Source organism: Paramormyrops kingsleyae, chromosome 2 (assembly GCF_048594095.1).
Source record: "Paramormyrops kingsleyae isolate MSU_618 chromosome 2, PKINGS_0.4, whole genome shotgun sequence".
Taxonomy (NCBI): domain Eukaryota; kingdom Metazoa; phylum Chordata; class Actinopteri; order Osteoglossiformes; family Mormyridae; genus Paramormyrops; species Paramormyrops kingsleyae.
Window position 1 is genome coordinate 44,026,147 of NC_132798.1, and position 72,089 is coordinate 44,098,235.

The 72,089-nt window shown below is 39.9% G+C and overlaps 4 protein-coding genes and 2 long non-coding RNA genes across 6 annotated transcripts; 5 read left to right on the forward strand and 1 right to left on the reverse strand.

The window, feature by feature from the left end:
* Positions 1 to 1,397: 1,397 nt before the first annotated feature.
* On the forward strand, positions 1,398 to 7,390 carry LOC140587728 (uncharacterized). The gene has a single exon (XM_072709259.1). It carries the CDS (start codon positions 1,512 to 1,514, stop codon positions 6,630 to 6,632), a length of 5,121 nt encoding a protein of 1,706 aa, XP_072565360.1. The 5' UTR covers positions 1,398 to 1,511; the 3' UTR covers positions 6,633 to 7,390.
* Positions 7,391 to 7,918: 528 nt separating this feature from the next.
* On the forward strand, positions 7,919 to 9,911 carry LOC140587729 (uncharacterized). The gene is made up of 5 exons (XR_011989406.1): positions 7,919 to 8,340; positions 8,501 to 8,630; positions 8,793 to 8,951; positions 9,066 to 9,161; positions 9,272 to 9,911. It is a non-coding gene; the product is annotated as an uncharacterized lncRNA (long non-coding RNA).
* Positions 9,912 to 21,861: 11,950 nt separating this feature from the next.
* On the reverse strand, positions 21,862 to 24,145 carry LOC140587671 (uncharacterized). Its single transcript, XM_072709211.1, has 3 exons — positions 23,364 to 24,145; positions 23,127 to 23,272; positions 21,862 to 23,020 (listed from the first exon to the last, which is right to left on the reverse strand). The coding sequence occupies exons 1-3, from the start codon at positions 23,599 to 23,601 to the stop codon at positions 22,328 to 22,330; spliced, it is 1,077 nt and encodes a 358-aa protein (XP_072565312.1). The 5' UTR covers positions 23,602 to 24,145; the 3' UTR covers positions 21,862 to 22,327.
* A 1,232-nt stretch (positions 24,146 to 25,377) lies between these two features.
* LOC140587672 (uncharacterized) lies at positions 25,378 to 27,689 on the forward strand. The gene is made up of 3 exons (XM_072709212.1): positions 25,378 to 26,196; positions 26,286 to 26,431; positions 26,538 to 27,689. Exons 1-3 carry the CDS (start codon positions 25,959 to 25,961, stop codon positions 27,228 to 27,230), a joined length of 1,077 nt encoding a protein of 358 aa, XP_072565313.1. The 5' UTR covers positions 25,378 to 25,958; the 3' UTR covers positions 27,231 to 27,689.
* A 2,371-nt stretch (positions 27,690 to 30,060) lies between these two features.
* LOC140587760 (uncharacterized) lies at positions 30,061 to 36,341 on the forward strand. The gene is made up of 4 exons (XM_072709287.1): positions 30,061 to 30,747; positions 31,107 to 31,148; positions 32,972 to 35,638; positions 36,312 to 36,341. The coding sequence occupies exons 3-4, from the start codon at positions 32,972 to 32,974 to the stop codon at positions 36,339 to 36,341; spliced, it is 2,697 nt and encodes an 898-aa protein (XP_072565388.1). The 5' UTR covers positions 30,061 to 30,747; positions 31,107 to 31,148.
* A 5,785-nt stretch (positions 36,342 to 42,126) lies between these two features.
* LOC140587730 (uncharacterized) lies at positions 42,127 to 43,425 on the forward strand. Its single transcript, XR_011989407.1, has 4 exons — positions 42,127 to 42,628; positions 42,786 to 42,915; positions 43,078 to 43,239; positions 43,356 to 43,425. It is a non-coding gene; the product is annotated as an uncharacterized lncRNA (long non-coding RNA).
* The last annotated feature ends 28,664 nt before the right edge of the window (positions 43,426 to 72,089 follow it).

A 72,089-nucleotide genomic window follows, 5' to 3' on the forward strand; every position in this document is an offset into this window, starting at 1 on the left:
GTGTGGTAAGGCCAAATGTGACAGATGATACAGAACATGAGCTTGATGTCCATGTGAGCAATGAAGGTGATATAGTTTTTATCAGTGAGCTGTGCGGTGAGCAGTTTTTCTTCAGTCCTTTGACAACACAGCAGCAAAGAAGCCTTTCCTGTAAGCTTGGTGTGGTGTACATTGATCATGGTCATATAAACATTGCTGCAGAGTTTCCAATGGGTGATCCTTGCAAAACGGTGCCTATTACTGGTGATGGTAACTGCTTTTTCAGATGTCTGGCTTTTGCTATTACTGGAAATGAGAAGGAACACAGGAAAATTAGACGTGCTATTGTTGCTCACATACTAAGAAATGAATCTAAGTATATTGCTTGTCTTAGAGATGGTTACTCTTCTGCCAGTGAGTATGTGGATGCATCCCGAATGAAATATGTTGGTACTTGGGCTTCTGAGGTAGAGATTCAAGCTGCCGCTGATCTGCTTGGTGTGCATATTTTCACATACTCCGATAACAAATGGTTAAAGTACTCCACATGTATTGGTTCTGATCCGAGAGGTATGTACCTGAAACATTGTTATGAGTCACATTATGAGGTTGTGACTTGTGTGAAAGGGCGTGATACTGAATGTTGTGCCACACGATGCTCTGAAATTAACACACCATCTGAAATGGCATCAAGTCGTCGGAAACTGGAAATAGAAAAAAGACGGTATGATGTAAGTGACGTGTACAGGGAGCAACAACTTGCCAGAAAGATGAAGCGCTATCATGATGATGATGACTACCGAGACCGTGTTAAACAATCAGGTATCAGTAAGTATGCTACAGATATGGAGTACCGCGAATGTGTACAACAGTCAAGTGTAAGTAAGTACGTCACAGACACTGAACATAGACAACATGTGAAGCAGTTAAGTGTCAAGAAATATGCTATGGACATTGAACATAGGCAACATGTGAAGCAGTCAAGTGTGCAGAAGTATGCCACAGACATAGAACACAGGCAATGTGTGAAGCAGTCAAGTGTGAAGAAATATGCCACGGACATTCAACATAGGCAATGTGTGAAGCAGTCAAGTGTTGAGAAGTACGCCACTGACATTGAACACAGGCAATGTGTGAAGCAGTCAAGTGTGCAGAAGTATGCCACTGACATTGAACACAGGCAACGTGTGAAGCAGTCAAGTGTGCAGAAGTATGCCACTAACATTGAACACAGGCAACGTGTGAAAGACTTTTTGGGTAGTAAGTATGCCACAAATGAGAGTTACAGAGAAGCTGTGAAGAAACAGAAATTTGAAGCCTACCATTCTAATCCAGTGTACCAATCAGCTCAGAAGCAAAGTTGCAGTAATAGATACAAAACAGACAGCTGTTATGCCACTGCAGTAAAAAGCAGAAATATTGAAAAACGGACTAAAGAGAAGGATAACAGAAAAGACATTAACTATGTGATTGAACAGTTTAGACAGAAAATAAGTAAAGGCCCAGAATACATTTGTTCAGTGTGTCATCGAATGCTATTTAAACACCAAGTTGTGATGTGCAAGAAAGATCAGTACTTCAGAAAATCACAGGCAGTTGCGTTGGTGGCTTCACAGTGTATAACTGAGACATACTTGCATAAATGTATAGATATGTGTTCTGATGATTGTAGCAGTGTTATTGGCTCTAGAGGTTCCTTGTGGATCTGCCACACGTGTCACAGAAAGATTCTTGATGGGAAACTTCCAGCAGAGAGTGTTGCAAACAATCTAGCTTTAGACCCTGTCCCTGTAGAGTTACAGCATCTAAATTCACTGGAACAGCATCTGATTTCTATGCATATTCCTTTTATGAGAATTGTGTCTTTGCCAAAAGGTGGACAAAATGGTGTTCATGGTCCTGTGACTTGTGTCCCATCTAGTGTTCCAAATGTAGCTGAAGTTTTACCGAGAGTTGACAATGATGACCTTATGATTCGTGTAAAGTTGAAGAGGAAGTTAACTTACAAAGGGCATTACAAATATGAATTTGTGCATCCAGAAAAAATAAAGAAGGCTTTGGTGTATCTTACAGAGAATAACAAATTTTACAGCAATGTGGAGTTCAACAATGACTGGATTAATCCCCTGCAGAAAACTAAAGAAGTACCTGGTTATGTAAGTGACACACATGCAGATGAAGAGCATAATGAAAATAACATAGATGATGAGGAAATGGATGAAACTTTGCATGATAGACAACAACATGGCATGTATATGGATACGTGTCTTCAACCTGTAGACATAGCACAAGAGATCTTGGATCAGCACTTTGATGGAATCATGTCGATGGCACCTGCAGAAGGAAACAATCCAGTGAGGCTTCTAACTGATGAGTCAAATGAAGCTAAATGTTTTCCAGTCCTTTTCCCAAAAGGAACAGGTACTTTTCATGACAGAAAGAAGGAAAAACTGACACTGTGTAGGTATTTAAATACAAGAATTCTTAATGCAGATGGACGTTTTGGAAAAAACTTAGACTATATATTTTATGGGCAGTATTTGTCTGAGCTTCAGCAGGTTGTGTCAAATGTGTCAATTGCTGTGAGAAAAGGCTATGATGCACGGGATAAGTGTCCTGTCACATCAGAAACTTTGACAAATAAGGAGGCTCTACAAAAGATGTTCAATTTTGATGAAGGTTATAAATTTCTAAGACCAATCAGAGGCACCCCTGTTTTTTGGCAAAGTGTTCAGAAAGATTTGTTTGCAATGGTAAGACAGCTTGGTATTCCCACATGGTTTTGCTCCTTTTCTTCTGCTGATTTACGCTGGACAGAACTGATGACAGCAATCTTCAAACAAGATGGCATAGATGCATCAAGTGCTGAGCTCGACTGGTCAGAAAGGTGTGCACTGTTGAAAAACAATCCTGTGACAGCTGCCAGAATGTTTGACTATCGATTCCACTGCTTCCTGAAAGATGTCATCATGTCAGAAGCACAACCCATTGGCAAAATAGTTGATTATTTCTACAGAATAGAATTTCAGCAACGGGGATCACCTCACACTCACTGTTTGTTTTGGGTGGAAGACGCACCTAAGGTTGGCAAAGATGATGAAGATGAAGTATCAGCTTTCATTGATCACTATGTGACATGTGAAATGCCAGAGGGTAACGATGAAATGCATGAAATTGTATGTAGTGTACAGCAACATAGTAAGAGGCACTCAAAAACATGCAAGAAAAAAGGGAAAACTTGTAGATTCAATTTCCCACGTCCTCCAAGCAACAGAACATTTCTGTCATCATGCAAAGTTGGAGATGGTGAGACAGACGGACAGCCCCTGAAAAAAGAAGTAGCAGACGCTATCATGAAAAAAGTGAAGGATGCTGTACTAAACCCTGAGGCCAACTATGACTCTGTTGATTCCTTATTTAGTACAATTGGTATCAGTCAGGAAATATTTGAAGCTGCGTACTCAAGAATCACAAAAAAAACTACCATTGTTCTTAAGAGGAGACCATGTGAAGTGTGGGTGAACCAATATAACAGACACCTTTTACGCTGTTGGAATGCAAACATGGACATTCAGTTTGTGGTTGATGCATATTCATGTATTGTGTACATCATTTCCTACATTTCCAAAGCTGAGAGAGAGATGGGACTGCTACTGGCAAATGCTCAGAAAGAGGCCACCCAGCAAGGTAACCTTGATGCAAAAGAAGCTCTTCGGCAACTTGGCAGTGTTTTCCTGCACAATCGTGAAGTTTCAGCTCAAGAAAGTGTTTATCGTCTGACTAACATGAGGTTGAAAGAGGGATCACGGAAGGTGCAGTTTATCCCAACTGGAGAAAATGTGGTGAAAATGAGCCTTCCATTGAACGTCATACGGAAGAAAGCTGAGTGTGAGAATGAGGATGAACAAGGAATTTGGATGAACAGTATCACTGATAGATATAAAGCCAGACCAGAAACAGAAGTGTTTGCAGGAATGTGCCTGGCGAGATTTGCATCTGAGTACAGAATACTATGTAAGTCTCAGAGCTCATGCCCTGGAAGTGTGCAGTTGGACAGAAAATTAGGATTTGTGAAGAAAAGGACACGCACAGATGCAGCTGTTGTTCGGTATGCTCGCTTTTCACCCACAAAGGACCCAGAAAAATATTACCACAGCATTTTGCAACTTTTTCTGCCACATTATTTCGATGCACAGTTAAAACCTTCTACTTTTGGCAGTTACCAGGAATTCTATGAGACTGGTTGTGTCAAGTTTCTTGATGAATTGCATTCAGTGAAACTGGTTGTGCAGTCAAACATGTCAAGTTTTGAAAAAGAATCAAGTGCAATAGACAAAGCTCAGGAAGACCTACAGCTGCATGGTGCAATGGAAGATGCTTGGGCAGAGATTTGTCCAGAGACTGAACGTGAACGGTTAGAGTGTCTTGCCAGCAAATCCAACATTACACCAGAAATGAGAGAACAATGTGATGAGATACCAGATTTGTTACCAAGACTGAGTCACTATATGTTGCATGACAATCCTTGTGGTATGTCCAAGCAGGAAGCGTTGGCTTTGCTTCGCTCACTGAATAACAAGCAATCTGGCATCTTTTACAAAATACGAAACTGGTGTTTACAGAAGGCACGTGGTGAAAACCCAGAACCATTTCATGTATTCATATCTGGACCTGGAGGTGTGGGCAAGTCAGTCTTGATCAAAGCAATACATTATGAGGCAGCTCGTATCTTGCGTCAGTTGTCACATAATCCAGATGAGACACATGTGTTACTGACTGCTCCAACTGGAGTTAGTGCTTACAACATAAAAGCTGCAACGATACACACTTGTTTCCATATTGCAACAGATGTAAAGTTGCCATATGAACCACTTGGAGATGAAAAACTAAATTCATTGAGAGCTGAACTGGGAAACCTGCAGATATTGATTATCGATGAAATTTCAATGGTTGATCACAAGCTGCTTGCGTATATTCATGGCAGATTAAGACAAATCAAACAAATTGGAGATTATTCTGCTTTTGGAAATGTTTCAATCATTGCTGTTGGAGATTTCTACCAACTTTGTCCTGTGAAAGGGAAAGCTTTGTATACTGAGGGTAAAGGTGTGAATCTATGGCAGAATCATTTTGCTATGGTGGAGCTCACTGAAATTATGAGACAGAAAGATATGGAGTTTGCACAGTTGCTGAATCGACTAAGAAAACGCAAAAGGGGTGATGCAATGCTGGCGGAAGACATCGCTATGCTGAAACAATGTGTGACAGGCGAAGGACAAGACAGTACTGCTCTTCATATTTATGCAACCAATGATGAAGTTGATCAGCATAACTACCATATGCTGCAGAAGATCTGCTCAGACCATGTCATCATTCATGCTCAGGATTTTGAAAGGGTTGCTGCAACTGGCAGACTGGAAAGGAAACATGGACATCATGCCAATGTTCAGAAGACATGTCTCCTAGAATCACTACATGTAGGTGTCAATGCACGAGTAATGCTGCTGAAAAACATCGATGTTTCAGACGGCCTGGTAAATGGTGCATTTGGTACAGTCAGTGACATCCGCTTTGATACTGATGAGGATTTTCCATCAGAGATATACATCACATTTGACAATGAAGCAGCTGGAAAGTCACTCAGGGGAAAGAAGCCATGCCTCAAAGTAGGGTTGGACAAAGCTACACGAATTAAACCAGAGGAGGAGAGAGTGACAAACAGTGGTGGAACACGACGGCAGTTTCCATTGAAATTAGCTTGGGCTTGTACAGTACACAAGGTACAAGGTCTGACAGTGGATAAGGCTGTTGTATCACTAAAGAAGATATTTACAGCTGGACAAGCGTATGTCGCATTAAGCCGTGTGACTTCTTTGGAAGGCCTCATAATCGAAGACTTTAAGGAGACTGCTATATATGCAAAACAAGACATTGAGACTGCAATGCAAAGCATGCCTGTGTTTATTGAGCCTGTCATGGAAGTGCCATCATCATGCAAAATTCTCCTGCATAATGTTGAAGGACTTACATGTCACCTGGATGACATAAAGAAAGACAGAAGGTATATGGAAGCTGATATCATCTGCTTGACAGAGACATGGTTAAATTCGGAGGAAGACACAGAAGATGTAAAGCTGCCTGGATTTTCATACCATGGGAAGCCCAGACATCAGGCATATGATGGTAGTGATGCTATCTTTGCTGAACTGAAAAAGCAACAACATGGTGGTGTGGGTTTGTATTGTAAAGAACATACCAACTGTACTGTGACTGATGTGCAGTGTGTCAACATTGAGTTTGTGCAGTTCAGTGTGGGCCTACTAAGAACAACAGTCTTGGTACTATACAGACCACCCTCATATAATCTGACAATCTTTCAGAAGAACCTGATGCAGTTGATCACTTGGTTGGACAGCGTGGAAGGTGGGAAAATCATCATGGGTGACTTCAATGAAAATCTTTTGCAAGTAAGTACAATTGCTAATTTTATGGAAGAACATGGGTATACTCAACTTGTCAAAGAAGCAACAACTGGGAAAGGCACTTTGATTGATCATGTGTATGTGAAAGACATTGTGACTAACAGCATCTCTGTTTCAGTAATGCCAACGTATTTCAGCCATCATGAATGTGTAGTGCTACATTATCTATAGGAAACTATAAAAAAACAAAAAAAAATGTGTCATGCAGTAAATCATTTGGCAGTAAGTACAATTGCTAATTTTATGGAAGAACATAGGTATGCTCAACTTGTGAAAGAAGCAACCACTGGGAAAAGCAGTTTGATTGATCATGTGTATGTGAAAGACATTTTGACTAACAGAATTTTTGTTTCAGCAATGCCGACGTATTTCAGCCATCATGAATGTGTGGTGCTACATTATCTGTAAGAAACTGTATGAAAGATCAGTAAGAAACATAAATTTTGTGCTGCAGTGATTGTTTTCTGGGGTGCATCAGCCTTGGGAGGCTGGCACTGCGGCTGGGGCTGTGGCTGTCCTTAGGGGGGATTGGCAGGGAGGCTTGGCCTGGTGCCAAGCTTTAGGGGTTAGGCCTGGGGCTGGCCATCAGTAGCTACCACTGGGGTTGCCAGTAGGCTGTGGGGGGATAGGACTGGGGCTGGCCTTCAGAAGGCTGCAACTGGGCCTCATAGGTTAGCAGTGGAGCTGGTGTTTCAGGGCTTGCCATTTAGCCTGAGGCTGATGTTGGGCTTTGGGGGTTGGGGTCGACCTTGAGGTGGCTGCTGCTGGGCCTGCAGCTGGCACCATGCTTTAGGGGGCTGCAGCTGGGCTTCAGAGAGCTGGCACTAGGGCTGAGGCAGGGGGGACTAAGGCTGGACATGGCGGCCTGTTGCTGGAGAGTAGTCTGAGGTGGGCTGATTGGGTTACCACTAGGCATAGGACTAAGGTTACGGGACAGTCACTAGGGCTAGGCATAAGGGGGCTAGGATGGGGCACCTGGCACTGGGGGCTGGTGTGGGGGCTAGGGGAAGATTAGGGCAGAGCAAGCAATGTGGGCTTTGAAAAGGGAGGTAATGTGCTCTGTCAAGTACCTCACAACAGCAGTATCCCAAAATTTTGAAATGCTATAAATTAAAAAAAAAGAAATTTTAGATATCCTGTAATATAATTGACTATTCATAAAAAGTATTGTTGCGAACATAGAAATTCTGTGTTGTGGGCCAGTACAGTGCACTGAACCTCTTTACAAAGCACCACACCTTTCAAAAATGTAAATGTGTTGTTTTGTATATAACATGTTAGCTACCAAGCATAAGCATAGGCTAATCTTAGGGGAGGGGTTTTGGGCTTCAGCTTCTGGGACAGGGGGCCTAGAGCTGGGGCTCGCTGGGAAGCAGGGGAGGATGGGGCACCAGGCACTGGGGGTGGGTGTGGGGGCTAGGGGAAGATTAGCACAGAGGACGTGATATAGGCTTGGAAAAGGGAGGTAATGTTTTCTGTTAAGTGCCTCACAACAGCAGTATGCCAAACTTGTTGATAGTATGAATTTTCCACAAAACATAAACAATTTTATATGTCCTGTCATATAATTGACTATTCATGAAGTGCATTGTTGCCTATATAGAAATTTTGTGTTGTGGGACAGTACAGTGCACTGAACCTCTTTACACAGCACCACACACTTGGAAAATGTAAATGTGTAGTTGTTTATATAACATGGAATATATAATTACAATGAATTAAATGTAAGGAAATGAAGAAGTACCATCAGATGTAGACAGTACCAAACTAATGTCTTGTACTGCAAAACATGCTAAAAAGACACAGAATTTCACAGAGCAAGCCTTTGATCAAAAAGAATGGTGAGAGGGCGAAGAGGCACAGACATCTATGGGCTAAGGTAAAACCATATACTGACATCTGTCTGTATACTGTTGTACAGTGTACTTTGACACTGTAAAAGGAAATGTTTGACATATGTACATTGACTGTATTATGGTATAATGTATATGATGCAATTTTTGGAGTAATGTGTATGTTTTGTGTGTTTCTTCAAACAGCTAAAATGAAGTAACACTAAACAGTCATACAAGTGGATGACCTAAGATCTAAGTGGGAAAGCTGGGCAGTGAGTGTGAGACATTTATCTAAACACAATGGATGTGCCATGACTGGTTGGGCAAAGCAAAGGTGCGTGAGTGACAGTTTCTCACTTAACATGAGCATGTTAGTTAAAACATACCAGTTTGCAGTGTATGAGCTTATAAATTGGGTAACTAAGCATTGTCAGAAATCCCTACTACATTGTCATATTGCAGATTTTAACCTGCCTTCTCCTATGTATAACCTCAGGTCACTAAAGCACAATTGTCATGTGCTTCCCTGATGATCAACCTAAGGCACATCTGTCTGTCCAAGCTCTGCTATACTGCATCCTTCATCATACAGCTGTATATTGGGAGTGTGACGCATCACACTGAATGCTACATGACCAGAGCAGGCACTGACCTTGTGAGTTTGCCTTTTTCAGAGATTTCTTCCTCTTTGGTGTAGTTTTAGTTTTACTCTGTCAGTGTTTGTCTAACTTACATGGCAGTTTATGCTTTATCTTTTAATCTTTTCCAGCGCCTGCTGTTGATGACACTGACCCCATGCCCAACACATCAAGTTTCATTAACACATACTGCCTGGTACATTGGAACAATGAGATGGGCTGGCCTGGTGAGTTTACCTCTTTGAAACATTATTTTTTCTGTGAAGTAGTTTTACTTTACAACTGCAAGTGTCTGATTGGCTGACATGCAGCGTTCTGTTTTTACTCTCTTTTCCAGTGCCTTATCTTCATATCAGTGACACCATACTCACCACATCAAGTTTCCCTGCGCCCATTTTGTCGACAAGCAAAGCGTTCTCTAAAGAACTCAGAGACTGCACACAGACAGTATGAACTACACACAGATACCTGAAGTGAAATGCACCAGAAATCATCTCTACACAATATAGTCTGACAGCAAAGGTACTTTGAGTAAAATGTGCTGTTGCTTGTGGATGTTTATTGCTGTGATGACTCACATTTTTTTTTTTAGTATTTCTTGAGTTATTTCCACTTTTACTCTGCAATAACAAAACATTAATGATGTGTTGTAACAGTTCTGTACTACATAATATGTTATGTAATTCATAGTCATGATACCATGGTTAAATTGATGTCAAAATAATGGTCCAGCTTTGTTTGTGATGCCTGTGTTGACTTGTATATTCAAAAGAATATTGCCATGTTGGGAGTTCTGTAGTATATATATATATGAGTGCTACTATCACACTTTGTGGTCTTTATACACTGTTTATGTAACAATGGTATGCACATCATATGCGAAATATTATGTCAATTGTGCTGGCTCAACAATTGTGGCCTCTATGTACTTTTTCAGCCTCTGCAAACAATGACACAAACCTAAATGTTTGGCTAAGACAGATGTATTTAATTGCAATTTTACAATGTGTATAATATGTTTTACATTATGTCTCTAATGAGTAATAATAAATATTATAATCATTAATACAGTCATCATTCTTAAGCATGTTAAATACACATGTAAATGTCAGAATAAATTTCAATTACGGTAGGTGAAACAGGCAGTAAAGGAAATATACATACAAAAAGTATTACAATGTCCTGAGCAACATTTAAGGAAAAACATACTACACTATAATGACATTATATAGTAAATGGCCATAATGTATAATATTAGCCTGCTGTATGCATGCAGTCCCTGGTGTGGCAGTTTGACTACTGCCATTAGCAGAAGCAGCCTTAGTACACCAATATAGGATAGAATATAGAACCCTTTGGTGAAGTGCCTCAGCCCAAGACAATGTATGGTTTGTGTCAGATGGTCTAAGTAGTCGGTAGAAATAGGCACCTGCATACCTAATATTTTAAGTCTTGATCATACAAGTTAAGCTTACTTTATACTACCTCAGTGAACACATGCCATCTTGTATATTCAAAACAACAGTGGCTTACTCCATTTGTGAAGTATTCTTCTAGACATAAGAAGCCCTAAAAGAATTGAATGGCATTAATGAAATAGAGGACAAACTACACCTGCTGGCGAATCTATAAAAAAAAAATCAAAAAAAGTGCAATATAAATATAGCACCATCTCCACCTACTGGCCAATTTAATACAAAAAAGCGAAAAATCTGCAATATATACTGCCTGGCTTATAAATAAAATCTGATAATTTTCTATAACTCAAATAGCATAAAAATGAAAGGAGCTTAAAAATACGGACTGAGGTGAAGGGAAAGTTAATTCCTTGAAAGTATTATGAAGGATATTTCAGCTGAATTAGCCAAGGTAGGTATTAGACACACTAGGACAGTGGCTGTACCGCTCCAGATTGACTGATCGCCACCAAACTTGGAAGATCTGTCTGTAGTCCAGTCATACAGAAGTGAATCAAATTTTGTAAGGATCGGATGAAGCATGCCTGAGATTTAGCTGTTTGAATGAAATGGGAATGGAAATGTTGTGGCCAGCAGGTGGAGTCAGCGCTCCATTTTAGAAATGATATTAAATGCTTTCTGACCTTCTCATTTGTAAATGAAGTCTGATAATGTTGTATAAGGCAAATTGTTGAAAAATGAAAGGAACTTAAAAATATGGACTAAGGTGTAGGGAAAGGTAACAATTCTTTGAAGGATTTATGAGAAAGAAGTACATTTCAGCTGAATTTGCTAAGGTGGGTCTTAGACATATATAAACAGTAGCTGTAGCACCCCCATTTGACCGATCGGCACCAAATTTGGAGGGTCTGTCTGGGGTCCACTGCTACATAAACCAGTCAAATTTGATGAGGATTTGATGAAGAATGCCACAGATTTAGCTGATTGATTGAAATGAGCATGGAAATGCTGGAGGTTCAGTGTGGCTGGTGGCCATATTGTACAGGCAGGTGAAGTTATCTTTATAAATTATACATAAGCGCAGTGTCCTCATTGATCTACTACCAGAATGACCTACTTCGGCTGGACATTGCAGTAGTTACAGTAATATGTTATTTATTAAGTTTTTAAATATCACAAGGGAATGCAAATGACTATCATGGGACATTGCATATATTTTGATTTGGCATGACTCACAGATCTTGCAGGAAAAAAGATTTTAACCAGTATTATGTCACTTGATCAAAAATGAGAACAAAGTAAGTTGAACTGATTTTGCAGGTTTAGACAGACATGTTATATTGCTGTAGCACCCCCGTTTGATCGATCGGCACCAAATTTGGAGGGCCCTTCCCCAATAATGTCCTACATTATATATTTAATATTGGTGATGATTGGCAGAGGTACACCTGAGATATAGCTGTCTGATTGAAATGGGTGTGGCACCGGTATGGTTCGGGTGTGGCTGGTGGCCGTACCTCATGGAAAGTATATGATGTTTTGGATAATTTTATATATGGACTGTCTCCTGATTTAAATGATACCAGATATGTGTATGATTGGTGAAAACCCTAGGAGGCTAACAAAAAGCCCTGTTTTCAGACTTTTACAAAATAGGCAAAAAGGGCAAGAGTTATGATGAAGTTCTTTAAACCATTAAATTTGCCATGATCTAGTGGATAGGATTCGCAACAATTGTCAATTTAATCTTTAACAGTTCAGGAGAAATAGGCAGAAATGCAAAACTTGTTGCTGTAGCGCCCCCATCTGGCTGATTGCGGTGTCCTTAACAGGGTATGCTAAGGTTCAGGAATCAAATGTGACAGCCTGTTTTGGTTGAGATTCGGTATTGTTTAGCCTGTCAAATGGCTGCTTCAATTTGATTGGCTGATAATGACCATGATTTTATGATCAATGACTACTATGATATATGTCTGATCTCAGAATTGGTCGTAGTATGGATTTGCCAAATTTTAGTTTGATTGGTCAAGGCAGTCAGGAGATATTGGTAGTTTTTAGTTGTAGCGCCCCCTATTGATGAAATGGGGCCAGCTTTATATATAGTCCCCAGAATCGCGCTGGGAGGAAAGATTTCAAATTTGGTTAAGATTGGTTAAAGCAGAGCCAAGTTATAGCAATCAGACTGAAACTGGCCAAATTCATGCAAAGTTTGGGCGTGGCTGAAGACCATATGATAGAGAAATTTTAGGATTTTTTTTAATAAGTCTTGATCAGCTCAAAGAACTGATTGGTTTGACACCTAATATGTCTGATTTGGACAGACGGGGTAGGACTTGAGGGCAGAAATAGGATTTGCAAATTATGCAAATTAGCAAAAAATCAAAGTAGGCGGAGCTTCATAGTCCAAATGGCAAGTTGGTAGAGCAAAGCTGTCTGTATCAGCAGAAAAAGTAATTTCAATAATAGGACTAATAGGACAGTAGATATGGACTGAAACGCATTGGGGGGCGCTAGAGCGCCCCCATCTGGCTGACAGGCCTGGGTCAGAGAATCTGAGTAGCGGGTAGGAATTGACATCATATTACCAAGTTTGGTTGGTCTAGCTCTTACGGTTTAGGCTGTACATTCAGTTTTACGGCAGGAAAAAAATAATAATAAAGATAACTGCAAGCAGTGACAATCGGGTCCAAAGCAAATGGACAGAAGCAATGAAGAGGAATGAAGTGAATGGCATAAGATTAGAAGTTCACTAATTATTGTAAATGAAGTACAGACTGTAATTGATGAGCAATGCATTTAAATAATCAGAAAATAGGAAATGCTACTATGAGATGATAACTAACATTTGAACATTACTGTAGAAATGTTTATCAAGGTACAATAAAGGGAAAAGGGTAGATGAGAAATAGAAGGGATATGTGGTGACTAGTTGTTGGAGAAATATTGCAATTGCTGCAGTGTACATAGGCTGAAGTAACATTGAAGTTTGATAGATTTCTAAAAGTTAAATGGCAGTAATATATGAGATTAAAAATATGGACTTAGATGAAGGGAAAGGTGATTAATATTTAAATGTTTAAATAAACAATAAGGAGATGTCAGCTGCATTAACCAAGGTTGGTCTTAGACATATTATGACGGTGGCTAAATTGGAAATGAAGTACAGACTGTAACGGATGGCCAATGCATTTAAATAGACAGAAAGTAGGAAAATGGTAGATGAGAAAGAACGGACATGTGGTGACTAGTTGTTGGAAAAAATTGAAATTGCTGCAGTGTACATCACTGAAGTTTGATAGATTTCTAAAAGTGAAATGGCTGGAAAATGAAAGCAATTTAATAATATGGACTGAGATGAGGGGAAAGATGATTAATTTTTAATATTTCATGAGAAATAAGCTAATTTCAGCTGCATTATCGAAGGTTGGTCTTAGACATGTTATGACATTGGCTAAATTGGAAATGAAGTACAGACTGTAACTGATGGCCAATGTTTTTAAATAGTCAGAAAAAGTAGAAAATGCTTCTATGATAAGATAATACCTGATATTTTGAACATTGACTTTGATATGTTGATTAAGGTACGATAAACGGAAGAGGGTAGATCAGAAACAGAAGGGACATGTGGTGACTAGCTGTTGGAAGAAATTGCAATTGTTGCACTGTACACAGCCTGAAGTATCTCTGAACTTTGATACATTTCTAAAAGTGAAATGAAATGAAAATGTCAATAATCTTTGAAGGTTTGATGAAAAATAAATTTCAGCTGCATTAACTATTAATACATTTTGACAGTGGCAGAAGCGCCCCCATTTAACCGAATGTCACCAAAGTTAGATGGTCTATTCATAGTCCAGTGCTACAGAAGTGAGTCAAATTTTGTGCGAATTCGATGAAGTATCAATGAGGTTTAGCAGACTTGATGAATTCGGTATGGAAATAGTGAGGCCAGCAGGTGGAGTTAGCGCTACATTTGATAATTGGTAGCATGCAGTCCCTGGTGTGGCAGTTTGACTACTGCCATTAGCAGAAGCAGCCTTAGTACAACAATATAAGATACAATATATAACCATTTGCTGAAGTGCCTCAGCCCAAAAGAATTTGTTTTTTGTGTCAGATGGTCTAAGTAGACGGTAGAAATAGGCACCTGCATACCTAATATTTTAAGTCTAGATCATACAAGTTAAGCTTACTTTATAGTACCTCAGTGAACACATGCTGTCTTGTATATTAAAAAAAACAACTGGCTTATTGCATTTGTAAAGTATTCTAGACATAAGAAGCCCTGAAAGAATTTAATGCCATTAATGAAATACAGGACGAACTACACCTGCTGGCTAATCTATAAAAAAAAATCTAAAAAACTGCAATATAAATAGAGCACCATCTCCACCTACTGGCCAATTTAATACAAAAAAGCGAAAAATCTGCAATATATACTGCCTGGCTTATAAATAAAATCTGATAATTTTCTATGAGTCAAATAGCAGAAAAATGAAAGGAGCTTAAAAATATGGACTGAGGTGAAGGGAAAGTTAATTCCTTGAAAGTATTATGAAGGATATTTCAGCTGAATTACCCAAGGTAGTGAATCAAATTTTGTAAGGATCGGATGAAGCATGCCTGAGATTTAGCTGTTTGAATGAAATGGGAATGGAAATGGTGTGGCCAGCAGGTGGAGTCAGCGCTCCATTTTAGAAATGATATTAAATGCTTTCTGACCTTCTCATTTGTAAATGAAGTCTGATAATGTTGTATAAGGCAAATTGGTGAAAAATGAAAGGAAATTAAAAATATGGACTCAGCTGAAGGGAAAGGTAACAATTATTTGAAGGTTTCATGAGGAATAAGGACATTTCAGCTGAATCTGCTAAGGTGGGTCTTACACATATATGGACAGTGGCTGTCACGCCCCCATTTGACCGATCAGCACCAAATTTGGACGGTCTGTCTGAGGTGCAGTGGTACATTAGTGGGTCAAATTTGGTGATGATCAGATGAAGTATTCCTCTGATTTAGCTGTTTGATTGAAATGATCATGGAAATGCTGTAGGTTCAGTGTGGCTGGTGGCTATACTGTACAGGCAAGTGAAGTTATCTTTATAAATTATACATATGGGCAGTGTCCTGATTTTTATACTACCAGATTGACCTACTTAGGATGGACATTGCAGTAGTTACAGTAATATGTTATTTATTAAGTTTTTAAATATGACAAGGGAATGCAAATGACTATCATGGGACATTGCATATTTCTTGATTTGACATGACTCACAGAACTTGCAGGGCAAAAGATTTTAACCAGTAATATGTCACTGGATCAAAAATGAGATAAATGTAAGTTGAGCTGATTTTGCAGTTTATACAGTGATGTTATATTGCTGTAGCACCCCCGTTTGACTGATCGGCACCAAATTTGGAGGGCCCTTCTCCAGTAATATCCTACATTATATATTTAAGTTTGATGATGATTGGTTGAGGCAGGCCTGAGATATAGCTGTCTGATTGAAATGGGTGTGGCACCACTATGGTTTGGGTGTGGCTGGTGGCCATACCTCATGGAAAGTTTATGATTTTTTTAATAATTTTATATAGGGACTGTCTCCTGATTTAAATGATACCAGATTTGTGTAGGTTTGGTGAAAATCCTAGGAGGATAAGAAAAAAGTACTGTTTTAAGACTTTTACAAAATAGGCAAAAATGGCAAGAGATATGATGAAGTTCTTTATACGATTAAATTTGTCATGAGCTAGTGGATAGCTTAAGCAACAATTGTCAATTTTATAATTAACAGTTCAGGAGAAATAGGCAGAAATGTGCTGTAGCGCCCCCATATGGCAGATTGACATGTCCTTTACAGGGTGGGCTCAGGGTCACAATACAAATGTATAACCAAAATTTGGTTTGGATTGCTCATTGTTTAGCTGGTCAAATGGCTGCTTGATTTTGATTGGCTAATGGTGGCCAGGATTTTACAACTAATGACTGCCATTTTACTTCTCTGACCTCAGGCTTGTACATAGTACATATCTGCCAAATTTCAATTAGATTGGTTAAGGCATTCAGGAGATATTGGCAGTTATTAGTTGTAGCGCCCCCTATTGACGAAATGTGGGCCGCATTGTATGTTGACCCCATGATAGAGCAGGGAGGTTGGATTGTAAGTTTGGTTCAGGTAGGCTAAGGTATGGAGAAGTTATAGCATTCAGACTGAAATAGGCCAAATTTAGGTGGGATTTGGGCATGGGTAGTGGCCATAAAATAGACAAATGTCAGACTTTCTTGAATCTATTTTAATCAGCTAAGTGGACTGATCGGTTTGACACCTCATTTGTCTGATTTGGTCCAATATTGTAGGACTTGAAGGCAGAAGTCAGTTTCACAAATTATGCAAATTAGCAAAAAATCTAAGTAGGCGGAGCTTCATAGTCCAAATAGCAAGTTGGTAGAGCAAAGCTGTCTGTATCAGCAGAAAAAATAATTTCAATTATAGGACTAATAGGACAGGAGCTATGGATTGAAACGCGTTGGGGGGCGCTAGAGCGCCCCCATCTGGCTGACAGGCCTGGGTCAGAGAATCTGAGTAGCGGGTAGGAATTGACATCATATTACCAATTTTGGTTGGTCTAGCACTTACGGTTTAGGCTGTGCATTCAGTTTTAGGGCGCGAAAAATAATAATAATAACTAGAAACTGCAGGCAGTTACTGAAGGGTCCAAAGGGTATGAAAAGTAGGACAGGTAGGACAAGTAGGACAGGTAGGACAAGTAATAGAGCAATAACGGCAGAGGACTGGTGACCAGGGTAGTAGAAAGTCAGACAGAATTAGACTGCCATAACAGGATGCAGATTTAGTGTAGCTCTATTGCGACAGGAGATGTAGGGCAAACTGTAGAGGAGGGTACTAACAAGTCAGACAGAACTACAGGTCAGCAGATGTCAGACAGAACAGAACTTGTTTCAGTCAGATGGTTTGAGTAGCAGGTAGAAATCAGGATGGAGATTGTTTAGTGTCGGTCTAACAGGTCAGGAAATGTAGGAAAGAATGTAGAACCCTGTGGTGTAGTGCCTGAACCTGACTGAATGCATTATTTTGGTCAGATGGTCTCAGTAGTAGGTAGAAATCAGGATATAGATTAAATATTATCGGTCTAAAAGGTCAGCAAATGTAGGACAGAATGTAGAACCCTGTGGTGGAGTGCCTTAGCCTGACTGAATGCATGGTTTGGGTCAGATGGCCTGACTAGTTGGTAGATTTAGGGACCTTCATACCTGGTCTGGTAAGTCTAGATATTACAGAGTTGCTTTGTTATACTGCCTGTGTAAACATAGGCTGTGTTGCATATTCTTAACAAAGTGCTGAGTTGCGTAGTGTGACATGTAACAGCAGTAATATCATGCTGTATCCTATTCTAGGTCGTACATTTAGACAGGAGAAAGGCTAAAAGTATTGAAGGCATTATTGAAATGGAGCGCTGACTCCACCTGCTGGCCAATTTATTATAAAATTGTAATTGCTGCAGTGTACACAGCCTGAAGAAAGATTGAAGTTTGAAAGATTTGTAAAAGTCAAATGGCAGGAAAATATAAGCAGATTAAAAATATGGACTCAGATGAAGGGAAAGGTGATTAATATTTTAATTTTTAAATAAACAATAAGCAGATTTCAGCTGCATTAACCAAGGTTGGTCTTAGACATAGTAGGACAGTGGCTGTAGTGCCCCCGTTTGACCGATTGCCACCAAACTTGGAAGGTATTTCTGAAGTCTAGTAACACAGATGTGCGTCAAATTTTGTGAGGATTGGATGAAGCACGCCAGAGATATAGCTATTTGAATGAAATGGGCATGGAAATAGTGTGGCCAGCAGGTGGAGTCAGCGCTCCATTTTAGAAATTGTATTCAATACTTTCAGGCCTTCTTATGTGTAAATTAAGTCTGATAATGTTCTATGAGGCAAATTGGTGAAAAATTAAAGCAAATAAAAAATATAGACTCAGGTGAAGGGAAAGGTAACACTTCTTTCAAGGTTTTATGAGAAATAAGGACATTTCAGCTTAATTTGCTAAGGTGGGTCTTAGAAATATATGGACAGTGGTTGTAGCGCCCCCGTTTGACCGATCGGCACCAAATTTGGACGGCCCTTCCGGAGTACTATCCTACACGACATATTAAAGTTTGGTGATGATTGGCTGAGGCATGCCTGAGATATAGCTGTCTGATTGAAATGGCCATGGCACCTGTATGGTTTGGGTGTGGCTGGTGGCCAGCGATTATTGCGGCTGGTGTGGCTGCTTCCCAGCGATTATTAATTGCTTTTATAAAACCAAGACCTAAATGAGAATGATACTAAAAAAACATTAGCATAACTTAAACCATCTAAAAACAGAAAACAGCAAATCGTCAACAAACTACAATTAAAAAGATGTGCCGTCAGACAATATTACAGATATTCTTACCTCTTGCAATGCCAGCAGCAAAATCTAAAAGACAAGCCTTGCAATGGCGGACACCGGAAAGCGGTCACGTACGGCAGCCAATCAGAACCGTAAAAACATGTCCCCCTTTTGGCGAATGTCTACTGAGCACAAACAAAATGTCCGCCACAGAAAGGCGTCTTCGCCGCTATGTAAGGGATAATGTACAGTCAGCCGGTAGTTATCGCAGAAATAAGCCCCGACAGTGTGATCAGGACCCGACGCGAAGCGGAGGGCCTTGTATCACACTGAAGGGGCTTATTTCGCGATGACTACCGGCTGCCTGTACATTATACCGCTTATTACACAGCTATTTGTCACATAAGGAAAAAACCTGGACATCAATATAAATTTGAAACATTTTATTGGCATATTTGTTTTAAATTAGCATTTTTACCCTTCCGCGAAACGATATAGTACCACGTGACCATGCGTTATTACTTTGGAGAGGTTATTTGAAAAGAACGAACCTGCAAATGTCTCAACTGACCAATCAGAATCAAGCATTCCAGAGAGCCATGTAATAAGCCGAATTAATGCTTAACCAGTTTATCCCTTTATGAAGTTAGTTTAGTCTAAATTAATAAATTCAACAGACTTAGCTCTTAAAGCATATAGCAGCAAACCTTTAACATACAACTAAAAACACCTTCGGCTGACAAAGAGCATATGATAACCTAGGCTGACCAGATAATCCATGTCAGGGAGGACACTTTAAGCTACTCCAGGTTTTACAAACTACTTTAAAACTGAAAGGCACCTGTGTTTGGCTAAATAGCTCACTTCTTCTTGTGCTTTGACTGGTTTGATTGAAAAACTCATCCAGCTGTTACACATTAACATTAGTGGCATATGCATGATTATAGGAGACTGATCAATCAGCACACAGCAAGAATTCGGTGCTTAACTGAGATCCAGGTCCTTTTAATTTAAATGGTATTTTACAAATCCTGTCCTAGCTCAATGTGTCCTCCCTGACATGGATTATCTGGTCACCCTAGATAACCCAATTAAAAAAGTAATAAAGTACAACTCCGACACTGACCAAAAAGCAATCATTTGCGTGCCGTTTGCGGTAAATCCCTTGTTGTAAACAATAACTACTAATCGAATTTTAATAACACAGAAGGATTCAAACATCGCCTGGCTGTTTCAGAATGCTTCGTTTTTGCTTAACCCGATAACATGTCTTATTGTAGGCAGTCCGGGCTAAATGTTAGTAAACGAAAATAAAGTTTATTTATTTAAAACTGAGGTACGCCTATCTAAAATCCAACAACAAGCAATCCAGCGAAAGAGGAAATGCTGCTTTCTGAAACTGACCCCAGCCGTTCGTAAAACTATTTATATTCATGGCTATATTTCACTGTTTGTCCGCTTTTTAGTCTTCACCGAGTAGGCCTATAGTCAATTAAACCGCAGATAATACCTAAGTAATAACAGGCGCTCTAAAACTACTAAAACGTTAAAACTGGACTGCATTATGCGTCTAGTTTCGGTCGCAAACCTACAGTCGATTTGTACGACAGACACGCGTATTTAATAAATGCTTCCCAGCGATTATTAATTGCTTTTATAAAACAAAGACCGAACTGAGAATGATACTAAAAAAAACCTTAGCATAACTTAAACCATCTAAAAACAGAAAACAGCAAGTCGTCAACAAACTACAATTAAAAAGATATGTCGTCAGACAATATTACATATATTCTTACCTCTTGCAACGCGACCAGCAAAATCAAAAAGACAAGCCTTGCTGTGGCGGGGGAATGTGGTCACGTACGGCAGCCAATCAGAACCGTAAAAACACATCCCCCTGTCGGCGAATGTCTACTGAGCTTAAACAAGAGAAAGGCGTCTTCGCCGATATGCCGAATTAATGCTTAACCAGCTTATCCCTTTATGAAGTTAGTTTAGTCTAAATTAATAAATTCCACAGACTTAGCTCTTAAAGCATATAGCAGCAAACCTTTAACATACAACTAAAAACACCTTCGGCTGACAAAGAGCATATGATAACCCAATTAAAAAAGTAATAAAGTACAACTCCGACACTGACCAAAAAGCAATCATTTGCGTCCGTTTGCGGTAAATCCCTTGTTGTAAACAATAACTACTAATCGAATTTTAATAACACAGAAGGATTCAAAACATCAAGATTTCAAACATCGCCTGGCTGTTTCAGAATGCTTCGTTTTTGCTTAACCCGATAACATGTCTTATTGTAGGCAGTCCGGGCTAAATGTTAGTAAACGAAAATAAAGTTTATTTATTTAAAACTGAGGTACGCCTATCTAAAACATTAAAACTGGACTGCATTATGCGTTTAGTTTCGGTCGCAAACCTACAATCGATTTGTACGACAGACACGCGTATTTAATAAACGCTTCCCAGCGATTATTAATTGCTTTTGTAAAACCAAGACTGAACTGAGAATGATACTAAAGAAACCTTAGCACAACTTAAACCATCTAAAAACAGAAAACACCAAATCGTAAACAAACTACAGTTAAAAAGATCTGCCGTCAGACAATATTACAAATACACTTACCTCTTGCAACGCCAGCAGCAAAATCTAAAATACAAGCCTTGTATAGCGGACACCTGGAAGCGGTCACGTACAGTACGGCAGCCAATTAGAACCGTAAAAACACGTCCCCCTGTCGGCAAATGTGTGTCAATATGTTGTAATTACATATTCTAAACTACAAACATTTTCTGATATATTAGACTGTGAAACTAACATATTTGGCAAGCTTGTAATAAGTGTAGTCTAACAAAATACAATTAAGCAAATCGCCTGCACTGTTCATTAGCTCAGAAAATGCGGGCTTTGACACAATTTAATGTTATGAAAATGCGCTATACAAATGAACAGTATATTTTCATGAGAGGTCGATTTGGCTACATACAGTATGTATATGCTCTCCTCTCAATAAATAGAACATTTTAAATCATAATGAAGTTCACAAACAAACATTCCCATAGTACGATTTGCCTTTAAACCCAAACAACTTCAAAAACATGAAACATTCACAGTCAATTTGACGTGGTTTTACTTTATAACACATAAAACACAAACCAAAATACAACCGAATTCGCCCTTCTCATGTAATACAAACTGTCATGTCACAAATAAATAGGTCAAACAAGAAGTAATGTACAGTACAATTAGTAGTCCCATACTACTGCCATTTACACAAACTTTATACAAAAAACTTCAAAACTTCACGCTCACAGCAACAGTAATGTACAGTACAAGTAGCCCTATACACCTGCTATTTACACAAACTTTATACAAAAAACTTCAAAACGTCACGCTCACAGCAACAGTAATGTACAGTACAAGTAGTCATATACTACTGCTATTTACACAAACTTTATACAAAAAACCTCAAAACTTCACGCTCAGACTGTCAGAGCAACACAACAAACATATTAAACTAAAAACAGAACACGCTAATACAAAACAAACTACTCCGGCGAGTCATCACATCTCTAGCTAGACGAAGGGACTGCGCTATCTGCAATGTCTACAATAGAAGAAACGTTGCATTCGTCGTCAAAAGAGAACTGAAGGCATTCCTCAAAAAGAAGATGCTCTTCAATAGCTTCCTCTTTGTCCATTAATGATGTTATATTCCGTCGTTTTAAATAGTCCACCAGAGTACAGTGTCCGACAGTCAATGTATAATCTGCGCCGTCATCATTTTTCACTTTTAAAGTTCCGCGTAATACTTTTGAAAATGCCCCCGATTTCTGCAGCATCCTGCAGCTCTGGCATCGTGCAAACCTGCTCTGGCTGTCCCAAGTATCCTGCCGGCTTCCACACAGGGCACACTTCAGGCTTGCCTTAATCTCAGCTCCACATATGGAAGCCTTCACCGTCACAACCGATTCCTCTTCTTGTACAGCGTCCGCGTCTCCCACATCCAAATCGCAGATCTTCTCAATCATGCTCTCTACGGTTGTTGTTAGTTCCACTTTCCCTTCAAAAACTCTAGTCGAAAGCTCCGTAAAGACGTAAGATGAGTCAACCTCCACGTCATGGATCAGTCTCTCCCAAACGCAAAGACTCATCTGGGCAGTTCCATCAAAGACTGTGAATCTCTTCACCTCTTTGTCGCTGCCTCTAATGCTTACAGTTTTCTGCAATGACGCTGCCACGACCTTGGCTTTCACCAAAGGCACCTATAGGAATGAACACCAGTCATTACTTTTCTAAACTTCTCATCCAGAAATAGCGAAATTTTACAAAAGGTGTACATTGTCATTGCAAACTTATTCTTAAACGCACCTTCTTGCCTGCCGGCAGAGCTGTGACATCAACCAGTGTCTGCCTAACGGGTGCTGCAGGTTTCCGAAAAGGAAACGTCACCTTCGTTACAGACAGCTCGGTCAACTGGTTCCCCATCACGTCGAAGTCAGACGTGCCTTTAAAACCTACCAAAAAAAAAAAAAAACCAACAGACATTAATACATACTCAGTAACAACCATGTCCTGGAAAACTGTGCTCTGTAAAGCAATACTTACTCAAAGCCTTTCTGACATGTGTCAGGCGTATTGCCGTGCCATTATCTGAAGCTTGGCTGAACAGCGCACGCTTTCTCGGACTGAAGATGGTCACATCGTGAAATTCTTCACGTCCAGTCTGTAGTACAGCATTAAAAAAACCTCTGTTTTTAGTGGTGAATTTTAATGCTGAGATAGAGTGGATATAGCCACTGACTACGTCTGTGTCCATCCTCATTTTCTTCGCTGGAGTCTCCATGTCGAAAAAGCAATTAGAAAAACATGCAAAACACCCCAATATATATACTGCTGGGACATGCCATTAACCTCCCCTTATTACACGACTCTCTGGAATGCTTGATTCTGATTGGTCAGGTGAGACATTTGCAGGTTTGTTCTTTTCAAATAATAACCGCTCTTTTCAAATAATAACCGCTCCAAAGTAATAACGCATAGCCGCTACTACTTGTATGTTTAAAATGTTAGTCACGTCGTACTATATCGTTTCGCCGAAAGATAAAAATGTTAATTTAAAACAAATATGCCAAGAAAATGTTTCAAATTCATATTCATATATTGTCTCGTGTAGAGTTAATGTTGTCTACACTGACTATAATTTATGTTTTTGTATTTGGGTACATATGTTTGTTCCTTATTTTATTTTTCCTTATTTATATAATTCTCTATGTCCGACATGGGGACTGCACCTAATTTAGTTGTACTTGTTACAATGACAATAAAGTTATTCTGATATTCATGTCCAGTTTTTTTCCTTATGTGGCAAGTAGCCATGTAATAAACTGGATAATGTACAGGCAGCCGGTAATTATCGCGAAATAAGCCCCGACAGTGTGATACAAGAAGCGGAGAGTCTTGTATCACACTGAAGGGGCTTATTTCGCGATAATTACTGGCTGCCTGTACATTATCCCTTACTTACACGGCTACTTGCCACATAAGGAAAAAAACTGGACATGAATATGAATTTGAAACATTGGCGTCGGGTCCTGATCACACGGTCGGGGCTTATTTCGCGATAACTACCGGCTGCCTGTACATTATCCCGCTTATTACACGACTCTCTGGAATGCTTGATTCTGATTGGTCAGTTGAGACATTTGCAGGTTCGTTCTTTTCAAATAATAACCGCTCTTTTCAAATAATAACCGCTCCAAAGTAATAACCCCTAGCCGCTACTACTTGTATGTTTAAAATGTTAGTCACGTTGTACTAATTATCGCGAAATAAGCCCCTTCAGTGTGATACAAGAAGCGGAGGGTCTTGTATCACACTGAAGGGGCTTATTTCGCGATAACTACCGGCTGCCTGTACATTATCCCTTACTTACACGGCTACTTGCCACATAAGGAAAAAAACTGGACATGAATATGAATTTGAAACATTGGCGTCGGGTCCTGATCACACTGTCGGGGCTTATTTCGCGATAACTACCGGCTGCCTGTACATTATCCAGTTTATTACACGGCTACTTGCCACATAAGGAAAAAAACTGGACATGAATATCAGAATAACTTTATTGTCATTGTGACAAGTACAATGAAATTAGGTGCAGTCCCCATGTCGGACATAGAAAATTATATAAATAAGGAAAAATAAAATAAGGAACAAACATATGTACCCAAATACAAAAACATAAATTATAGTCAGTGTAGACAACATTAACTCTACACGAGACAATATATGAATATGAATTTGAAACATTTTCTTGGCATATTTGTTTTAAATTAACATTTTTATCTTTCCGCGAAACGATATAGTACGACGTGACTAACATTTTAAACATACAAGTAGTAGCGGCTATGCATTATTACTTTGGAGCGGTTATTATTTGAAAAGAGCGGTTATTATTTGAAAAGAACGAACCTGCAAATGTCTCAACTGACCAATCAGAATCAAGCATTCCAGAGAGTCGTGTAATAAGCGGGATAATGTACAGGCAGCCGGTAGTTATCGCGAAATAAGCCCCTTCAGTATGATACAAGACTCTCCGCTTCTTGTATCACACTGTCGGGGCTTATTTCGCGATAATTACCGGCTGCCTGTACATTATCCAGTTTATTACACGGCTACTTGCCACATAAGGAAAAAAACTGGACATGAATATCAGAATAACTTTATTGTCATTGTAACAAGTACAACTAAATTAGGTGCAGTCCCCATGTCGGACATAGAGAATTATATAAATAAGGAAAAATAAAATAAGGAACAAACATATGTACCCAAATACAAAAACATAAATTATAGTCAGTGTAGACAACATTAACTCTACACGAGACAATATATGAATATGAATTTGAAACATTTTCTTGGCATATTTGTTTTAAATTAACATTTTTATCTTTCGGCGAAACGATATAGTACGATGTGACTAACATTTTAAACATACAAGTAGTAGCGGCTATGCGTTATTACTTTGGAGCGGTTATTATTTGAAAAGAGCGGTTATTATTTGAAAAGAACAAACCTGCAAATGTCTCACCTGACCAATCAGAATCAAGCATTCCAGAGAGTCGTGTAATAAGGGGAGGTTAATGGCATGTCCCAGCAGTATATATATTGGGGTGTTTTGCATGTTTTTCTAATTGCTTTTTCGACATGGAGACTCCAGCGAAGAAAATGAGGATGGACACAGACGTAGTCAGTGGCTATATCCACTCTATCTCAGCATTAAAATTCACCACTAAAAACAGAGGTTTTTTTAATGCTGTACTACAGACTGGACGTGAAGAATTTCACGATGTGACCATCTTCAGTCCGAGAAAGCGTGCGCTGTTCAGCCAAGCTTCAGATAATGGCACGGCAATACGCCTGACACATGTCAGAAAGGCTTTGAGTAAGTATTGCTTTACAGAGCACAGTTTTCCAGGACATGGTTGTTACTGAGTATGTATTAATGTCTGTTGGGTTTTTTTTTTTTGGTAGGTTTTAAAGGCACGTCTGACTTCGACGTGATGGGGAACCAGTTGACCGAGCTGTCTGTAACGAAGGTGACGTTTCCTTTTCGGAAACCTGCAGCACCCGTTAGGCAGACACTGGTTGATGTCACAGCTCTGCCGGCAGGCAAGAAGGTGCGTTTAAGAATAAGTTTGCAATGACAATGTACACCTTTTGTAAAATTTCGCTATTTCTGGATGAGAAGTTTAGAAAAGTAATGACTGGTGTTCATTCCTATAGGTGCCTTTGGTGAAAGCCAAGGTCGTGGCAGCGTCATTGCAGAAAACTGTAAGCATTAGAGGCAGCGACAAAGAGGTGAAGAGATTCACAGTCTTTGATGGAACTGCCCAGATGAGTCTTTGCGTTTGGGAGAGACTGATCCATGACGTGGAGGTTGACTCATCTTACGTCTTTACGGAGCTTTCGACTAGAGTTTTTGAAGGGAAAGTGGAACTAACAACAACCGTAGAGAGCATGATTGAGAAGATCTGCGATTTGGATGTGGGAGACGCGGACGCTGTACAAGAAGAGGAATCGGTTGTGACGGTGAAGGCTTCCATATGTGGAGCTGAGATTAAGGCAAGCCTGAAGTGTGCCCTGTGTGGAAGCCGGCAGGATACTTGGGACAGCCAGAGCAGGTTTGCACGATGCCAGAGCTGCAGGATGCTGCAGAAATCGGGGGCATTTTCAAAAGTATTACGCGGAACTTTAAAAGTGAAAAATGATGACGGCGCAGATTATACATTGACTGTCGGACACTGTACTCTGGTGGACTATTTAAAACGACGGAATATAACATCATTAATGGACAAAGAGGAAGCTATTGAAGAGCATCTTCTTTTTGAGGAATGCCTTCAGTTCTCTTTTGACGACGAATGCAACGTTTCTTCTATTGTAGACATTGCAGATAGCGCAGTCCCTTCGTCTAGCTAGAGATGTGATGACTCGCCGGAGTAGTTTGTTTTGTATTAGCGTGATCTGTTTTTAGTTTAATATGTTTGTTGTGTTGCTCTGACAGTCTGAGCGTGAAGTTTTGATGTTTTTTGTATAAAGTTTGTGTAAATAGCAGTAGTATATGACTACTTGTACTGTACATTACTGTTGCTGTGAGCGTGACGTTTTGAAGTTTTTTGTATAAAGTTTGTGTAAATAGCAGGTGTATAGGGCTACTTGTACTGTACATTACTGTTGCTGTGAGCGTGAAGTTTTGAAGTTTTTTGTATAAAGTTTGTGTAAATGGCAGTAGTATGGGACTACTAATTGTACTGTACATTACTTCTTGTTTGACCTATTTGTTTGTGACATGACAGTTTGTATTACATGAGAAGGGCGAATTCGGTTGTATTTTGGTTTGTGTTTTATGTGTTATAAAGTAAAACCACGTCAAATTGACTGTGAATGTTTCATGTTTTTGAAGTTGTTTGGGTTTAAAGGCAAATCGTACTATGGGAATGTTTGTTTGTGAACTTCATTATGATTTAAAATGTTCTATTTATTGAGAGGAGAGCATATACATACTGTATGTAGCCAAATCGACCTCTCATGAAAATATACTGTTCATTTGTATAGCTCATTTTCATAACATTAAATTGTGTCAAAGCCCGCATTTTCTGAGCTAATGAACAGTGCAGGCGATTTGCTTAATTGTATTTTGTTAGACTACACTTATTACAAGCTTGCCAAATATGTTAGTTTCACAGTCTAATATATCAGAAAATGTTTGTAGTTTAGAATATGTAATTACAACATATTGACACACATTCGCCGACAGGGGGACGTGTTTTTACGGTTCTAATTGGCTGCCGTACTGTACGTGACCGCTTCCAGGTGTCCGCTATACAAGGCTTGTATTTTAGATTTTGCTGCTGGCGTTGCAAGAGGTAAGTGTATTTGTAATATTGTCTGACGGCAGATCTTTTTAACTGTAGTTTGTTTACGATTTGGTGTTTTCTGTTTTTAGATGGTTTAAGTTGTGCTAAGGTTTCTTTAGTATCATTCTCAGTTCAGTCTTGGTTTTACAAAAGCAATTAATAATCGCTGGGAAGCGTTTATTAAATACGCGTGTCTGTCGTACAAATCGATTGTAGGTTTGCGACCGAAACTAAACGCATAATGCAGTCCAGTTTTAATGTTTTAGATAGGCGTACCTCAGTTTTAAATAAATAAACTTTATTTTCGTTTACTAACATTTAGCCCGGACTGCCTACAATAAGACATGTTATCGGGTTAAGCAAAAACGAAGCATTCTGAAACAGCCAGGCGATGTTTGAAATCTTGATGTTTTGAATCCTTCTGTGTTATTAAAATTCGATTAGTAGTTATTGTTTACAACAAGGGATTTACCGCAAACGGCACGCAAATGATTGCTTTTTGGTCAGTGTCGGAGTTGTACTTTATTACTTTTTTAATTGGGTTATCATATGCTCTTTGTCAGCCGAAGGTGTTTTTAGTTGTATGTTAAAGGTTTGCTGCTATATGCTTTAAGAGCTAAGTCTGTGGAATTTATTAATTTAGACTAAACTAACTTCATAAAGGGATAAACTGGTTAAGCATTAATTGGGCATAGGCGAAGACGCCTTTCTCTTGTTTAAGCTCAGTAGACATTCGCCGACAGGGGGACGTGTTTTTACGGTTCTGATTGGCTGCCGTACGTGACCACATTCCCCCGCCATAGCAAGGCTTGTCTTTTTGATTTTGCTGGTCGCGTTGCAAGAGGTAAGAATATAGGCTATGTAATATTGTCTGACGACACATCTTTTTAATTGTAGTTTGTTGACGACTTGCTGTTTTCTGTTTTTAGATGGTTTAAGTTGTGCTAAGGTTTTTTTTAGTATCATTCTCAGTTCGGTCTTTGTTTTATAAAAGCAATTAATAATCGCTGGGAAGCATTTATTAAATACGCGTGTCTGTCGTACAAATCGATTGTAGGTTTGCGACCGAAACTAGACGCATAATGCAGTCCAGTTTTAACGTTTTAGTAGTTTTAGAGCGCCTGTTATTACTTAGGTATTATCTGCGGTTTAATTGACTATAGGCCTACTCGGTGAAGACTAAAAAGCGGGCAAACAGTGAAATATAGCCATGAATATAAATAGTTTTACGAACGGCTGCGGTCAGTTTCAGAAAGCAGCATTTCCTCTTTCGCTGGATTGCTTGTTGTTGGATTTTAGATAGGCGTACCTCAGTTTTAAATAAATAAACTTTATTTTCGTTTACTAACATTTAGCCCGGACTGCCTACAATAAGACATGTTATCGGGTTAAGCAAAAACGAAGCATTCTGAAACAGCCAGGCGATGTTTGAAATCCTTCTGTGTTATTAAAATTCGATTAGTAGTTATTGTTTACAACAAGGAATTTACCGCAAACGGCACGCAAATGATTGCTTTTTGGTCAGTGTCGGATTTGTACTTTATTACTTTTTTAATTGGGTTATCATATGCTCTTTGTCAGCCGAAGGTGTTTTTAGTTGTATGTTAAAGGTTTGCTGCTATATGCTTTAAGAGCTAAGTCTGTGGAATTTATTAATTTAGACTAAACTAACTTCATAAAGGGATAAGCTGGTTAAGCATTAATTCGGCATAGCGGCGAAGACGCCTTTCTGAGGCGGACATTTTGTTTAAGCTCAGTATAGACATTCGCCGACAGGGGGATGTGTTTTTAGGGTTCTGATTGGCTGCCGTACGTGACCGCTTCCCCCCGCCATAGCAAGGCTTGTCTTTTTGATTTTGCTGCTAGCGTTGCAAGAGGTAAGAATATATGTAATATTGTCTGACGACACATCTTTTTAATTGTTGTTTAAATTGTTGTTTGTTGACGATTTGCTGTTTTCTGTTTTTAGATGGTTTAAGATGTGCTAAGGTTTTTTTTTAGTATTCTCAGTTCGGTCTTGGTTTTATAAAAGCAATTAATAATCGCTGGGAAGCATTTATTAAATACGCGTGTCTGTCGTACAAATCGATTGTAGGTTTGCAACCGAAACTACTAACATTTAGCCCGGACTCCCTACAATAACACATGTTATCGAGTTAAGCAAAAACGAAGTATTCTGAAACAGCCTGGCGATGTTTGAAATCCTTCTGTGTTATTAAAATTCGATTAGTAGTTATTGTTTACAACAAGTGATTGTCAGCCGAAGGTGTTTTTAGTTGTATGTTAAAGGTTTGCTGCTATATGCTTTAAGAGTTAAGTCTGTGGAATATTAATTTAGATTAAACAACTAACTTTATAAAAGGATAAGCTGGTAAAGCATTAATTCGGCATAGCGGCGAAGACGCCTTTCTGTGGCGGACATTTTGTTTTCGCGGCAGACATTTTCTTTACGCTCAGTAGACATTCGCCGAAAGGGGGACTTGTTTTTACGGTTCTGATTGTCTGCCGTACGTGACCGCTTCCAGGTCTCCGCTATAGCAAGGCTTGTGTTTTAGATTTTGCTGCTCGCGTTGCAAGAGGTAAGAATATATGTAGTATTGTCTTTGTGCCATTGCACTACTAAGAATGGTACAGTGCAAAATCTGTCTGTACGTTTATGGGAAGTTTATCATGCAGCTGCATATACTAATGAAATGTATGTACAAATGCACCTGTCAATCATTAACTGATGCATGTTGTCTTTGTAGACTGAAGGGCTGTGATATCACAGGAATCAAAAGTAAATATTTTTAGGGTGATGTCTATCAGCAATCGTGTTTGAGGTTTTCTTAAGTTGAATAACATTGAAAGGTATATCAACTTTACATGGTGTTTTCAATGAAGGTGACTGTTGGCAAATGTTTATGAAATGAAACTTGTGTGTCACTTTTCTCTGCAGAGTTGTGCTGGACTGCCACCCTTGAGGAGAAAGTGATATACGGTATGCTTTGTGTACTTAGACAACATACACTGACATACACTGTGTGCAGAATTAGGCAAGTAATATTTCCGGAGATATTTCTTGCCAACAGTTGGGCAGAATTATACATTCTGAAGTTTTTCTTTTGCTCTAAGTAAATGTACTTAGAGAAAATGTTACATTATAGTTTCACAAAGGAAAATAAAAGAAAAGCACTTCTGTGGGCACAATTATCAAGCAATCAGAAACTAAGTGGATTTTTTTCACTTAACTATCAACAGAAATAATAATGAAATTGTCTGAAGTCTATATAAGGAACAACGAACGTCACCAAGTTTATTGTCCTGTATCGTCACCTTTATTCTGAATGACCATCATCAGCCTGTTTGCCATTGAACCACCGAAGTCTTTGTTTTGATCCTGTCTTATATTAGCCACGTCAGCTAGGACCGTGTCCCAGATGCTGATCTGAGAAGTGTCCTGCTTGCTTGGTAAATCTCATACTTCACTCGGGCTGTGTAGCTCTTAATGGGCGTTGAGTCAGGCGATGATGACAGCCTGGTCATAAGTCAGTGACCTTTTTTGTCTAATCTATGGAATACTTTGATGCATGGGAAGGGGCACTGTCTTGCATGCATATCAAGGAGACAGGCACTGTTGTGCATGAATATCATAGGAAGGGGCAGTGTTCTGCATGCATGTCATAACATTTTTGAAAGCTGCTGAAATTTCCTCTAGAAATTGGCAGTAGTTAATTTTATACCACCTGGAAGTCTGAAAGAGCCAACAAGTTCATCACTGATAACTGCAGCCCACACCATCACTTCTCCACTGCCCTGTGGGTGCTCGAAGAAGATGACCATCCATGGACCTATCCATCTGCTACAAGAGTCACTCTCACCTCATCTGATTTTTTTCACAAAACCTTTATAAAATCATTCTTGACATGTCTGTGTGCATTCTTGACTTTTTAGCTTGCATACCTTTATTGCGTAGAGCTTATATTACAGCAATTCTGATCCTAGTGATTTCATGTAACACACTACAAAGTGCTTCCAGAGCGTTCAGATTGCAGTTGTTAAAAGTGGTGGCATTTGATTCTAAAGTCTTCTTTTTAATTGAACACATAACTTTGGCAGTTATTTTGTTGCCTCGCTATATGCTGCTTCCATCCTCTTTGTGTGTTGCCCACAAAACAATCAATTGTACAATAATTATGTTTTGAATGTTTAGCAGGTTTGGTTATTTCGACTGGCACTTTAATATTTTGATTTTCTTCTGTCTGCAAGGTGCTTTTCTGGCCCATTTCAGTAATCATAAACATGCTTCATTCTGCATAGGAAAGTATGTTTTCCTGTTATCAAAACAAAGTACTCAGATCAAAAACCAAACATTTTGCCATTTTTAAACATTCTGTTTTAGGTTCATCTGGACTGAAAACATTGGTCGACAAGATACAAATAAAGTACATGCCTAATTCTGCACACAGTGTACATATCACAAACGTGGGTCAGTTAGTGTTGAGGTGAAACTTTTGTGTGTAATGCAGATGTGACAGGTAAGTGTTTTGTCTGATTAAAAAAAAAACATAAGTCATGAGGCATATTTATTTTAGGATAATGAGTGTAATGGTTAAAATTCAGTTTGTAGGTTGTGTAACTTCCAGACAGTTGCTGAGTCAGCTGCATCACTGACTTACTGTAAGTGGTGAGAAAGCTGTTAGTGGAACTGCTCCTGATTGATGTGCACTATGTATACACATTTGATGGCTTTGTGACAACATCAGTGCAAAGTACAGTTGCAAGCAGGTGTGCTTCTCCCCCCCCCCCCCCGTTCATCTGCAGATGCCTCGCACAAAGGCTTCCCGGCGTTCCGCAGCAGCGAAGAAGAGGCTGTTGGACCGGCAGCGAGCTCCTGATAGTTTTGATGTGGCTATGACTGATGACGGGGTTAACCCGTTTCCCCCCTCTCGGAATACCAAAACGGCGATGACTGTGACTAATCGGACGAGCCACAACCAACGGACTGACCCCGCTGCTGCTGCCGTCCATGTCGTGGCTATGACTGATGACGGGGTTAACCCGTTTCCCCCCTCTCGGAATACCAAAACGGCGATGACTGTGACTTTCCTGACGAGCCACGACCAACAACCTGAGCAGGCCGCACAGCAGCGGCCTGTGTCCGTCATGGCTATGACTGATGACGGGGTTAACCCGTTCCCCCCCTCTCGGAATACCAAAACGGCGATGACTGTGACTTTTCCGACGAGCCATGACCACCGGGTTCCCGCCCTGGGTGCCATTTGTAGGACCGTCGACGAGTTCTGTATGCCTTTTCTTGATAAAGATAAGGCAAGGACGGACGAGGTACTGCAGCCCCCTCATAAAAGAAAGGCTGCAAAGTGGACTGACCCCAAAAGTGAACCAGAATGTGAACCAGCATGCGAACTTGAAACAAAACTTGAAACAAAACTTGAAACAGAACTTGAAACAGAACTTGAAAGTGAACTTGAACTGAGAAATACCCTGGCAGTGCCAAACTATTACCCAACCGTGGATCAACAACAGCATGTGAACCCTGTAACTATCTGTGTATCTCCTCATTTTCCTCAGGCACGTGCAGTGAGAGGCTCATTCCATCAAGGACACCCACGATTTGGAGTCAACAGTAACAAGCAATGTGTTGCTAATAGTTTGATTGCTATAGTAACGTGTAAGGTAAAGAATGTTTTAACCTGGTCAGTCACAGACATTGATCAAGTGCTGCTGAAAGGAGATGACCTCTACACTACCATCAGAGATGCTAGGAGAATTGGAGATGCTTCTGGGTATCTGTTAGTTAGAGATCTACCAACAGAGTACACATTGAATGGTGATAAATATGAAATAAACTACCATGATGACATGTTTGTTGGCTTGTTTGGTGTCAGTGAATATGGAGATATGGGTGACATTTTCATGTCAGCTGATGCAGCGGTAAGAAGAGTATTCTCACAGTATGATGCGTGTCTTTTTACTCTTAAAGTAAATACATGTGCCATCATTAAGCAAGGGTCATGGTATGTGGTGATCGACTCCCATTCCCGACGAGGAGATGGAGCAAGCGACGCATCAGGCAGAAGTATATTGGTGTGCCACTCTACCATAGATTCTTTGCTAGACCATGTGGATACCCTAGGACTATCTTTAGATGCAACAGGGGAACAGTTTGAGATTACAGCTGTGAGTGTGACTAGTCGAAGCATCCTGCACCAGCATCCAGATGGCAACTGCCCAGCCACCAGCGTCAACCAGCTTACCAGCATGTCAGGCCATCCAGACGGTAAGTCCTCAGTCACCAGTGTCAACCAGCGTACCAACATATCAGACCATCCAGACGACAACTCCTCAGTGACCAGAGTCCAGCAGTTTGCCAGAATGTCAGACAGCCAATATGGTGTGGTAAGGCCAAATGTGACACATGGTACAGACCCTGAGGTTGATGTCCGTGTGAACAATGAAGGTGATGTAGTTTTTATCAGTGAGCTACGCAGTGAGCAGTTTCTGTTCAGTCCTTTGACAATCCAGCAGCAAAGAAGGCTTTCCTGTAAGCTTGGTGTGGTGTACATTGATCATGGCCATGTAAACATGGATGCAGAGTTTCCAATGGGTGATCCTTGCAGAATGGTGCCAATCACTGGTGATGGCAACTGCTTTTTCAGATCTCTGGCTTTTGCTATTACTGGAAATGAGAAAGAACACAGGAAAATTAGGTGTGCTATTGTTGCTCACATACTAAGAAATGAATCCAGGTATGTTGCTTGTCTTAGAGATGGTCACTCTTCTGTCACTGAGTATGTCACTGCATCACGGATGAAATATGTTGGTACTTGGGCATCTGAGGTAGAGATTCAAGCTGCCGCTGATCTGCTTGGTGTGGATATTTTCACATACTCTGACAACAAATGGTTGAAGTACTCCACATGTATTGGTTCTGATCAGAGAGGTATATACCTGAAACATTGTAATGAGTCACATTATGAGGTTGTAATTTGTGTGAAAGGGCATGACACTGAGGGTTGTGCAACACAATGCTCTGAAATCGATAACACACCATCTGAAATGGCATCAAGTCGACGAAAACTTGAACGAGAAAAAAGACGGTATGAAGTAAGTATGGTGTACAAGGAGGAACAACTTGAGAGAAGCATAAAGCGCTACCGTGAGGATGAAGTGTACAGAGAACATGTTAAACAGTCAAGTATAAGTAAGTATGCAACAGATATGGGGCACCGCAAATATGTACAGCAGTCAAGTGTGAGCAAATATGCAACAGATGATAGACACCAGCAACGTGTAAAGCAGTTGAGTGTGAGCAAGTATGCGACAGACGTTGAACACCAGCAACGTGTGAAGCAGTCGAGTGTTAGGAAATATGCCACAAATGTTGAACACCAGCAATGTGTGAAGCAGTCAAGTGTTAGGAAATATGCCACAAATGTTGAACACCAGCAACGTGTGAAGCAGTCAAGTGTAAGTAAATATGCCACAGACATTGAACACCAGCAACGTGCGAAGCAGTCAAGTGTAAGTAAATATGCCACAGACATTGAACACCAGCAACGTGCGAAGCAGTCAAGTGTAAGTAAATATGCCACAGACATTGAACACCAGCAACGTGCGAAGCAGTTAAGTGTTGATAAATACAAAACAAACAGCGATTTTGCTACTGCAGTAAAAAAGAGAAATGTTGAGAAACGAACTAAGCAGAAGGATAAAAGAACAGATATTGCGTATGTGATCGAACAATTTGGAGAGAAAATAAATACAGGCCCTGTATACATTTGCTCAGTTTGTCATCGAATGTTGTTTAAATACCAAGTTGTGATATGCAGAAAAGATGAATACCTAAAAAAATCACAAGGAGTTGCATTACTGGCAATGCAGTGCATAACTGACACATACTTACACAAATGTATAGATACTTGTTCTGATGATTGTAGCAGTCTGTTGGGCCCTACAGGTTCATTATGGATTTGTCACACATGTCATAGAAAGATTCTTGATGGGAAAATGCCAGCAGAGAGCGTTGGAAACTGTCTAGCTCTAGACCCAGTTCCTCCTGAGTTGCAGTGTCTAAATACTCTGGAACAACATCTGATTGGTATTCATATTCCTTTTATGAGAATTGTGTCTTTGCCAAAAGGTGGACAAAATGGTGTTCATGGTCCTGTGACTTGTGTCCCGTCAAGCATTTCGAATGTAGCTGAATCTTTACCAAGAGTGAATAATGATGACCTTATGATCCGTGTGAAGTTGAAGCGGAAGTTAACTTACAAAGGGCATTACAAATATGAATTTGTGCATCCAGAAAAAATAAAGAAGGCTTTGGTGTATCTTACAGAGAATAACAAATTTTATAGCAATGTGCAGTTCAATGATGACTGGATTAATCCCCTGCAGAAAACTGAAGTGCCTGGTGATGTAAGTGACATACATGCAGATGAAGAGCATAATGAAAATAACATGGAGGATGAGGAGATGGATGAAACTCTGCATGATAGACAACAACATGGCATGCACATGGATACGTGTCTTCAACCTGTCGACATAGCACAAGAGGTGTTGGATCAACACTTTGATGGAATCATGTCTATGGCACCTGCAGAAGGAAACAACCCAGTGAGGCTTCTAACTGATGAGTCAAATGAAGCTAAATGTTTTCCAGTCCTTTTCCCAAAAGGAACAGGCACTTTTCATGACAGAAGGAAGGGAAAACTGACACTGTGTAGGTATTTAAATACAAGAATTCTTAATGCAGATGGACGTTTTGGGAAAAACTTGGACTATATATTTTATGGGCAGTATTTGTCTGAGCTTCAGCAGGTTGTGTCAAATGTGTCAATTGCTGTGAGAAAGGGCTATGATGCACGGGATAAGTGTCCTGTCACATCAGAAACTTTGACAAATAAGGAGTCTCTACAAAAGATGTTCAATTTTGATGAAGGTTATAAATTTCTAAGACCAATCAGAGGCACCCCTGTTTTTTGGCAAAGTGTTCAGAAAGATCTGTTTGCAATGGTAAGACAGCTTGGTATTCCCACATGGTTTTGCTCATTTTCTTCTGCTGATTTACGCTGGAGAGAACTTATGACAGCAATCTTCAAACAAGATGGCATAGATGCATCAAGTGCTGAGCTTGACTGGTCAGAAAGGTGTGCACTGTTGAAAAACAATCCTGTGACAGCTGCCAGAATGTTTGATTATCGATTCCACTGCTTCCTAAAAGATGTCATCATGTCAGAAGCACAACCCATTGGCAAAATAGTTGATTATTTCTACAGAGTAGAATTTCAGCAACGAGGATCACCTCACACTCACTGTTTGTTTTGGGTGGAAGATGCGCCTAAGGTTGGCAAAGATGATGAAGATGAGGTATCAGCTTTCATTGATCAATATGTGACATGTGAAATGCCAGAGGGTGACGATGAAATGCATGAAATTGTATGTAGTGTACAGCAACATAGTAAGAGGCACTCAAAAACATGCAAGAAAAAAGGGAAAACTTGTAGATTCAATTTCCCACGTCCTCCAAGCAACAGAACATTTGTGTCATCATGCAAAGTTGGAGATGGTGAGACAGACGGACAGCCCCTGAAAAAAGAAGTAGCAGACGCTATCATGAAAAAAGTGAAGGATGCTGTACTAAACCCTGAGGCCAACTATGACTCTGTTGATTCCTTATTTAGTACAATTGGTATCAGTCAGGACATATTTCAGGCTGCGTACTCAAGAATCACAAAGAAAACTACCATTGTTCTTAAGAGGAGACCATGTGAAGTGTGGGTCAACCAATATAACAGAGACCTTTTACGCTGTTGGAATGCAAACATGGACATTCAGTTTGTGGTTGATGCATATTCATGTATTGTGTACATCATTTCCTACATTTCCAAAGCTGAGAGAGAGATGGGACTGCTACTGGCAAATGCTCAGAAAGAGGCCTCCCAGCAAGGTAACCTTGATGCAAAAGAAGCTCTTCGCCAACTTGGCAGTGTTTTCCTGCACAATCGTGAAGTTTCGGCCCAGGAAAGTGTTTATCGTCTGACTAACATGAGGTTGAAAGAGGGATCACGAAAGGTGCAGTTTATCCCAACCGGAGAAAATGTGGTAAAAATGAGCCTTCCATTGAACATCATACGGAAGAAAGCTGAGTGTGAGAATGAGGATGAACAAGGTATTTGGATGAACAGTATCACTGATAGATATAAAGCCAGACCAGAAACAAAAGAGTTTGCAGTAATGTGCCTGGCGAGATTTGCATCTGAGTACAGAATACTATGTAAGTCTCAGAGCTCATGCCCTGGAAGTGTGCAGTTGGACAGAAAATTAGGATTTGTGAAGAAAAGGACACGCACAGAGGCAGCCGTTGTTCGGTATGCTCGCTTTTCACCCACAAAGGACCCAGAAAAATATTACCACAGCATTTTGCAACTTTTTCTGCCACATTATTTCGATGCACAATTAAAACCTTCTACTTTTGGCAGTTACCAGGAATTCTATGAGACTGGTTGTGTCAAGTTCTTTGATGATGAATTGCATTCAGTAAAACTGGTTGTGCAGTCAAACATGTCAAGTTTTGAAAAGGAATCACATGCAATTGACAAAGCTGAAGAAGACTTACAGCAGCATGGTGTAATGGAAGATGCCTGGGCAGAGATTTGTCCGGAAACTGAACGTGAACGGCTAGAGTGTCTTGCTAGCAAATCCAACACTACACCAGAAATGAGAGAACAACGTGATGAGATACCAGATTTGTTACCAAGGCCGAGGCGCTATATGTTGCATGACAATCCTTGTGGTATGTCCAGGCAGGAAGCACTGGCTTTGCTTCGCTCACTGAATAACAAGCAGTCTGAGACTTTTTACAAAATACGAAACTGGTGTTTACAGAAGGCACGTGGTGAAAACCCAGAACCATTTCATGTATTCATATCTGGACCTGGAGGTGTGGGCAAGTCAGTCTTGATCAAAGCAATACATTATGAGGCAGCTCGTATCTTGCGTCAGTTGTCACAAAATCCAGATGAGACACACGTGTTACTGACTGCTCCAACTGGGGTTAGTGCTTACAACATCAAAGCTGCAACAATACACGCCTGTTTCCATATTGCAACGGACGCAAAGCTGCCATATGAACCACTTGGAGATGAAAAAATAAATTCATTGAGAGCTGAACTGGGAAACCTGCAAATATTGATCATAGATGAAATTTCAATGGTTGATCACAAGCTGCTTGCATGTATTCATGGCAGATTAAGACAAATCAAACAAATTGGAGATTATTCTGCTTTTGGAAATGTCTCAATCATTGCTGTTGGAGATTTCTACCAGCTTTGTCCTGTGAAAGGGAAAGCTTTGTATACTGAGGGTAAAGCTGTTGATCTATGGCAGAATCATTTCGCTATGGTGGAGCTGACTGAAATTATGAGACAGAAAGACATGCAGTTTGCACAGTTGCTGAATCGGCTAAGGAAACGCAAAAGGGGTGATGCAATGCTGGAGGAAGACATTGCTATGCTGAAACTACGTGTGACAGGTGAAGGACAAGACAGTACTGGTCTTCATATTTATGCAACCAATGATGAAGTTGATCAACATAACTACCATATGCTGCGGAAGATCTGCTCAGACCATGTCATCATTCATGCTCAGGATTTTCAAAGGGTTGCTGCAACTGGCAGACTGGAAAAGAAACATGGACATCATGCTAATGTTCAGAAGACATGTCTCCCCGAATCACTACATGTAGGTGTCAATGCACGAGTAATACTTCTGAAAAATATTGACGTTTCAGACGGCTTGGTAAATGGTGCATTTGGTACAGTTAGTGACATCTGCTTTGATACTGATGAGGATTTTCCATCAGAGATATACATCACATTTGACAACGAAGCAGCTGGAAAGTCACTCAGGGGAAAGAAGCCATGCCTAAAAGCAGGGTTGGACAAAGCTACACAAATCAAAGCAGAGGAGGAGAGAGTGACAAACAGTGGTGGAACACGACGGCAGTTTCCATTGAAATTGGCTTGGGCTTGTACAGTACACAAGGTACAAGGTCTGACAGTAGATAAGGCTGTTGTATCACTAAAGAAGATATTTGCAGCTGGACAGGCATATGTAGCATTAAGCCGTGTCACTTCTCTGGAAGGCCTTATAATAGAAGACTTTAAGGAGACTGCTATATATGCAAAACAAGACATTGAGACTGCAATGCAAAGCATGCCTGCATTTATTGAGCCCGTCATGGAAGTGCCATCATTATGTAAGATTTTACTGCACAATGTTGAAGGACTTACATGTCACCTGGATGACCTAAAGCAAGACAGAAGGTATATGGAAGCTGATATCATCTGCTTGACAGAGACATGGTTAAATTCAAAGGAAGACACAGAAGGTGTACAGCTGCCTGGATTTTCATACCATGGGAAGCCCAGACATCAGGCATATGATGGTAGTGATGCTATCTCTGCTGAACTGAAGAAGCAACAACATGGTGGTGTGGGTTTGTATTATAAAGAACATACCAACTGTACTGTGACTGATGTGCAGTGTGTCAACATTGAGTGTGTGCAGTTCAGTGTGGGCCTACTAAGAACAACAGTCTTGGTACTATACAGACCACCCTTGTATAATCTAACAATCTTTCAGAAGAACCTGATGCAGTTGATCACTCAGTTGGACAGTGTGGAAGGTGGGAAAATCATCATGGGCGACTTCAATGAAAATCTTCTGGCAGTAAGTACAATTGCTAATTTCATGGAAGAACATGGGTATGCTCAACTTGTGAAAGAAGCAACCACTGGGAAAGGCACTTTGATTGATCATGTGTATGTGAAAGACATTGTGACTAACAGCATCTCTGTTTCAGTAATGCCGACGTATTTCAGCCATCATGAATGTGTAGTGCTACATTATCTGTAAGAAACTGTATAAAAAAACAAAAAAAAAATTTGTCATGCAGTAAATCATTTGGCAGTAAGTACAATTGCTAATTTTATGGAAGAACATGGGTATGCTCAACTTGTGAAAGAAGCAACCACTGGGAAAGGCACTTTGATTGATCATGTGTATGTGAAAGACATTGTGACTAACAGCATCTCTGTTTCAGTAATGCCGACGTATTTCAGCCATCATGAATGTATAGTGCTACATCATGTATAAGAAACTGTATAAAAAAATATGAAAAAATTTGTCATGCAGTAAATCATTTGACAGTAAGTACAATTGCTAATTTTATGGAAGAACATGGGTATGCTCAACTTGTCAAAGAAGCAACCACTGGGAAAGGCACTTTGATTGATCATGTGTATGCGAAAAATATTTTGACTAATAGAATTTTTATTTCAGCAATGTAGATGTATTTCAGCCATCATGAATGTGTAGTGCCACATTATCTGTAAGAAACTGTATAAAAGACATTATGAGTAAGAAACATAAATTTTTTGCTGCAGTGATAGTTTTCTGGGGTGCGTCAGCCTCGGGAGGCTGGCACTGCGACTGGGGCTATGGCTGTACTAGGGGGGATTGGCAGGGAGGCTTGGCCTGGTGCCAAGCTTTGGGGGTTAGGCCTGGGGCTGGCCGTCAGCTGCTACCACTGGGGTTGCCGGTAGGCTGTGGGGGGCTAGGACTAGGGCTGGCCTTCAGAAGGCTGCAACTAGGCCTCAGAGGTTGGCAGTGGAGCTGGTGTTCCAGGGCTTGGCATTTAGCCTGAGGCTGATGTTGGGCTTTGGGGGTTGGGGTCGACCTTGAGGGGGCTGCTGCTGGGCCTGGGGCTGGCACCATGCTTTTGGGGGCTGCGGCTGGGCTTCAGGAAGCTGGCACTGGGGCTGAGGCAGGGGGTACTAAAGCTGGACATGGCGGCCTGTTGCTGGGGATAAGTCTGAGGTGGGCTGCTTGGGTTACCACTAGGCATAGGACTAAGGTTACGGGAGGGTCACTAGGGCTAGGCATAAGGGGGCTAGGATGGGGCACATGGCACTGGGGGTTGGTGTGGGGGCTAGGGGAAGTTTAGGACAGAGCAAGCAATGTGGTCTTTGAAAAGGGAGGTAATGTGCTCTGTCAAGTACCTCACAACAGCAGTATGCCAAACTTGTTAATGTCATGAATTTTCCACAAAAAAATAAACAATTTTAGATGTCCTGTGATATAATTCAGTATTTATTAAATGCATTGTTGCCTATATAGAAATTTTGTGTTGTGGGCCAGTACAGTGCACTGAACCTCTTTACAAAGCACCACACACTTGGAAAATGTAAATGTATAGTTGCTTATGTAACGTAGAATATATAATTACAATGAATTAAATGTAAGGAGATGAAGAAGTACCATCAGATGTAGACACTACCAAACTAATGTCTTGTACCACAAAACGTGCTGAAAAGACACAGAATTTCACAAAGCAAGGCTTTGATTGAAAAGAATGGTGAGAGGGTGAAGAGGCACAGACATCTATGGGCAAAGGTAAGACCATATACTGACATGTCTCTGTATAGTGTCGTAGAGTGTACTTTCACACTGTAAAAGGAAATGGACATATGTACACTGACTGTATTATGGCATTATGTATATGATGTAATTTTTGGAGTAATGTGTATGTTTTGTGTGTTTCTTGAAACAGCTAAAATGAAGTAACACTAAACAGTCATACATGTGGATGACCTAAAATCTAAGTGGGAAAGCTGGGCAGTGTGTGTGAGACATTCATCTAGACACAGTGGATGTGCCATGACTGGGTGGGCAAAGCAAAGGTACGTGAGTGACAGTTTCTCACTTAACATGAGCATGCTAGTTAAGACATACCAGTTTGCAGTGTATGAGCTTATAAATTGGGTAACTAAGTATTGTCAGAAATCCCTACTACATTGTTATATTCCATGTTTTAACCTGCCTTCTCCTATGTATAACCTCAGGTTACTAAGGCACAACTGTCATGTGCTTCCCTGATGATCAAGCCAACACACATCTGTCTGTTGAAGCTCTGCTATACTGCATCCTCCGTCATACAGCTGTACATTGGGAGTGTGACACATCACACTGAATGCTGCATAGCCAGAGGAGCAGGCGCTGACCTTGTGAGTTTGCCTTTTTCAGACATTTCTTCCTCTTTGGTGTAGTTCTAGTTTTACTCTGTCAGTGTTTGTCTAACTTACATGCCAGTTCATGCTTTTAATCTTTTAATCTTTTCCAGCGCCTGCTGTTGATGACACTGACCCCATGCCCACCACATCAACTTTCGTTAACACATCACACTGCCTGGTACGTTGGAACAATGAGATGGGCTGGCCTGGTGAGTTTGCCTCTTTGATGGATTATTTTGTCTGTGAAGTAGTTTCACTTTACAACTGCAAGTGTCTGATTGGCTGACATGCAGCTTTCTGGTTTTACTCTCTTTTCCAGTGCCTTATCTTCATATCAGTGACACCGTACTCACCACATCAAGTTTCCCTGCGCCCATGTTGTCGACAACCAAAGCGTTCTCTAAAGGACTCAGAGACTGGACACAGACAGTATGAACTACACACAGATGCCTGAAGTGAAATGCACCAGAAATCATCTCCACACACTATAGTCTGACAGCAAAGGTACTTTGAGTGAAATGTGCTGCTGCTTGTGGATGTTTATTGCTATAATGTCTCACAATTTTTCTTGTAGTATTTATTGAGTTATTTTCACTTTTACTCTGCAATAACAAAACATTAATGATGTGTTGTGACAGTTCTGTAGTACATAATATGTCATGTAATTTACAGTCATGATGCCATGGTTAAATTGATGTCAAAATAACGATCCAGCTTTGTTTGTGATGCCTGTGTTGACTTACACCAAATTGTATATTCAAAAGAATATTGCCATGTAGGGAGTTGTGTAGTATATATATACAGTATGAGTGCTACTATCACACTTTGTGGTCTTTGTACACTGTGTATGTAAGAATGGCATACACATCATATGCGAAATATTATGTCAATTGTGCTGGCTCAACTATTGTGGCCTCAATGTACTTTTTCAGCCTCCTCAAACAATGACACAAACCTAAATGTTTGGTTAAGACAAATGTAGTCAATTGCAATTTTACAATGTGTATAATGTGTTTTATATTATGTCTCTAATGAATAATAATAAATATTATAATCATTAATACAGTCATCATTCTTAAGCATGTTAAATACACATGTAAATGTCAGAATAAATTTTAATTAGCGTATAGGTGAAACAGGCAGTGAAGAAAATACGCATACAAAAAGTGCAGTTGAACCCGGTTATGTTGCCGGCCTAGGTGGTTGCCAAAAAGCGTCGAGATAACCGATGATCGAGATAACAGAAAACCAATATGGGGGCAATATACCATGTTGACATATGCTTGAAATTTATTTATGTGCGTTAATAAATGAGAATGTACATGCACTGGTTTTTGGTGTTTTTTTACACAACAGCGTTGCCGCGATTTGTTTGCTGACGCGATCGGCATGTTATATAAATGTACATACATGTTGGCTAACAACAAAAGGCATATGTGCACCAACCAAAAGCAGACATTTACCAGTATATAATATAAACCACCGTCGATTCTCGATAGAAGCCTTTAATTATATCATCCAACATTGCAAACACAAAGATCGCTCACAAAATCACATAAAAACCTGTGGGGTGTAGTTCGTTGTCACAAAAAGCAAACCAGTGTCAAAATCAAATTCACAAGTAATTTCGCTCTGACAGCTCTGAAAAGTATCGTACACGCAATTAATATGGTTTCTTTACAAAGTCTAAAATGCTTTGTTGCTTTTTGCCTTTGACAGTCTACTTGAAAATAAATGCTTCGATATTACTTATGCTGTCTAAAACAGTTTCATCCCCTGCAAAAGAACCATACCGTCGATTTTTTGTAGCATTTTTATCACCTCACTGGCAGAGGGAATTTGTTCCAAATCTTCGTCCGCATCTTCTTCATCTTCGTTGTCATTGCCGCATGCGGATATGCTTGGCTTTGGTTTTGATGGGGATTTACCTAGATCGCGTTTAACCGCTGCGTTGTTCAGCAAATTACCATGCGAATGGGATTTGAGTACGCGCTGTTTAGCACGTGAGATACATTTTAAAAAGCCGGCGATTAGTCACAGGGATCGAGATAACCGATGTTAAGTGGCGATTTTGGCCCTCTTTCGGGCTCGAGATATTAGGGTTCAGCGACATAAAAGAATCGACATAACCGATGAGAAATGCTAATGCAAAGAGGGAATTTTGGTGATTGCACTTCAAAAACATCGACTTAATAGGGTTGGCGAGTTAGCCGAGGTCGAGATAAGTGGGTTCGACAGTATTACAATGCCCTGAGCAACATTTAAGAAAAAACACACTACACTATAATGACATTCTATAGTGACTGGCCATAATGTATAATATGAACCTGCTGTATGCATGCATTAATGAAATACAGGACGAACTACTGGCCAATCTATAAAAAAAATCCAAAAAAGTACAATATAAGTAGAGCACCATCTCCACCTACTGGCCAATTGAATACAAAAAAGCGAAAAATCTGCAATATACACTGCCTGGTTTATAAATAAAATCTGATAATTTTCTGAGTCAAATAGCAGAAAAATGAAAGGAGCTTAAAATATGGACTGAGGTGAAGGGAAAGTCAACAAGTCTTTGAAGGTATTATGAAGGATATTTCAGATGAATTAGCCAAGGTAGGTCTTAGACATATTAGGACAGCGGCTGTAGCACCCCCGTTTGACAGATTGCCACCAAACTTGGAAGGTCTGTCTGTAGTCCAGTGATACAGAAGCGAGTCAAATTTTGTAAGGATTGGATGAAGCATGCCAGAGATATAGCTGTTTGATTGAAATGGGCAGGGAAATGGTGTGGCCAGCAGGTGGAGTCAGCGCTCCATTTTAGAAATTGTATTCAATACTTTCAGGCCTTCTTATGTGTAAATTAAGTCTGATAATGTTCTATGAGGCAAATGGGTGAAAAATGAAAGTGAATAAAAAATATGGACTCAGGTGAAGGGAAAGGTAACAATTCTTTCAAGGTTTTATGAGAAATAAGGACATTTCAGCTGAATTTGCTAAGGTGGGTCTTAGACATATATGGACAGTGGCTGTAGCGCCCCCGTTTGACCGATTGGCACCAAAATTGGAGGGTCTGTCTGAGGTCCCTTACTACATTAGGCCGTCAAATTTGATGAGGATTGGCTGAAGCACGGCTGAGATTTAGATGGTTGATTGGGTCAGATGGTTTGAGTAGAAGGAAGAAATCATGATGTAGATTGTTGAGTGTCGGTCTAACAGGTCAGGAAATGTAGGACAGAATGTAGAACCCTGTGGTGTAGTGCCTGAACCTGACTGAATGCATTGTTTTGGTCAGATGGTCTGAGTAGTAGGTAGAAATCAGGATATAGATTAGTTAGTATCGGTCTAACAGGTCAGCAAATGTAGGACAGAATGTAGAACCCTGTGGTGGAGTGCCTTAGCCTGACTTAATGCATGGTTTTGGTCAGATGGCCTGACTAGTTGGTAGATTTAGGCACCTTCAAACCTGGTCTGGTAAATCTAGATATTACAGGGTTGCTTTTTTATACTGCCTGTGTAAACATAGGCTGTGTTGCATATTCTTAACCAAGTGCTGAGTTGCGTAGTGTGACATGTAACAGCAGTAATATCATGCTGTATGCTATTCTAGGTTGTATATTTAGACAGGAGAAAGGCTAAAAGTATTGAAGGCATTATTGAAATGGAGCGCTGACTCCACCTGCTGGCCAATTTATTATAAAATTGTAATTGCTGTAGTGTACACAGCCTGAAGAAAGATTGAAGTTTGAAAGATTTGTAAAAGTCAAATGGCAGGAAAATATAAGCAGATTAAAAATATGGACTTAGATGAAGGGAAAGGTGATTAATATTTTAATTTTTAAATAAACAATAAGCAGATTTCAGCTGCATTAACCAAGGTTGGTCTTAGACATATTATGACAGTGGCTGTAGTGCCCCCGTTTGACCGATTGCCACCAAACTTGGAAGGTCTTTCTGAAGTCTAGTAACACAGATGTGCGCCAAATTTTGTGAGGATTGGATGAAGCATGCCAGAGATATAGCTATTTGAATGAAATGGGCATGGAAACAGAGTGGCCAGCAGGTGGAGTCAGCGCTCCATTTTAGAAATTGTATTCAATACTTTCAGGCCTTCTTATGTGTAAATTAAGTCTGATAATGTTCTATGAGGCAAATCGGTGAAAAATGAAAGTGATTAAAAAATATGGACTCAGGTGAAGGGAAAGGTAACAATTCTTTCAAGGTTTTATGAGAAATAAGGACATTTCAGCTGAATTTGCTAAGGTGGGTCTTAGAAATATATGGACAGTGGCTGTAGCGCCCCCGTTTGACCGATTGGCACCAAAATTGGAGGGTCTGTCTGAGGTCCCTTACTACATTAGGCCGTCAAATTTGATGAGGATTGGCTGAAGCACAGCTGAGCTTTAGATGGTTGATTGAAATGAGCATGGATATGGTGCAGGTTTGTTGTAGCTGGTGGCCATAGCGTACAGGTTAAGATATTTTTATGAATTATCCATAATGGCAATGTCCTGATTGATGTACTACCAGAATGACCTACTTGGGCTGAACATTGTAGAAGTTACAGTAATATGTTATTTATTAAGTTTTTAAACATCACAAGGGAATGAAAATGACTATCATTGGGCATTGCATATGTCTTGATTTGGCATGACTCACAGAACTGGCAGTACAAAATATTTTAACCAGTAACATGTCACTAGAACAGAAATGAGATAAATGTAAGTTGAACTGATTTTCAAGGTTTATACAGACATGTTATGTTGTTGTAGCGCCCCCGTTTGACCGATCGGCACCAAATTTGGAGGGCCCTTCCGGACTACTATTCTACAGGATATATTAAAGTTTGGTGATGATTGGCTGAGGCAGGCCTGAGATATAGCTGTCTGATTGAATTGGGCATGGCACCTGTATGGTTTGTGTGTGGCTGGTGACTATACCTCATGGAAAGTTTATGATTTTTTTATGAATTATTTATTATGACTGTCTCCTGATTTAAATGATACCAGATTTGTGTAGGTTTGGTGAAAATCCTAGGAGGTTAACGAAATGTCTTGTTTTCAGACCAATATGAATTATGCAAAAACGCAAAGATGCAGAAGCAAGTTCTACATGTTGTTTGATTTGGCATGTCGTACTGAATTGACCTGGCAAGAAATGTCGATTGTAGGCTTCACCGTTCTCGAGAAATAGGCAGAAATGCAAAAGTTGTCACTGTTGCGCCCCCATCTGGCCGAGTGAGGTGTCCTTTACAGTTTAGGCAGAGGGTCAGAGCACAAATGTATCACCCAAATTTGATTTAGATTGGTCATTGAGAAGCCTGTGAAATGCCTGCTTGATTTTGATTGGCTGATGGCGGCCACTCTTTAAGGAATAATTACTGCCATTGTAGGTGACTGACCACAGGCTGCTTCCTAGTACATATCTACCAAATTTCAGTTAGATTGGCAAAGGCAGTCAGGAGATATTGCCAGTTTTTAGTTGTAGCGCCCCCTATTGACGAAATGCGGCCCGCCTCGGACCGTGTCCCCAGAATGGTGTAGGGAGGTAGCATTTCAAATTTGGTCAAGGTAGGCCAAGGCACGGCCAAGTTATAGCCGTCAGACCAAAACGGGCCAAATTTGGACATTGTTTGGGCGTGGCTAATGGCCGTAGGATATAAAAATGTCTGAATTTTGTGGATAATTCTTGATCAGCAGAGAATTCTGATTCGTCTGACACCTCATTTGTCTGATTTGGTAGGACAAGCCAGGACTTTAAGGAAAAAGTAGGATTGGCAAATTATGCAAATTAGCAAAAAATCTAAGTAGGCGGAGCTTCATAGTCCAAATGGCAAGTTGGTAGGGCTTTGCTGTCTGTATATGTAGAACAAAGAATTTCGATTGTAGGTCTAACAGGACAGGAGATATCGACCGAAACGTGTTGGGGGGCGCTAAGGCGCCCCCATCTGGCTGGCAGGACTGGGTAGGACAACCTGAGTAGTGGGTAGGAATTGACATCATCTGACCAAGTTTGGTTGGTCTAGCTCTTACAGTTTAGGCTGTACATTCAGTTTTAGGGCAGAAAAATAATAATAATAATAATAATAATAATAATCCTAAGAAAAACAATAATGGTCCATAAGGACTTCGTCCTTTGGACCCTTAATAATCCTAAGAAAAACAATAATGGTCCATAAGGACTTCGTCCTTTGGACCCTTAATAACTAGAAACTGCAGGCAGTTACTGAAGGGTCCAAAGGGTATGACAAGTAGGACAGGTAGGACAGGTAGGACAACAGATGGTTTGAGTAGAAGGTAGAAATCAGGATGGAGATTGTTGAGTGTCCGTCTAACAGGTCAGGAAATGTAGGACAGAATGTAGGACCCTGTGGTGTAGTGCCTGAACCTGACTGAATGTAATGTTTTGGTGAGATAGTCTGAGTAGTAGGTAGAAATCAGGATATAGACTAGTTAGTATCGGTCTAACAGGTCAGCAAATGCAGGACAGAATGTAGAACCCTGTGGTGGAGTGCCTTAGCCTGACTTAATACATGTTTTGGGTCAGATGGCCTGACTAGTTGGTAGATTTAGGGACCTTCATACCTGGTCTGGTAAGTGTAGATATTACATAGTTGCTTTTTTATACTGCCTGTGTAAACATAGGCTGTGTTGCATATTCTTAACAAAGTGCTGAGTTGCGGGAGTGTGACATGTAACAGCAGTAATATCATGCTGTATGCTATTCTAGGATGTATATTTAGACAGGAGAAAGGCTAAAAGTATTGAAGGCATTATTGAAATGGAGCGCTGACTCCACCTGCTGGCCAATTTATTATAAAATTGTAATTGCTGTAGTGTACACAGCCTGAAGAAAGATTAAAGTTTGAAAGATTTGTAAAAGTCAAATGGCAGGAGAATATAAGCAGATTAAAAATATGGACTTAGATGAAGGTTAAGGTGATTAATATTTTAATTTTTAAATAAACAATAAGCAGATTTCAGCTGCATTAACCAAGGTTGGTCTTAGACATATTATGACAGTGGCTGTAGTGCCCCCGTTTGACTGATTGCCACCAAACTTGGAAGGTCTTTTGCAGCTTGGCTGAGGCAGTCTAGTAACACAGCCGTGCATCAAATTTTGTGAGGATTGGATGAAGCATGCCAGAGATATAGCTATTTGAATGAAATAGGCATGGAAACAGTGTGGCCAGCAGGTGGAGTCAGCGCTCCATTTTAGAAATTGTATTCAATACTTTCAGGCCTTCTTATGTGTAAATTAAGTCTGATAATGTTCTATGAGGCAAATTGGTGAAAAATGAAAGTGAATAAAAAATATGGACTCAGGTGAAGGGAAAGGTAACAATTCTTTCAAGGTTTTATGAGAAATAAGGACATTTCAGCTGAATTTGCTAAGGTGGGTCTTAGACATATATGGACAGTGGCTGTAGCGCCCCTGTTTGACCGATTGGCACCAATATTGGAGGGTCTGTCTGAGGTCCCTTACTACATTAGGCCGTCAAATTTGATGAGGATTGGCTGAAGCACGGCTGAGATTCAGATGGTTGATTGAAATGAGCATGGATATGGTGCAGGTTTGTTGTAGCTGGTGGCCATAGCATACAGGTCAAGATATTTTTATGAATTATCCATAAGGGCAATGTCCTGATTGATGTACTACCAGAATGACCTACTTGGGCTGGATATTGTAGAAGTTACAGTAATATGTTATTTATTAAGTTATTAAACATCACAAGGGAATGAAAATGACTATCATTGGGCATTGCATATGTCTTGATTTGGCATGACTCACAGAACTGGCAGTACAAAATATTTTAACCAGTAATATGTCACTAGAACAGAAATGAGATAAATGTAAGTTGAACTGATTTTCAAGGTTTATACAGACATGTTATATTGTTGTAGCGCCCCCGTTTGACCGATCGGCACCAAATTTGGAGGGCCCTTCCGGACTACTATTCTACAGGATATATTAAAGTTTGGTGATGATTGGCTGAGGCAGGCCTGAGATATAGCTGTCTGATTGAATTGGGCATGGCACCTGTATGGTTTGTGTGTGGCTGGTGACTATACCTCATGGAAAGTTTATGATTTTTTTATGAATTATTTATTATGACTGTCTCCTGATTTAAATGATACCAGATTTGTGTAGGTTTGGTGAAAATCCTAGGAGGTTAACGAAATGTCTTGTTTTCAGACCAATATGAATTATGCAAAAACGCAAAGATGCAGAAGCAAGTTCTACATGTTGTTTGATTTGGCATGTCGTACTTAATTGACCGGGCAACAATTAGACTGCCATAACAGGATGGAGATTTAGCGTAGCTCTAATGTGACAGGAGATGTAGGGCAAACCGTAGAGGAGGATACTAAAAAGTCAGACAGAACTACAGGTCAGCAGATGTCAGACAGAACAGAACTTGTTTAGGTCAGATGGTTTGAGTAGAAGGTAGAAATCATGATGTAGATTGTTGAGTGTCGGTCTAACAGGTCAGGAAATGTAGGACAGAATGTAGAACCCTGTGGTGTAGTGCCTGAACCTGACTGAATGCATTGTTTTGGTCAGATGGTCTCAGTAGTAGGTAGAAATCAGGATATAGATTAGTTAGTATCGGTCTAACAGGTCAGCAAATGTAGGACAGAATGTAGAACCCTGTGGTGGAGTGCCTTAGCCTGACTGAATGCATGGTTTGGGTCAGATGGCCTGACTAGTTGGTAGATTTAGGGACCTTCATACCTGGTCTGGTAAGTCTAGATATTACAGTTTTCTTTTTTATACTGCCTGTGTAAACATAGGCTGTGTTGCATATTCTTAACAAAGTGCTGAGTTGCGTATTGTGACATGTAACAGCAGTAATATCATGCTGTATCATATTCTAGGTTATACATTTAGACAGGAGAAAGGCTAAAAGTATTGAAGGCATTATTGAAATGGAGCGCTGACTCCACCTGCTGGCCAATTTATTATAAAATTGTAATTGCTGCAGTGTACACAGCCTGAAGAAAGATTGAAGTTTGAAAGATTTGTAAAAGTCAAATGGCAGGAAAATATAAGCAGATTAAAAATATGGACTTAGATGAAGGGAAAGGTGATTAATTTTTTAATTTTTAAATAAACGATAAGCAGATTTCAGCTGCATTAACCAAGGTTGGTCTTAGACATATTAGGACAGTGGCTGTAGTGCCCCCGTTTGACCGATTGCCACCAAACTTGGAAGGTCTTTCTGAAGTCTAGTAACACAGATGTGCGTCAAATTTTGTGAGGATTGGATGAAGCATGCCAGAGATATAGCTATTTTAATGAAATGGGCATGGAAACAGTGTGGCCAGCAGGTGGAGTCAGCGCTCCATTTTAGAAATTGTATTCAATACTTTCAGGCCTTCTTATGTGTAAATTAAGTCTGATAATGTTCTATGAGGCAAATCGGTGAAAAATGAAAGTGAATAAGAAATATGGACTCAGGTGAAGGGAAAGGTAACAATTCTTTCAAGGTTTTATGAGAAATAAGGACATTTCAGCTGAATTTGCTAAGGTGGGTCTTAGAAATATATGGACAGTGGCTGTAGCGCCCCCATTTGACCGATTGGAACCAAAATTGGAGGGTCTGTCTGAGGTCCCTTACTACATTAGGCCGTCAAATTTGATGAGGATTGGCTGAAGCACAGCTGAGCTTTAGATGGTTGATTGAAATGAGCATGGATATGGTGCAGGTTTGTTGTAGCTGGTGGCCATAGCGTACAGGTTAAGATATTTTTATGAATTATCCATAATGGCAATGTCCTGATTGATGTACTACCAGAATGACCTACTTGGGCTGAACATTGTAGAAGTTACAGTAATATGTTATTTATTAAGTTTTTAAACATCACAAGGGAATGAAAATGACTATCATTGGGCATTGCATATGTCTTGATTTGGCATGACTCACAGAACTGGCAGTACAAAATATTTTAACCAGTAACATGTCACTAGAACAGAAATGAGATAAATGTAAGTTGAACTGATTTTCAAGGTTTATACAGACATGTTATGTTGTTGTAGCGCCCCCGTTTGACCGATCGGCACCAAATTTGGAGGGCCCTTCCGGACTACTATTCTACAGGATATATTAAAGTTTGGTGATGATTGGCTGAGGCAGGCCTGAGATATAGCTGTCTGATTGAATTGGGCATGGCACCTGTATGGTTTGTGTGTGGCTGGTGACTATACCTCATGGAAAGTTTATGATTTTTTTTATGAATTATTTATTATGACTGTCTCCTGATTTAAATGATACCAGATTTGTGTAGGTTTGGTGAAAATCCTAGGAGGTTAACGAAATGTCTTGTTTTCAGACCAATATGAATTATGCAAAAACGCAAAGATGCAGAAGCAAGTTCTACATGTTGTTTGATTTGGCATGTCGTACTGAATTGACCTGGCAAGAAATGTCGATTGTAGGCTTCACCGTTCTCGAGAAATAGGCAGAAATGCAAAAGTTGTCACTGTTGCGCCCCCATCTGGCCGAGTGAGGTGTCCTTTACAGTTTAGGCAGAGGGTCAGAGCACAAATGTATCACCCAAATTTGATTTAGATTGGTCATTGAGAAGCCTGTGAAATGCCTGCTTGATTTTGATTGGCTGATGGCGGCCACTCTTTAAGGAATAATTACTGCCATTGTAGGTGACTGACCACAGGCTGCTTCCTAGTACATATCTACCAAATTTCAGTTAGATTGGCAAAGGCAGTCAGGAGATATTGCCAGTTTTTAGTTGTAGCGCCCCCTATTGACGAAATGCGGCCCGCCTCGGACCGTGTCCCCAGAATGGTGTAGGGAGGTAGCATTTCAAATTTGGTCAAGGTAGGCCAAGGCACGGCCAAGTTATAGCCGTCAGACCAAAACGGGCCAAATTTGGACATTGTTTGGGCGTGGCTAATGGCCGTAGGATATAAAAATGTCTGAATTTTGTGGATAATTCTTGATCAGCAGAGAATTCTGATTCGTCTGACACCTCATTTGTCTGATTTGGTAGGACAAGCCAGGACTTTAAGGAAAAAGTAGGATTGGCAAATTATGCAAATTAGCAAAAAATCTAAGTAGGCGGAGCTTCATAGTCCAAATGGCAAGTTGGTAGGGCTTTGCTGTCTGTATATGTAGAACAAAGAATTTCGATTGTAGGTCTAACAGGACAGGAGATATCGACCGAAACGTGTTGGGGGGCGCTAAGGCGCCCCCATCTGGCTGGCAGGACTGGGTAGGACAACCTGAGTAGTGGGTAGGAATTGACATCATCTGACCAAGTTTGGTTGGTCTAGCTCTTACAGTTTAGGCTGTACATTCAGTTTTAGGGCAGAAAAATAATAATAAAGATAACTGCAAGCAGTGACAATCGGGTCCAAAGCAAATGGACAGAAGCAATGAAGAGGAATGAAGTGAATGGCATAAGATTAGAAGTTCACTAATTATTGTAAATGAAGTACAGACTGTAATTGATGAGCAATGCATTTAAATAATCAGAAAATAGGAAATGCTACTATGAGATGATAACTAACATTTGAACATTACTGTAGAAATGTTTATCAAGGTACAATAAAGGGAAAAGGGTAGATGAGAAATAGAAGGGATATGTGGTGACTAGTTGTTGGAGAAATATTGCAATTGCTGCAGTGTACATAGGCTGAAGTAACATTGAAGTTTGATAGATTTCTAAAAGTTAAATGGCAGTAATATATGAGATTAAAAATATGGACTTAGATGAAGGGAAAGGTGATTAATATTTAAATGTTTAAATAAACAATAAGGAGATGTCAGCTGCATTAACCAAGGTTGGTCTTAGACATATTATGACGGTGGCTAAATTGGAAATGAAGTACAGACTGTAACGGATGGCCAATGCATTTAAATAGACAGAAAGTAGGAAAATGGTAGATGAGAAAGAACGGACATGTGGTGACTAGTTGTTGGAAAAAATTGAAATTGCTGCAGTGTACATCACTGAAGTTTGATAGATTTCTAAAAGTGAAATGGCTGGAAAATGAAAGCAATTTAATAATATGGACTGAGATGAGGGGAAAGATGATTAATTTTTAATATTTCATGAGAAATAAGCTAATTTCAGCTGCATTATCGAAGGTTGGTCTTAGACATGTTATGACATTGGCTAAATTGGAAATGAAGTACAGACTGTAACTGATGGCCAATGTTTTTAAATAGTCAGAAAAAGTAGAAAATGCTTCTATGATAAGATAATACCTGATATTTTGAACATTGACTTTGATATGTTGATTAAGGTACGATAAACGGAAGAGGGTAGATCAGAAACAGAAGGGACATGTGGTGACTAGCTGTTGGAAGAAATTGCAATTGTTGCACTGTACACAGCCTGAAGTATCTCTGAACTTTGATACATTTCTAAAAGTGAAATGAAATGAAAATGTCAATAATCTTTGAAGGTTTGATGAAAAATAAATTTCAGCTGCATTAACTATTAATACATTTTGACAGTGGCAGAAGCGCCCCCATTTAACCGAATGTCACCAAAGTTAGATGGTCTATTCATAGTCCAGTGCTACAGAAGTGAGTCAAATTTTGTGCGAATTCGATGAAGTATCAATGAGGTTTAGCAGACTTGATGAATTCGGTATGGAAATAGTGAGGCCAGCAGGTGGAGTTAGCGCTACATTTGATAATTGGTAGCATGCAGTCCCTGGTGTGGCAGTTTGACTACTGCCATTAGCAGAAGCAGCCTTAGTACAACAATATAAGATACAATATATAACCATTTGCTGAAGTGCCTCAGCCCAAAAGAATTTGTTTTTTGTGTCAGATGGTCTAAGTAGACGGTAGAAATAGGCACCTGCATACCTAATATTTTAAGTCTAGATCATACAAGTTAAGCTTACTTTATAGTACCTCAGTGAACACATGCTGTCTTGTATATTAAAAAAAACAACTGGCTTATTGCATTTGTAAAGTATTCTAGACATAAGAAGCCCTGAAAGAATTTAATGCCATTAATGAAATACAGGACGAACTACACCTGCTGGCTAATCTATAAAAAAAAATCTAAAAAACTGCAATATAAATAGAGCACCATCTCCACCTACTGGCCAATTTAATACAAAAAAGCGAAAAATCTGCAATATATACTGCCTGGCTTATAAATAAAATCTGATAATTTTCTATGAGTCAAATAGCAGAAAAATGAAAGGAGCTTAAAAATATGGACTGAGGTGAAGGGAAAGTTAATTCCTTGAAAGTATTATGAAGGATATTTCAGCTGAATTACCCAAGGTAGTGAATCAAATTTTGTAAGGATCGGATGAAGCATGCCTGAGATTTAGCTGTTTGAATGAAATGGGAATGGAAATGGTGTGGCCAGCAGGTGGAGTCAGCGCTCCATTTTAGAAATGATATTAAATGCTTTCTGACCTTCTCATTTGTAAATGAAGTCTGATAATGTTGTATAAGGCAAATTGGTGAAAAATGAAAGGAAATTAAAAATATGGACTCAGCTGAAGGGAAAGGTAACAATTATTTGAAGGTTTCATGAGGAATAAGGACATTTCAGCTGAATCTGCTAAGGTGGGTCTTACACATATATGGACAGTGGCTGTCACGCCCCCATTTGACCGATCAGCACCAAATTTGGACGGTCTGTCTGAGGTGCAGTGGTACATTAGTGGGTCAAATTTGGTGATGATCAGATGAAGTATTCCTCTGATTTAGCTGTTTGATTGAAATGATCATGGAAATGCTGTAGGTTCAGTGTGGCTGGTGGCTATACTGTACAGGCAAGTGAAGTTATCTTTATAAATTATACATATGGGCAGTGTCCTGATTTTTATACTACCAGATTGACCTACTTAGGATGGACATTGCAGTAGTTACAGTAATATGTTATTTATTAAGTTTTTAAATATGACAAGGGAATGCAAATGACTATCATGGGACATTGCATATTTCTTGATTTGACATGACTCACAGAACTTGCAGGGCAAAAGATTTTAACCAGTAATATGTCACTGGATCAAAAATGAGATAAATGTAAGTTGAGCTGATTTTGCAGTTTATACAGTGATGTTATATTGCTGTAGCACCCCCGTTTGACTGATCGGCACCAAATTTGGAGGGCCCTTCTCCAGTAATATCCTACATTATATATTTAAGTTTGATGATGATTGGTTGAGGCAGGCCTGAGATATAGCTGTCTGATTGAAATGGGTGTGGCACCACTATGGTTTGGGTGTGGCTGGTGGCCATACCTCATGGAAAGTTTATGATTTTTTTAATAATTTTATATAGGGACTGTCTCCTGATTTAAATGATACCAGATTTGTGTAGGTTTGGTGAAAATCCTAGGAGGATAAGAAAAAAGTACTGTTTTAAGACTTTTACAAAATAGGCAAAAATGGCAAGAGATATGATGAAGTTCTTTATACGATTAAATTTGTCATGAGCTAGTGGATAGCTTAAGCAACAATTGTCAATTTTATAATTAACAGTTCAGGAGAAATAGGCAGAAATGTGCTGTAGCGCCCCCATATGGCAGATTGACATGTCCTTTACAGGGTGGGCTCAGGGTCACAATACAAATGTATAACCAAAATTTGGTTTGGATTGCTCATTGTTTAGCTGGTCAAATGGCTGCTTGATTTTGATTGGCTAATGGTGGCCAGGATTTTACAACTAATGACTGCCATTTTACTTCTCTGACCTCAGGCTTGTACATAGTACATATCTGCCAAATTTCAATTAGATTGGTTAAGGCATTCAGGAGATATTGGCAGTTATTAGTTGTAGCGCCCCCTATTGACGAAATGTGGGCCGCATTGTATGTTGACCCCATGATAGAGCAGGGAGGTTGGATTGTAAGTTTGGTTCAGGTAGGCTAAGGTATGGAGAAGTTATAGCATTCAGACTGAAATAGGCCAAATTTAGGTGGGATTTGGGCATGGGTAGTGGCCATAAAATAGACAAATGTCAGACTTTCTTGAATCTATTTTAATCAGCTAAGTGGACTGATCGGTTTGACACCTCATTTGTCTGATTTGGTCCAATATTGTAGGACTTGAAGGCAGAAGTCAGTTTCACAAATTATGCAAATTAGCAAAAAATCTAAGTAGGCGGAGCTTCATAGTCCAAATAGCAAGTTGGTAGAGCAAAGCTGTCTGTATCAGCAGAAAAAATAATTTCAATTATAGGACTAATAGGACAGGAGCTATGGATTGAAACGCGTTGGGGGGCGCTAGAGCGCCCCCATCTGGCTGACAGGCCTGGGTCAGAGAATCTGAGTAGCGGGTAGGAATTGACATCATATTACCAATTTTGGTTGGTCTAGCACTTACGGTTTAGGCTGTGCATTCAGTTTTAGGGCGCGAAAAATAATAATAATAATAATAACTAGAAACTGCAGGCAGTTACTGAAGGGTCCAAAGGGTATGACAAGTAGGACAGGTAGGACAGGTAGGACAACAGATGGTTTGAGTAGAAGGTAGAAATCAGGATGGAGATTGTTGAGTGTCCGTCTAACAGGTCAGGAAATGTAGGACAGAATGTAGGACCCTGTGGTGTAGTGCCTGAACCTGACTGAATGCAATGTTTTGGTCAGATAGTCTGAGTAGTAGGTAGAAGTCAGGATATAGATTAGTTAGTATCGGTCTAACAGGTCAGCAAATGCAGGACAGAATGTAGAACCCTGTGGTGGAGTGCCTTAGCCTGACTTAATACATGTTTTGGGTCAGATGGCCTGACTAGTTGGTAGATTTAGGGACCTTCATACCTGGTCTGGTAAGTGTAGATATTACAGAGTTGCTTTTTTATACTGCCTGTGTAAACATAGGCTGTGTTGCATATTCTTAACAAAGTGCTCAGTTGCAAGAGTGTGACACGTAACAGCAGTAATATCATGCTGTATGCTATTCTAGGTTGTATATTTAGACAGGAGAAAGGCTAAAAGTATTGAAGGCATTATTGAAATGGAGCGCTGACTCCACCTGCTGGCCAATTTATTATAAAATTGTAATTGCTGTTGTGTACACAGCCTGAAGAAAGATTGAAGTTTGAAAGATTTGTAAAAGTCAAATGGCAGGAAAATATAAGCAGATTAAAAATATGGACTTAGATGAAGGGAAAGGTGATGAATATTTTAATTTTTAAATAAACAATAAGCAGATTTCAGCTGCATTAACCAAGGTTGGTCTTAGACATATTAGGACAGTGGCTGTAGTGCCCCCGTTTGACCGATTGCCACCAAACTTAGAAGGTCTTTCTGAAGTCTAGTAACACAGATGTGCGTCAAATTTTGTGAGGATTGGATGAAGCATGCCAGAGATATAGCTATTTGAATGAAATGGGCATGGAAATAGTGTGGCCAGCAGGTGGAGTCAGCGCTCCATTTTAGAAATTGTATTCAATACTTTCAGGCCTTCTTATGTGTAAATTATGTCTGATAATGTTCTATGAGGCAAATGGGTGAAAAATGAAAGTGAATAAAAAATATGGACTCAGGTGAAGGGAAAGGTAACAATTCTTTCAAGGTTTTATGAGAAATAAGGACATTTCAGCTGAATTTGCTAAGGTGGGTCTTAGAAATATATGGACAGTGGCTGTAGCGCCCCCGTTTGACCGATTGGCACCAAAATTGGAGGGTCTGTCTGAGGTCCCTTACTACATTAGGCCGTCAAATTTGATGAGGATTGGCTGAAGCACGGCTGAGATTTAGATGGTTGATTTGGTCAGATGGTTTGAGTAGAAGGAAGAAATCATGATGTAGATTGTTGAGTGTCGGTCTAACAGGTCAGGAAATGTAGGACAGAATGTAGAACCCTGTGGTGTAGTGCCTGAACCTGACTGAATGCATTGTTTTGGTCAGATGGTCTGAGCAGTTGGTAGAAATCAGGATATAGATTAGTTAGTATCGGTCTAACAGGTCAGCAAATGTAGGACAGAATGTAGAACCCTGTGGTGGAGTGCCTTAGCCTGACTTAATGCATGGTTTTGGTCAGATGGCCTGACTAGTTGGTAGATTTAGGCACCTTCAAACCTGGTCTGGTAAATCTAGATATTACAGAGTTGCTTTTTTATACTGCCTGTGTAAACATAGGCTGTGTTGCATATTCTTAACAAAGTGCTGAGTTGCGGGAGTGTGACATGTAACAGCAGTAATATCATGCTGTATGCTATTCTAGGTTGTATATTTAGACAGGAGAAAGGCTAAAAGTATTGAAGGCATTATTGAAATGGAGCGCTGACTCCACCTGCTGGCCAATTTATTATAAAATTGTAATTGCTGTAGTGTACACAGCCTGAAGAAAGATTGAAGTTTGAAAGATTTGTAAAAGTCAAATGGCAGGAAAATATAAGCAGATTAAAAATATGGACTTAGATGAAGGGAAAGGTGATTAATATTTTAATTTTTAAATAAACAATAAGCAGATTTCAGCTGCATTAACCAAGGTTGGTCTTAGACATATTATGACAGTGGCTGTAGTGCCCCCGTTTGACCGATTGCCACCAAACTTGGAAGGTCTTTCTGAAGTCTAGTAACACAGATGTGCGCCAAATTTTGTGAGGATTGGATGAAGCATGCCAGAGATATAGCTATTTTAATGAAATGGGCATGGAAACAGAGTGGCCAGCAGGTGGAGTCAGCGCTCCATTTTAGAAATTGTATTCAATACTTTCAGGTCTACTTATGTGTAAATTAAGTCTGATAATGTTCTATGAGGCAAATCGGTGAAAAATGAAAGTGAATAAGAAATATGGACTCAGGTGAAGGGAAAGGTAAGAATTCTTTCAAGGTTTTATGAGAAATAAGGACATTTCAGCTGAATTTGCTAAGGTGGGTCTTAGACATATATGGACAGTGGCTGTAGCGCCCCCGTTTGACCGATTGGCACCAAAATTGGAGGGTCTGTCTGAGGTCCCTTACTACATTAGGCCATCAAATTTGATGAGGATTGGCTGAAGCATGGCTGAGATTTAGATGGTTGATTCAAATGAGCATGGATATGGTGCAGGTTTGTTATAGCTGGTGGCCATAGCATACAGGTCAAGATATTTTTTATGAATTATCCATAATGCCAATGTCCTGATTGATGTACTACCAGAATGACCTACTTGGGCTGGACATTGTAGAAGTTACAGTAATATGTTATTTATTAAGTTTTTAAACATCACAAGGGAATGAAAATTACTATCATTGGGCATTGCATATGTCTTGATTTGGCATGACTCACAGAACTGGCAGTACAAAATATTTTAACCAGTAATATGTCACTAGAACAGAAATGAGATAAATGTAAGTTGAACTGATTTTCAAGGTTTATACAGACATGTTATATTGTTGTAGCGCCCCCGTTTGACCGATTGCCACCAAACTTGGAAGGTCTTTCTGAAGTCTTGTAACACAGATGTGCGTCAAATTTTGTGAGGATTGGATGAAGCATGCCAGAGATATAGCTATTTGAATGAAATGGGCATGGAAATAGTGTGGCCAGCAGGTGGAGTCAGCGCTCCATTTTAGAAATTGTATTCAATACTTTCAGGCCTTCTTATGTGTAAATTAAGTCTGATAATGTTCTATGAGGCAAATGGGTGAAAAATGAAAGTGAATAAAAAATATGGACTCAGGTGAAGGGAAAGGTAAGAATTCTTTCAAGGTTTTATGAGAAATAAGGACATTTCAGCTGAATTTGCTAAGGTGGGTCTTAGACATATATGGACAGTGGCTGTAGCGCCCCAGTTTGACCGATTGGCACCAAAATTGGAGGGTCTGTCTGAGGTCCCTTACTACATTAGGCCATCAAATTTGATGAGGATTGGCTGAAGCATGGCTGAGATTTAGATGGTTGATTGAAATGAGCATGGATATGGTGCAGGTTTGTTATAGCTGGTGGCCATAGCATACAGGTCAAGATATTTTTTATGAATTATCCATAAGGGCAATGTCCTGATTGATGTACTACCAGAATGACCTACTTGGGCTGGACATTGTAGAAGTTACAGTAATATGTTATTTATTAAGTTTTTAAACATCACAAGGGAATGAAAATTACTATCATTGGGCATTGCATATGTCTTGATTTGGCATGACTCACAGAACTGGCAGTACAAAATATTTTAACCAGTAATATGTCACTAGAACAGAAATGAGATAAATGTAAGTTGAACTGATTTTCAAGGTTTATACAGACATGTTATATTGTTGTAGCGCCCCCGTTTGACCGATTGCCACCAAACTTGGAAGGTCTTTCTGAAGTCTTGTAACACAGATGTGCGTCAAATTTTGTGAGGATTGGATGAAGCATGCCAGAGATATAGCTATTTGAATGAAATGGGCATGGAAATAGTGTGGCCAGCAGGTGGAGTCAGCGCTCCATTTTAGAAATTGTATTCAATACTTTCAGGCCTTCTTATGTGTAAATTAAGTCTGATAATGTTCTATGAGGCAAATGGGTGAAAAATGAAAGTGAATAAAAAATATGGACTCAGGTGAAGGGAAAGGTAAGAATTCTTTCAAGGTTTCATGAGAAATAAGGACATTTCAGCTGAATTTGCTAAGGTGGGTCTTAGACATATATGGACAGTGGCTGTAGCGCCCCAGTTTGACCGATTGGCACCAAAATTGGAGGGTCTGTCTGAGGTCCCTTACTACATTAGGCCATCAAATTTGATGAGGATTGGCTGAAGCATGGCTGAGATTTAGATGGTTGATTGAAATGAGCATGGATATGGTGCAGGTTTGTTATAGCTGGTGGCCATAGCATACAGGTCAAGATATTTTTTATGAATTATCCATAAGGGCAATGTCCTGATTGATGTACTACCAGAATGACCTACTTGGGCTGGACATTGTAGAAGTTACAGTAATATGTTATTTATTAAGTTTTTAAACATCACAAGGGAATGAAAATTACTATCATTGGGCATTGCATATGTCTTGATTTGGCATGACTCACAGAACTGGCAGTACAAAATATTTTAACCAGTAATATGTCACTAGAACAGAAATGAGATAAATGTAAGTTGAACTGATTTTCAAGGTTTATACAGACATGTTATATTGTTGTAGCGCCCCCGTTTGACCGATTGCCACCAAACTTGGAAGGTCTTTCTGAAGTCTTGTAACACAGATGTGCGTCAAATTTTGTGAGGATTGGATGAAGCATGCCAGAGATATAGCTATTTGAATGAAATGGGCATGGAAATAGTGTGGCCAGCAGGTGGAGTCAGCGCTCCATTTTAGAAATTGTATTCAATACTTTCAGGCCTTCTTATGTGTAAATTAAGTCTGATAATGTTCTATGAGGCAAATGGGTGAAAAATGAAAGTGAATAAAAAATATGGACTCAGGTGAAGGGAAAGGTAAGAATTCTTTCAAGGTTTCATGAGAAATAAGGACATTTCAGCTGAATTTGCTAAGGTGGGTCTTAGACATATATGGACAGTGGCTGTAGCGCCCCAGTTTGACCGATTGGCACCAAAATTGGAGGGTCTGTCTGAGGTCCCTTACTACATTAGGCCATCAAATTTGATGAGGATTGGCTGAAGCATGGCTGAGATTTAGATGGTTGATTGAAATGAGCATGGATATGGTGCAGGTTTGTTATAGCTGGTGGCCATAGCATACAAGTCAAGATATTTTTTATGAATTATCCATAAGGGCAATGTCCTGATTGATGTACTACCAGAATGACCTACTTGGGCTGGACATTGTAGAAGTTACAGTAATATGTTATTTATTAAGTTTTTAAAAATCACAAGGGAATGAAAATGACTATCATTGGGCATTGCATATGTCTTGATTTGGCATGACTCACAGAACTGGCAGTACAAAATATTTTAACCAGTAATATGTCACTAGAACAGAAATGAGATAAATGTAAGTTGAACTGATTTTCAAGGTTTATACAGACATGTTATATTGTTGTAGCGCCCGCGTTTGACCGATTGGCACCAAAATTGGAGGGTCTGTCTGAGGTCCCTTACTACATTAGGCCGTCAAATTTGATGAGGATTGGCTGAAGCACGGCTGAGATTTAGATGGTTGATTTGGTCAGATGGTTTGAGTAGAAGGAAGAAATCATGATGTAGATTGTTGAGTGTCGGTCTAACAGGTCAGGAAATGTAGGACAGAATGTAGAACCCTGTGGTGTAGTGCCTGAACCTGACTGAATGCATTGTTTTGGTCAGATGGTCTGAGTAGTTGGTAGAAATCATGATATAGATTAGTTAGTATCGGTCTAACAGGTCAGCAAATGTAGGACAGAATGTAGAACCCTGTGGTGGAGTGCCTTAGCCTGACTTAATGCATGGTTTTGGTCAGATGGCCTGACTAGTTGGTAGATTTAGGCACCTTCAAACCTGGTCTGGTAAATCTAGATATTACAGAGTTGCTTTTTTATACTACCTGTGTAAACATAGGCTGTGTTGCATATTCTTAACAAAGTGCTGAGTTGAGGTAGTGTGACATGTAACAGCAGTAAATATCATGCTGTATCGGATTCTAGGTTGTATATTTAGACAGGAGAAAGGCTAAAAGTATTGAAGGCATTATTGAAATGGAGCGCTGACTGCACCTGCTGGCCAATTTATTATAAAATTGTAATTGCTGCAGTGTACACAGCCTGAAGAAAGATTGAAGTTTGAAAGATTTGTAAAAGTCAAATGGCAGGAAAATATAAGCAGAGTAAAAATATGGACTTAGATGAAGGGAAAGGTGATGAATATTTTAATTTTTAAATAAACAATAAGCAGATTTCAGCTGCATTAACCAAGGTTGGTCTTAGAAATATATGGACAGTGGCTGTAGCGCCCCCGTTTGACCGATTGGCACCAAAATTGGAGGGTCTGTCTGAGGTCCCTTACTACATTAGGCCGTGAAATTTGATGAGGATTGGCTGAAGCACAGCTGAGATTTAGATGGTTGATTGAAATGAGCATGGATATGGTGCAGGTTTGTTGTAGCTGGTGGGCATAGCGTACAGGTCAAGATATTTTTATGAATTATCCATAATGGCAATGTCCTGATTGATGTACTACCAGAATGACCTACTTGGGCTGGACATTGTAGAAGTTACAGTAATATGTTATTTATTAAGTTTTTAAACATCACAAGGGAATGAAAATTACTATCATTGGGCATTGCATATGTCTTGATTTGGCATGACTCACAGAACTGGCAGTACAAAATATTTTAACCAGTAATATGTCACTAGAACAGAAATGAGATAAATGTAAGTTGAACTGATTTTCAAGGTTTATACAGACATGTTATGTTGTTGTAGCGCCCCCGTTTGACCGATCGGCACCAAATTTGGAGGGCCCTTCCGGACTACTATTGTACAGGATATATTAAAGTTTGGTGATGATTGGCTGAGGCAGGCCTGAGATATAGCTGTCTGATTGAATTGGGCATGGCACCTGTATGGTTTGTGTGTGGCTGGTGACTATACGTCATGGAAAGTTTATGATTTTTTTATGAATTATTTATTAGGACTGTCTCCTGATTTAAGTGATACCAGATTTGTGTAGGTTTGGTGAAAATCCTAGGAGGTTAACGAAATGTCTTGTTTTCAGACCAATATGAATTATGCAAAAACGCAAAGATGCAGAAGCAAGTTCTACATGTTGTTTGATTTGGCATGTCGTACTGAATTGACCTGACAAGAAATGACGATTGTAGGCTTCACCGTTCTCGAGAAATAGGCAGAAATGCAAAAGTTGTCACTGTAGCGCCCCCATCTGGCCGAGTGAGGTGTCCTTTACAGGGTAGGCAGAGGGTCAGAGCACAAATGTATCACCCAAATTTGATTTAGATTGGTCATTGAGAAGCCTGTGAAATGCCTGCTTGATTTTGATTGGCTGATGGCGGCCACTCTTTAAGGAATAATTACTGCCATTGTAGGTGACTGACCACAGGCTGCTTCCTAGTACATATCTACCAAATTTCAGTTAGATTGGCAAAGGCAGTCAGGAGATATTGCCAGTTTTTAGTTGTAGCGCCCCCTATTGACGAAATGCGGCCCGCCTCGGACCGTGTCCCCAGAATGGTGTAGGGAGGTAGCATTTCAAATTTGGTCAAGGTAGGCCAAGGCACGGCCAAGTTATAGCCGTCAGACCAAAACGGGCCAAATTTGGACATTGTTTGGGCGTGGCTAATGGCCGTAGGATATAAAAATGTCTGAATTTTGTGGATAATTCTTGATCAGCAGAGAATTCTGATTCGTCTGACACCTCATTTGTCTGATTTGGTAGGACAAGCCAGGACTTTAAGGAAAAAGTAGGATTGGCAAATTATGCAAATTAGCAAAAAATCTAAGTAGGCGGAGCTTCATAGTCCAAATGGCAAGTTGGTAGGGCTTTGCTGTCTGTATATGTAGAACAAAGAATTTCGATTGTAGGTCTAACAGGACAGGAGATATCGACCGAAACGTGTTGGGGGGCGCTAAGGCGCCCCCATCTGGCTGGCAGGACTGGGTAGGACAACCTGAGTAGTGGGTAGGAATTGACATCATCTGACCAAGTTTGGTTGGTCTAGCTCTTACAGTTTAGGCTGTACATTCAGTTTTAGGGCAGAAAAATAATAATAATAATAACTAGAAACTGCAGGCAGTTACTGAAGGGTCCAAAGGGTATGACAAGTAGGACAGGTAGGACAGGTAGGACAACAGATGGTTTGAGTAGAAGGTAGAAATCAGGATGGAGATTGTTGAGTGTCCGTCTAACAGGTCAGGAAATGTAGGACAGAATGTAGGACCCTGTGGTGTAGTGCCTGAACCTGACTGAATGCAATGTTTTGGTGAGATAGTCTGAGTAGTAGGTAGAAATCAGGATATAGACTAGTTAGTATCGGTCTAACAGGTCAGCAAATGCAGGACAGAATGTAGAACCCTGTGGTGGAGTGCCTTAGCCTGACTTAATACATGTTTTGGGTCAGATGGCCTGACTAGTTGGTAGATTTAGGGACCTTCATACCTGGTCTGGTAAGTGTAGATATTACATAGTTGCTTTTTTATACTGCCTGTGTAAACATAGGCTGTGTTGCATATTCTTAACAAAGTGCTGAGTTGCGGGAGTGTGACATGTAACAGCAGTAATATCATGCTGTATGCTATTCTAGGATGTATATTTAGACAGGAGAAAGGCTAAAAGTATTGAAGGCATTATTGAAATGGAGCGCTGACTCCACCTGCTGGCCAATTTATTATAAAATTGTAATTGCTGTAGTGTACACAGCCTGAAGAAAGATTAAAGTTTGAAAGATTTGTAAAAGTCAAATGGCAGGAGAATATAAGCAGATTAAAAATATGGACTTAGATGAAGGGAAAGGTGATTAATATTTTAATTTTTAAATAAACAATAAGCAGATTTCAGCTGCATTAACCAAGGTTGGTCTTAGACATATTATGACAGTGGCTGTAGTGCCCCCGTTTGACTGATTGCCACCAAACTTGGAAGGTCTTTTGCAGCTTGGCTGAGGCAGTCTAGTAACACAGCCGTGCATCAAATTTTGTGAGGATTGGATGAAGCATGCCAGAGATATAGCTATTTGAATGAAATAGGCATGGAAACAGTGTGGCCAGCAGGTGGAGTCAGCGCTCCATTTTAGAAATTGTATTCAATACTTTCAGGCCTTCTTATGTGTAAATTAAGTCTGATAATGTTCTATGAGGCAAATTGGTGAAAAATGAAAGTGAATAAAAAATATGGACTCAGGTGAAGGGAAAGGTAACAATTCTTTCAAGGTTTTATGAGAAATAAGGACATTTCAGCTGAATTTGCTAAGGTGGGTCTTAGACATATATGGAGTGGCTGTAGCGCCCCTGTTTGACCGATTGGCACCAATATTGGAGGGTCTGTCTGAGGTCCCTTACTACATTAGGCCGTCAAATTTGATGAGGATTGGCTGAAGCACGGCTGAGATTTAGATGGTTGATTGAAATGAGCATGGATATGGTGCAGGTTTGTTGTAGCTGGTGGCCATAGCATACAGGTCAAGATATTTTTATGAATTATCCATAAGGGCAATGTCCTGATTGATGTACTACCAGAATGACCTACTTGGGCTGGATATTGTAGAAGTTACAGTAATATGTTATTTATTAAGTTATTAAACATCACAAGGGAATGAAAATGACTATCATTGGGCATTGCATATGTCTTGATTTGGCATGACTCACAGAACTGGCAGTACAAAATATTTTAACCAGTAATATGTCACTAGAACAGAAATGAGATAAATGTAAGTTGAACTGATTTTCAAGGTTTATACAGACATGTTATATTGTTGTAGCGCCCCCGTTTGACCGATCGGCACCAAATTTGGAGGGCCCTTCCGGACTACTATTCTACAGGATATATTAAAGTTTGGTGATGATTGGCTGAGGCAGGCCTGAGATATAGCTGTCTGATTGAATTGGGCATGGCACCTGTATGGTTTGTGTGTGGCTGGTGACTATACCTCATGGAAAGTTTATGATTTTTTTATGAATTATTTATTATGACTGTCTCCTGATTTAAATGATACCAGATTTGTGTAGGTTTGGTGAAAATCCTAGGAGGTTAACGAAATGTCTTGTTTTCAGACCAATATGAATTATGCAAAAACGCAAAGATGCAGAAGCAAGTTCTACATGTTGTTTGATTTGGCATGTCGTACTTAATTGACCGGGCAACAATTAGACTGCCATAACAGGATGGAGATTTAGCGTAGCTCTAATGTGACAGGAGATGTAGGGCAAACCGTAGAGGAGGATACTAAAAAGTCAGACAGAACTACAGGTCAGCAGATGTCAGACAGAACAGAACTTGTTTAGGTCAGATGGTTTGAGTAGAAGGTAGAAATCATGATGTAGATTGTTGAGTGTCGGTCTAACAGGTCAGGAAATGTAGGACAGAATGTAGAACCCTGTGGTGTAGTGCCTGAACCTGACTGAATGCATTGTTTTGGTCAGATGGTCTCAGTAGTAGGTAGAAATCAGGATATAGATTAGTTAGTATCGGTCTAACAGGTCAGCAAATGTAGGACAGAATGTAGAACCCTGTGGTGGAGTGCCTTAGCCTGACTGAATGCATGGTTTGGGTCAGATGGCCTGACTAGTTGGTAGATTTAGGGACCTTCATACCTGGTCTGGTAAGTCTAGATATTACAGAGTTTTCTTTTTTATACTGCCTGTGTAAACATAGGCTGTGTTGCATATTCTTAACAAAGTGCTGAGTTGCGTATTGTGACATGTAACAGCAGTAATATCATGCTGTATCATATTCTAGGTTATACATTTAGACAGGAGAAAGGCTAAAAGTATTGAAGGCATTATTGAAATGGAGCGCTGACTCCACCTGCTGGCCAATTTATTATAAAATTGTAATTGCTGCAGTGTACACAGCCTGAAGAAAGATTGAAGTTTGAAAGATTTGTAAAAGTCAAATGGCAGGAAAATATAAGCAGATTAAAAATATGGACTTAGATGAAGGGAAAGGTGATTAATTTTTTAATTTTTAAATAAACGATAAGCAGATTTCAGCTGCATTAACCAAGGTTGGTCTTAGACATATTAGGACAGTGGCTGTAGTGCCCCCGTTTGACCGATTGCCACCAAACTTGGAAGGTCTTTCTGAAGTCTAGTAACACAGATGTGCGTCAAATTTTGTGAGGATAGGATGAAGCATGCCAGAGATATAGCTATTTTAATAAAATGGGCATGGAAACAGTGTGGCCAGCAGGTGGAGTCAGCGCTCCATTTTAGAAATTTTATTCAATATTTTCAGGCCTTCTTATGTGTAAATTAAGTCTGATAATGTTCTATGAGGCAAATCGGTGAAAAATGAAAGTGAATAAGAAATATGGACTCAGGTGAAGGGAAAGGTAACAATTCTTTCAAGGTTTTATGAGAAATAAGGACATTTCAGCTGAATTTGCTAAGGTGGGTCTTAGAAATATATGGACAGTGGCTGTAGCGCCCCCATTTGACCGATTGGAACCAAAATTGGAGGGTCTGTCTGAGGTCCCTTACTACATTAGGCCGTCAAATTTGATGAGGATTGGCTGAAGCACAGCTGAGCTTTAGATGGTTGATTGAAATGAGCATGGATATGGTGCAGGTTTGTTGTAGCTGGTGGCCATAGCGTACAGGTTAAGATATTTTTATGAATTATCCATAATGGCAATGTCCTGATTGATGTACTACCAGAATGACCTACTTGGGCTGAACATTGTAGAAGTTACAGTAATATGTTATTTATTAAGTTTTTAAACATCACAAGGGAATGAAAATGACTATCATTGGGCATTGCATATGTCTTGATTTGGCATGACTCACAGAACTGGCAGTACAAAATATTTTAACCAGTAACATGTCACTAGAACAGAAATGAGATAAATGTAAGTTGAACTGATTTTCAAGGTTTATACAGACATGTTATGTTGTTGTAGCGCCCCCGTTTGACCGATCGGCACCAAATTTGGAGGGCCCTTCCGGACTACTATTCTACAGGATATATTAAAGTTTGGTGATGATTGGCTGAGGCAGGCCTGAGATATAGCTGTCTGATTGAATTGGGCATGGCACCTGTATGGTTTGTGTGTGGCTGGTGACTATACCTCATGGAAAGTTTATGATTTTTTTATGAATTATTTATTATGACTGTCTCCTGATTTAAATGATACCAGATTTGTGTAGGTTTGGTGAAAATCCTAGGAGGTTAACGAAATGTCTTGTTTTCAGACCAATATGAATTATGCAAAAACGCAAAGATGCAGAAGCAAGTTCTACATGTTGTTTGATTTGGCATGTCGTACTGAATTGACCTGGCAAGAAATGTCGATTGTAGGCTTCACCGTTCTCGAGAAATAGGCAGAAATGCAAAAGTTGTCACTGTTGCGCCCCCATCTGGCCGAGTGAGGTGTCCTTTACAGTTTAGGCAGAGGGTCAGAGCACAAATGTATCACCCAAATTTGATTTAGATTGGTCATTGAGAAGCCTGTGAAATGCCTGCTTGATTTTGATTGGCTGATGGCGGCCACTCTTTAAGGAATAATTACTGCCATTGTAGGTGACTGACCACAGGCTGCTTCCTAGTACATATCTACCAAATTTCAGTTAGATTGGCAAAGGCAGTCAGGAGATATTGCCAGTTTTTAGTTGTAGCGCCCCCTATTGACGAAATGCGGCCCGCCTCGGACCGTGTCCCCAGAATGGTGTAGGGAGGTAGCATTTCAAATTTGGTCAAGGTAGGCCAAGGCACGGCCAAGTTATAGCCGTCAGACCAAAACGGGCCAAATTTGGACATTGTTTGGGCGTGGCTAATGGCCGTAGGATATAAAAATGTCTGAATTTTGTGGATAATTCTTGATCAGCAGAGAATTCTGATTCGTCTGACACCTCATTTGTCTGATTTGGTAGGACAAGCCAGGACTTTAAGGAAAAAGTAGGATTGGCAAATTATGCAAATTAGCAAAAAATCTAAGTAGGCGGAGCTTCATAGTCCAAATGGCAAGTTGGTAGGGCTTTGCTGTCTGTATATGTAGAACAAAGAATTTCGATTGTAGGTCTAACAGGACAGGAGATATCGACCGAAACGTGTTGGGGGGCGCTAAGGCGCCCCCATCTGGCTGGCAGGACTGGGTAGGACAACCTGAGTAGTGGGTAGGAATTGACATCATCTGACCAAGTTTGGTTGGTCTAGCTCTTACAGTTTAGGCTGTACATTCAGTTTTAGGGCAGAAAAATAATAATAATAATAATAACTAGAAACTGCAGGCAGTTACTGAAGGGTCCAAAGGGTATGACAAGTAGGACAGGTAGGACAGGTAGGACAACAGATGGTTTGAGTAGAAGGTAGAAATCAGGATGGAGATTGT

Coding starts and splice junctions, on each gene's coding strand:
- LOC140587728 (XM_072709259.1), top strand. CDS start 1,512: ATGCTATTTAAACACCAAGTTGTGATGTGCAAGAAAGATCAGTACTTC.
- LOC140587671 (XM_072709211.1), bottom strand. CDS start 23,601: ATGGAGACTCCAGCGAAGAAAATGAGGATGGACACAGACGTAGTCAGT. Junction 23,273..23,363: donor ACATGTCAGAAAGGCTTTGA/GTAAGTATTGCT, acceptor TTTTTTTGGTAG/GTTTTAAAGGCACGTCTGAC. Junction 23,021..23,126: donor CTCTGCCGGCAGGCAAGAAG/GTGCGTTTAAGA, acceptor TCATTCCTATAG/GTGCCTTTGGTGAAAGCCAA.
- LOC140587672 (XM_072709212.1), top strand. CDS start 25,959: ATGGAGACTCCAGCGAAGAAAATGAGGATGGACACAGACGTAGTCAGT. Junction 26,197..26,285: donor ACATGTCAGAAAGGCTTTGA/GTAAGTATTGCT, acceptor TTTTTTTGGTAG/GTTTTAAAGGCACGTCTGAC. Junction 26,432..26,537: donor CTCTGCCGGCAGGCAAGAAG/GTGCGTTTAAGA, acceptor TCATTCCTATAG/GTGCCTTTGGTGAAAGCCAA.
- LOC140587760 (XM_072709287.1), top strand. CDS start 32,972: ATGCCTCGCACAAAGGCTTCCCGGCGTTCCGCAGCAGCGAAGAAGAGG. Junction 35,639..36,311: donor AACGTGTGAAGCAGTCAAGT/GTAAGTAAATAT, acceptor CTTTGCCAAAAG/GTGGACAAAATGGTGTTCAT.